Source organism: Empidonax traillii, unplaced genomic scaffold (genome assembly GCF_003031625.1).
Source record: "Empidonax traillii isolate 1590-97213 ecotype Southwest subspecies unplaced genomic scaffold, ASM303162v1 scaffold177:size1754471, whole genome shotgun sequence".
In the NCBI taxonomy this organism is placed as follows: domain Eukaryota; kingdom Metazoa; phylum Chordata; class Aves; order Passeriformes; family Tyrannidae; genus Empidonax; species Empidonax traillii.
In genome coordinates this window covers 1,604,898-1,676,074 of record NW_020955370.1, presented here as the reverse complement: position 1 = coordinate 1,676,074, position 71,177 = coordinate 1,604,898, and the positions used below count along the sequence as shown (strand labels likewise).

At 47.4% G+C, this 71,177-nt stretch overlaps 2 protein-coding genes across 3 annotated transcripts in view; one reads left to right on the top strand and one right to left on the bottom strand.

Annotated features, from left to right (window-relative positions):
- Positions 1 to 28,744: 28,744 nt before the first annotated feature.
- Positions 28,745 to 52,797, bottom strand: METRNL (meteorin like, glial cell differentiation regulator). Its single transcript, XM_027886109.1, has 4 exons — positions 52,522 to 52,797; positions 46,959 to 47,347; positions 30,438 to 30,497; positions 28,745 to 29,745 (listed from the first exon to the last, which is right to left on the bottom strand). Exons 1-4 carry the CDS (start codon positions 52,632 to 52,634, stop codon positions 29,429 to 29,431), a joined length of 879 nt encoding a protein of 292 aa, XP_027741910.1. The 5' UTR covers positions 52,635 to 52,797; the 3' UTR covers positions 28,745 to 29,428.
- Positions 52,798 to 68,780: 15,983 nt separating this feature from the next.
- B3GNTL1 (UDP-GlcNAc:betaGal beta-1,3-N-acetylglucosaminyltransferase like 1) overlaps positions 68,781 to 71,177 on the top strand; it is a 110,476-nt gene continuing 108,079 nt past the window's right edge. The window contains exon 1 of one of the 2 annotated variants that reach the window (XM_027886072.1): positions 68,781 to 68,873. In XM_027886072.1, coding sequence (XP_027741873.1) covers positions 68,820 to 68,873 — 54 coding nt within the window. In that variant the 5' untranslated portion in view covers positions 68,781 to 68,819. Of the gene's footprint in view, positions 68,874 to 69,212; positions 69,343 to 71,177 lie in introns of those variants that run through there. The other variant, XM_027886073.1, reaches the window with a different exon arrangement.

Here is a 71,177-nt window from a genome sequence, read left to right as displayed (position 1 = left end):
TCAGGTCAACCCAAAACATCCCCCAATTTTACCCCCATACAGCTGGGTGCTTCGTGGAGGGAGCTGCCAAATCCCGGGACAGCAAACTTGCCCATTAGTCCTTCCCTTTAGAATTACAGAACCGTTTAGGGTGGGAAAGACCCCTAAGATCCCAGAGTCCAACCGCTAACCCAGCACTGAGCCGTATCCCCAGGTGCCACACCTACATGTCTTACACTCCTCCAGGGGTGGGGACTCCACCACTTCCCCGGGCAGCCTGTTCCAAAGCTGGCAGCCCTTTCCATGAAGATGTTTTCCTTTATATCCAGTCTAAACTTCCCCTGGAGCAACCTGAGGCTGTTCCTTCTTGTCTTACTGCTTGCTACCTGAGAAAAGACCCCAGTTCACACCTCGTTACAACCTCCTTTCAGGTAAGCCTCCTATCCTCCAGGACAAACAACCCCAGCTCCCTCAGTCTCTTCTCAGGACTTGTTCTCCAGAGCCTTCACCGTTTTCATTGCCTTTCTTTGGACACTCGAAATCTCTGTTGCAGGTGCCTCAGGTCACCATTGGTTTCCCAAAAGGGACAGAGGGAACACAAGTTTGGTACATGCTGAAAAATTCTTTAGAGGCAGAAAAAAGGATTTGCTTCCAGAGATCACCCAGGAGAGAGAGCAAACACTCATCTCTTCTGCTTTCTTTCTCACAGGGGTGACTGTAGAGGCCTCCAAACCCGGATTTTGCTTTGGTCTGAAGTACATGTGGACAAACACTTTCACAAAGCCAGCAAAGGGCAGCTGCTGCCTTGCAAAGCCGATTGTCCTCACCCACGTTCTCCCCCTCCAGCCCTAAATCAGGTAAAAGGCGACCATGAACTTTTATTTCCTGCCTCTTCCCATTACCCACAGCAGGGCCCTGGGGTAAGGAATGACAGGACAGCAAGAGCTGCCTCACACTGGCCACATTCTAGGAAAATCTCAGGATTTTCAGTACTTGGCAAGTCACAAGTTCAAGCAGCAAGTAAACAAAACATAAAAACAGAAACAAAGCACTCAACTACATTATCCTTATCTGCCTGAATTTTCCCTTTTATCCCACAGCTTCAGGGGAAACAATCCCTCAGGCGAAAGGGAAGCTATTCCAGGGTGCCTGTTTCACCCCCAGCATAGCTCTAACCCTCCCCACACAGGCAGCTCTCACGTGCATTAAACTGCACCTTTGAAAACCAGCACCCTCGAAGAAGGCAGCCCCAGGCCTGGCTGCTCTCAAGCCAAGCACATTTGATAACTCCCATTAAATCTCTGCTCTACTGATTCTCCTCCGAAAATTCTGTCAGCCTCTCTCACCCCAAGCCATGGACACAACACCCTCCAAACACCCTCCCAACACCCCCACCTGGAGCTCCCAGCACCCACCAGCAGCACCTCTTCACAAGGAAGAAGCAGGGATGAACTTGCAGATGAGGTGTCTTCATTAATTTTACAGACCTGAAGGAGAGGAGTGGGCTCCCACCTGCCCTGAATGGCAGCACCTTCTCACCACATCCCAGGTGAGTACAGAGCAACACCAGCACAGCAGGACCACGGTGATAAACTTGGGTGGACTTTTCTCCAGAAAGAGCTTGCTAGTCCTGCCTACACCAGGTCAGCAAACTAAACAAACTCTTCCAGCAAAGGCCTCAGGGACAATTCAGCAGGAAGGTTTCAGCTCCTGCTCATTTATACCAACTGAACAGCTGCAACAACTTAGAGCACAAAGACACACACCTGCTCTGTGTTACTGCCCCACAACCTGGAGACATTTACTCCAAAGCTGGAGGGGCCTTGTGCTTGACCCTGAGCTGCTCCTGCTCACACTGGGCACTGCTGTGCCAGCCACCCTCCTTGCTGAGTGCTGGAGATGAGGGGCAGCCAAGGGACAGAAATCCTGCTGGAGGGGTTCCCAAGGAAAGCAAAGGCTTCAGGATCTGCAATGAGTTGTCTGTCAGAGCTCCTGCTCTGTCTGGAAATGCCACGAAAGAAATCCGAGGCTCCAGACCCCAACTGACATTACTGTCCTGGCAAAAGCTCCCAGGGTGGAGTTCATAGGTCTGTTTGATCCTTACAGGGCACTGGGGCAGCAAAAACTTCACAAATTCCACTTCCTGGCAGAGTTCAAACCACTGAGGTGTGATACCCAATGCTGGAGGACACTCCCTTTGTGGGGATGCCACCAGGCAGGCTTGGGGGCCAGGGGTGGCATTGGGACATGCTCCAAGGAGTTTGTTTTCAAGGAACCTAAGAAATAAAATGGATGCATTAAAATTCAGACCAACAATCTCTCTACAAGGAGTTTCATTTACCCCCCTCCAGGGATGGTGCAGAGAACTCTCTGTGTTGCCCCTGCTCCTCATTGTGTAGTTGGGACAGTGGCACATTTTGGTTGGAAGCTCTTTTAGCTCTCACAGGAACCAGGCTTGCAGTGCAGGATCTGTTTGCTCATGAGCTGCTGTGTCATCTAAGCCTTTTCATAGTCTGGGGGTGAAGATATTTTTTTTCCACAGTAGATAATGGAGAAAGGTCCCAAGGGAGCTCCATGGACCACCAATGGCACCGAGAAAATGTGGTCAGGATGCATTTTTGCTGCCTACACAGCAGCGTCCAGCCATGGCCAGTGGCTGCAGGAAAGCATGGAAGGTTGTACCAGAGACATGACTCCATGGGACAATCGAGTGTTTGTCCTTAGGATGAAAGAAGGAATTCAGTTTGGGCTATGGCAAAGCCTGGAAAGCACAGCGGGAAGATTTAATGGGATTTTAATCACCGCTTTTAATGGGATTTGCCAGAGGTCCCACAGGGCACAGGAATCATAGAATCATTTAGGTTGGAAATGACCCCTAAGATCATCAAGTCCAACCATTAACCCAGCACTGCCAAGCCCACCACTAACCCCTGTCCCCAAGTGCCACATCGACACATCTTTTAAATCCCTCCAGGGACGGTGACTCCACCACTGCCCTCAGCAGCCTGTTCCAGTGCTTTGGCAGCATTTTCCATGAAGAATTTTTTCCTAACATCAAATCTAAACCTCCCCTGGTGCAACTTGAGGCCACTTTCTCTCATTCTATCGCTTTTTACCTGGGAAAAGGGACAGAGCAGAGCTCCCTGCTCATCGCTCTGGGTTATGCACTGTGACAGCAGCTCTCTCACTGTACAGACCCAACGTGGAGCAACCTGAGCTCCCCACTGCACTTTTTCATGCCTCACTTATCTACCTGACCATGGTGACCATTCCCAGGTGGGCCCTTGGGACAGCTTGGAAGAACTGAGGAGGGAGAAGGTGGTTTGGAAATCAAAATGGCCATTGTTTTTGTCCATGAAAGATGAACAAATTTCATCATTACAGGGTCAGCTCCATCCATGTGAAGACCAGGCTGCTGTAACTTCTGCTGCTCCTTTGAGCAGTTTTTCTCCTGAGGAACGACCTGCCAGGCCAGTTCAGAGGGACTGCTCCTTCTGAAGGTGGAAAATGCCTGGCATTGTGTCCAGCTTGTGTTTGAAGTGGGAGAAAAGCAACTTTGAATAAGCTTTTGATGGGGCCCACGGCTCTGCTTGACCATAATGTCAGCTTGTAATTAGCAACAGATACCACTTCTGTCACTCCCGATGTTATCATCAGCCGTCTTGCGTTTCAAAGTGAGGAGAGGCATGTAAATTATGGGCAATTTGGGCTCTGAAATGGGCTTTATGGGTTTTTTTTTTCTGCAGGGCGACTGGGGAAGCCTGGAGTTTGTTACAGAGATAGCGGCTGAGCCGGCAGGGAGAGGAGCAGGGGAAAAAGCAATGAACACTTAAAGAGCCGCTCCAGCGGATCCCTGGAGGAAACACAGATGTGCCAGCTCCCCTGGGAAGGCAGAGCTGAGTGGTGGCTCTCACAGGGGCTGTATATTTTGAGGAAGGAGCAGAGGAGGTTTGGAGCAGCCACTGTGCTGTGTCTGAGACAGGGAGCTCTGCAGGGCTCCATCCACACACCGACACAGAGAGCTGGGTGGGGAAGAGGATGGCTCGTGCCTGGGCAGCCAGCACAGCCCTGTTTCTGCTCAGCATATTGCAAGTACTTTGGCTGATGAAGTGTCAGATGGCCCAAGAACAACTGAGGCAATATTTTCCCCTTATTGATACAGAACGTTGCCTTCAATTAAAATGCAATTTCCAGAGTGAAGGGAAGTCTTGTGCTTCCCAAAACAGACTCGAGTTTTTGTAAGAAAAGCAAAACCCCCAAACCCACATAATTTCTGATTTTGACCAAAAGCAATTTTAATTTTTGTCAAAAAAAAAAAATGGAGCAAAATTTTTTGATTTTTTTTTTTTTCACGGGAGGTGAAGCAGGGGAAGTCTATCCCTTACAGCAAGCCCAGTGAGTTTCCCAGATCCCCTGGCACTGCTTTGCAGCCTCACAGATCCTCCTGCCAGAGCACTGGGCTGAGTATTTCATTTCATCTACTGGTGTATGAATTACCAAGAGTCCTGTTTCTGCCCTGCTCTGGCCTCCTGCAGAAGGAGTTACACCAGAGCTGCTCTTTTCAAGGGCTCCCCAGGAAATGGGCTAAAACAGAATTTGGCCCCACGTTGACTCTGCGGTGTCAAGTTCTCCCCTTTTATTTGCAGGAGGAACTCAAGCATCACTCTGCTGCTCCAGTCTTTCTTTCTACCACTGGCAAACAGCACAGCCAGAAAGGTTATCTGCCTTCAAACACAAATAGCTTATGTTTAGAAAAGAATTAAAATTTGTTCCCTTTAGAGCTGCAACCACATCCTCAAAGCTGTTAACCTGAAAGTGAACTTGAGACAATAAAACTCTAACCTCACCCCTACAGAAGAGCCAGCAGTCAGCAGCTACCTTGTGTGCTCTCCCACTATCTGCCCCATCGATTGCCTGATAGCACAGCTTGTTTTCTTTTTCAAGGGAAGACAGCTACTAAATCTACGCTCCCCAACCCTCTCCTCAGCGCTCCTGGGCTCCCCCACAGCTGCGCTGCTTTTCCATCGTCCCTGCTCTCAGTTAAATAAACATTATGACACGTACTGATTGCTTTAACAAACTTTTAGTGCTTCACGTCCTCGGCAAAGCACCGTTATCTTTTTACAGGGAACATTCCTTTCCTGTTGCCATGCCTACTGCAGCGCCATCCAGCACGACAGCCAAGCCTGCCGAACGAACCCGCAATTTCCAACCGCTCCGTTTCGCTCATCCTGAAATAGCTCCGGAGGGGTGTGGGGCCAGACCGCCGGCAGATGTGAGCTGTCACAGCTCCTCTGCCACGGCTCATCCCAGCAAGGACCCGGCTCTCAGAGCCTGAATGTTGCCTTTTGAAAATGCCCTGGAGCTAAAATCGTCCGGGTGGAGTGAGGTGGGTGAAGGAAAAGAGGGGTATCCATCCCCCTATCCATCCCCCCAGCACAGCAGGGGCAAGGTTGGTTTTATCCTCCTCCGTAAAGGCTGCATTTGATGTTCTATAATTTGCAACCAAATTGCAGAATCCAGAAATACTTCTGGCAAATGGTATTTCACAACCATTCATCATCGTCGTGCACAATTTCCTCCACATGACAACCTGTGTTTTAAAACTTGCAGAGAGAGGGGAAACTGCCATTTGTTTTGGCCAAGCTGAAATAGCTCTTGGCCCGGGGACTGGGGGGTGCTGTGGCTGCTCTGGGTGATAAGCCCAGCCTTGCAGGTCCTGCCAGGCAGGAGCGGGCACCTCCTGCCCCACACATGCCACATAATGGTTTCAAGGAGCGAGTGTGTGTTTCAGTTTCCCCTTCTCAACCTGTTTTTCACCTCTAACACAGCAGTGTGGCTGTGCCAGTCTGCTAATTACTGCTGGGCAAGCCCGAGGTGTTAATGACAGACTTCCCCAAAATCTGTGATTTCAACTTTCTGCTGCTTATTTTCACTTTCTCTGCAACCATTTTCTCCTCAATCAAGGACAGGTTGGCCCCTCAGATACCTCAATTCTCAAAGGTCTGATTGTCTGTGTCTGGTGAAGACCGACGGGCAATAGGTCCCAGATACATCCAGGATACTGGGCAACATGGAGAGAGGCCAGAGAAGCTGAAGAGGATTTCTGGCAGCTGATCAGTTGTAGAAGATAGTTCTTCCTCCAGGCATCAGCAAGAGTATTTTTGGGTCTGCAGGATGTGTGCATGCACTGCCCTCACAGCTCTCAGGGGTGTGAGCAGAGGAAAGGACTCAGAAGGAAGCAGATAAATCCCGGCCCAAGTCACTCACAGCCTGTATTCCAGCAGCAAGAACAGCCATGCAAGGGTTGAGGGCAAACCCCTTTCCTGGGCCAGAGCAACACTCACCCCTTGCTGAGGGATTCACCTTGTCCCACCTTTGTCCCTCCCATCAATCTCTGAGCCCAGAGCTATGTCCAGCTCATGACACTGGGAGGAGTGGGAAGGGGTATCCCAGGGTCAGGGAGATCCTACACACCACTGGAGGGGTCACCCTGGGATAAACCCAGCACTGGGGGTGGACATTTCTGTCAGTTCTCCTCCCAGATGGGGCTGTGCATGATGGCCCTCTGGACACCCTCCACCTCCCCTGCCCCAAGGGATCCAGGAACAGCAGCTGACTCCTCCCAAACCCACAGTGCCAAGGGATGCTCCTGCTGGCAGCCCACCAGGGACTCATCTCCGGCCACAGCAGCACAGCCAGGGCAGCATCCAAAGCCTGCAGAGCTCAGGAAGTGAAGGGATCAGAGAGCTGGACAGGCCCAAGCCCAGATGGGGAGAGATGGCTACAGGAATGGAGGAAATGATTCAGAACCTGGAAATGTGAACAGCACAGGCCGCGTGCGCCGGGTCTTCAATTGGCCTCTCCCGGCACCGGTGGTTGGAGTTTTATTCCAGGACTCAGACAAGGGATTCTTGGAAGTGTGTCAGGGCTGGGTGTGTGCACCAGATCCACGTGGAAAAAATCTCCTGGCCCGGAACACCAGCTGAGCGTTTTTCCATTTCACTCTTCACAGGTTATACAAGACAAAGATTAAACAGACACATTCCCTGTGCTCATCTGCCTTTATTAAAGGAATAATGTACCTGCACAATACCAGCAAGCCCTACACCTGGGAGATGTGCTGTGGGTTATAATGGGTTCAAACTGGCCTTCCACGGAAAAAAAACATGTCCAAAGGCTTTTCTGGTCCATCAGGACCAATTCTTTGTTGTAATTTGAGTACTTACTCTCGCTGAACTGGTCGAGGTCAGCCACACTGGAAAGGGCTCTTTCCACTACACCCTGTTAGCACTTGCTCTGCCCTGCTCTGGAGTGCAGCCCCCCTACCCCAGCCCCTGCAGGGTGTCCTCTGACAGCCAGACCCAGCTCCTGTGCTGGGCCCCCTTCACCGCTTAACTCACCTCAGCCCAACACGGCTGCACTACTGGTCCCTTTCCCAGCTTTTCCAGCATATGAGCTCTGGTTCATGAGCTCTGGTTTCTGCCTCACCATAGAAATAGGATTGCACAGTCTAATTGTCCAGGTTTTAGGTAAAAAAACAACCTCCAAGATACTCCAGCTTGCCCCGTTTTCCAGCTCGGCTGTATGAGGGCAGCAGATGCTCCTTTTTTTCTTCATCTCCTTTTTGTCTCCCTGTTTGGCAAAGTGATGTAGAAGCACCTAAAACACTTCAGCTGCTCTTAGAAAGGATCCCCCTGATCACTCTCACCTCCACTGCCATCCCACCTCAGCCCCTATCAACCCCTTCCAGCCTTTGTCCTCCCACCATCCCCAAGAGCCGCTTATTTGCCTAAAATCACCTTCTTGTCCTGCTCGTCCAACCTGCAGAAGTGAAACAAGTTCACCTTTCCCTCCTGCCTCTGGTGTGGCCTCTGCCAATTTACATCAGGGCTGGGCAAGACAAGATCAAAGGCAGTGGTGATCCTCAAGGTCCCAGGTGCTTGGATGATCTCAGAGGCTGCTACTGGAGTTTTTACAGTCACGAGAGAGGGAGGAGATTCGGGGTGGATGGTCCCAGACACCACTGTGTTTAATATCACTGTGTTTAACTTCATTAAATTGAAATGGGACTGAGTTGCATCCCAGACAGTCTCTGAGAAATACAGTCCAGGGGGTTCATTGAAAGGGTCCAATCCTCAGACACTGCTGGATGTGTGGGGTGGGGTTTGAGGCCCTCACGACCATAAATCAGTTCCCCACAGGACAACCAGATGAAGTTTCTGAATTCACCCCTGCTCTGGCTCTGAATTTGACATGCAGGAAGGGCTACATCTGCCCACCTGGGAAATTAATCTCTTCCAGACCATCCTCAAACCTGGTCCTGGAGGCAAACACACCTCCCTGCCTCTGTTGTCCTCTGGCCATGGACTGGAAACACCACCTAAATTAGTGGGAAGGGAGTCTGCTTTCCTGTTTGTGCAAGAACTGGCTTCTCTGAAGATTTGCCAGTGGTGGGGCTGAGTTTAAGAAGAATAAAATACTGGTGAGATGAAGGGAAGCATCACTGAAGGTCAGCAAGTACTTTGGGTTAAATGTCTCCCCAGATTTATGCATTGTCTGGCTTTCTTCTGATGCACAATTTCTTGCATTCCTGTGGCACAGGAAACCAAATTCATCCTTGCTCTACATTCATTCATTTCTTTCCTGAAACTAATTGTGCTTCCTCTGAGGGAGGGCTGTGCATGTTTTACCTTTGGCTTCCAGCAGGCCCAGCTTGCTTTGAGCCTGCCCCTGGCTTTGAGCCTTCCTCATTGTTCTTTTCTTTCAAGGGAAATGGAAAAAACAAATTGAAAATCAAACCCATCAGACCCACATGTATATATTCCCCACCATCTCTTTGGGAAAAAGCATAGGGAATCTTTACACACTTCCCAACAATAAGTGCAGAAAAGAATGGTTTGGTGAAGAACTGGAGAAAGAAATCTGCAAACTTACACCAGGGTTGAGCAACAGATCCTGGCTCTGAAGAAATGACATTATGAATCTGGTGAGGAGAAGGAACAGACTGCTTGTTGGATTTTCTGTCCGGGAAGCAGCAGACTGCCAGAGATTCCTGTAAATGGAAGTTCTGGAACAGAGTAGCACGATCTGTCAAAGGGAAGAGGTGGTGTTAATCAACACCATCAACAACAGTTGACAGAAGAACCTTCCCTGGACCACTGGAGAATTTTTGAGTACTGAACAACTTCTGTCCATTACAGAGGCTCTTGCAAAATCCCTACAAAATCCCAGCTCAAACTCAGCTATTCCAGAAACAATTGGATAACTTCAGAATAGCAAGCAGATACCTTAATAATCCCTCTTGATCCTGGGCCCAGCAAGGGGCTGCTGGGAGGATGCTGAGAACCCAGATGTGCAGGGGCAGGTAGAAAGCACAGTGTCAGCCCCTTCTGCAACCATGGCTGTTCTGGGATGGTCCCTTTCCCCTTGGCCAACCCCAGCACCAATGTCCCACCAGGCACTGGGTTAGGGAAAAATGGGACGAACTGGTTGGATCAGAGGTAGTGACTCAAACGAGATTTTAATGACTTATTTGATAAGAGGAGAAATTCACACCTCGAGCAGGAGGCACAGAGCCTGCAACTTTTCCAGAGTGGGTATGGATTTTGCAGGAGGCTGCCCCTCTTTAAGCCCTCTGTTGTAAAAGATCTCTTACAAGAAAGTTGTGATTCAGTTACGTGACATTTTTATAAGTAAACAACTGCTGCTCAGAAATCAGCTCCAGTCCATCTGCAAAAGCCTGAAAAATGCCAAATCCATGAGTCCAGGAGACCATTATGTCTCAGGGCTCCCACCACCTGATCCAGTAGCAGTTCTGGGCTCATTTTCCAGCAAGTTGTATTTAACTCTGGCCTCTCAGAGCCACAGATTGCTTAGCCCTGAAGCAGCAAGTTTAATACCCCTTTCAGAACATCATTAGCATTAACTATTTTTACTGCATATTCTTGTTATTCCTGTAAGTGGATCCCCTTCAGGCCTCTCTCCAGGCAAGCCCCTGAGCGTTCACTCAAGTGAACTCGGTGCACTCCAAGCCACAGCAAAGGGCTGCTCCCAAATTTCCTGCACACGTGATGCTCACTTAGCACGAACTTCACAACTGGACTGGTTGCACCCCTGAACATGTCCCCATGAACATGTCCCCATGGTCACTGGGCACAGCCCCACAGCGTGACTGCACTGAGTTCCCGAGGCTCCTGAGTGGGAGAAGAATAAAATGGGCAGCTCAGATCTCCTGCTAAAGGAGAACCAGGGCAGATCCCCCTGACCCGACGCCCTGAGGCTGCAGGAGGGCCTGTCCAGCTCTGCCCCACCCTGCACATCACTCTGGGAGAGAGAGGAACCCTTTCTGACTGTTTGTTTTTGTTGCAGGGCAGCTTGCCAGCCTGCCTGTATCGCTTCAGAAGTGCAAAGCAGCCTGATCTCCATCTCCGGTTCACACCTAGTTTTTGAATGATATTTTTGGACCGAGCCAGATTCTTAATGGGGTAGGATGTTACCTGGTGGCTCTGCAGTGAGGATCAATGCTAATGCATCACTTCTCATCAGATTATCCTGTTTATTTTGAATTCAAATCAATCCTAAGACCTACTCTGCTGATAGAAAAGTCTTTCATTCTGAAAAGAGCATTTTTCCTCATCTGCTGTGAATGTCATTGCTGCAACATTCCCTTTTAGCACTCTGGGCTGCAGCTCTGCATTAGGCCAACAAAAATAATAAGTCCTAAAATGAAAACCTGCAGATGATCTTGGCAGAAACAGCACGTCCATCACAAATGGAAATCACATTTGATACTCCACAATGGCAGGAAACTCACCTGGTTTTATTTAGTCTCCATGCAGCTATGTGCTATTGGCACTCCTCCAGTGTATCTTTTGAGAGGGAGTTGTTGGGTTTTTTTAAACTCTCTGTTAGTGGCTCTCCTTTCTTATCAAAAACACCCCTCATGTTTGATTTTCACCGGTGCCCTCTGCTGAATTTTTTGTTTGTCTACTGTAAACAGGTATTGGGAACTGAGCAATTCATGCGTTTACAGCTCCGTTCCCACAACAAGGTGCTTAAAATAAAGAAATTGGCTCGGGGTAATTGCTTGATATGAGAAAGATTATGCAGGCAATGAACATCTGTATCACAGCTACGGTTGATGGCTCTGAGTGCTGTATCATGTGCCAGGAGTTCCCTGCCAAAAAAAATACTTGGGAAAAAAAAAAAAAAAAAAAAAAAAAAAAAAAAAAAAAAAAAAAAAAAAAAAAAAAAAAAAAAAAAAAAAAAAAAAAAAAAAAAAAAAAAAAAAAAAAAAAAAAAAAAAAAAAAAAAAAAAGAAAAAGACAAGAGTGTTGAAATAACACAGGAAATTATGCAACTGATACCTGAACCTGAGCGTTGCAGATCCTATCCGGAAACCTCCCTGTCTCACAGAGCTCTGGTAAAATAAAACAAGTTATTCCCTCTTTTCGAAACTGAACTTGTTGATACAGAGTCAGATGGAGGTTTTGCATCAACACGGTCACTGCAGGCCAGAGCAGCAGCAACGTGGGCCAAGTTCTGTGTCATCCCCAGCACCTGGGCAGGGTAAATCCCCCTCCCCCTCCCCTTGGTGAGGAAACCTCTGGGGCTCAGCACCCACCCAAGGGGCACGTGGACACTGCCTGACCCCTTCCAGGGGGGCGAATTGTCTCTGTGGATTTTAGCATGCAAGCTGCATGGATTGAAGGGAGTGGGGAAACAACCTTGGAATAAAATCAGCCGTGAGTTTTTTGCCAGGAATTTGAGCTGACCCGAAGAAAACTTGTTTCTGGGATGAGTTCAAGAACGTTTCCCACCTTATTATTTCCATGTTTGCATTTGACACACAGGAGGGTCACATCCCCTTCCTCTTCTCCGGGAACGTCGGCTTCAGGGGCTCTGCAATCCCCACCCGCAGGAGTGAACCAGAGATTCACTTGGGGAGCTGAGGCACAGCCACAGAACCCCTCACCCCGTGGATTAACAGGTGAGGGTTCTGTGAGCTGCACGTTCCCTGCTCAGCACATGACAGGGAGCGCGGTCGGGACTTGCCCGGGCACAGCACCGGGAGCTCGACACCGCGGCTTCAGACTTGCCAGGGGAGATCCCCTTCCCACCTAGCAAAGGAAAAAAGCAGAAGTTCTCAGGCTCAGATAAGATTACCTGTCCTCTCCCTCGTGCCCCAGGAGGGCTGCTGACCAGAGAAGTCTCCAGCTCAAAGTTTTGTTTCAGTGAGGAGCTCATCTACCTATGAGCAGCCACCCTTGCTGGTGGTTTGTGTCTGCACTAAGGGTAAGAGAAGGACCAGACATCTAAATCTTGCCAACCAGTTGTGTAGCAAGGGGAAGGGAAGGCAGAGGCAGGACAGGACCAGAACAGTCTTCTTGCCCTGGGCAAAACACTCATAAGTGTCTCCTGAAAGAAGACAACTGCCTGCAAAATGCTCTCTTGGAAGAGTCCTCCAGTAGCACAATGTGAAAAAACCTTATGGGCTTGGCCTGGAAAGGTTTGATTTGAAGTTCAGTGGAACTGATGGGAATTTCCATACTGGCTTCAACAAGCCAGAAGTTCACCATTTTCCCATTGCTTTCGGTAAGCAATACATTCAGGGGTGCACATGCCCTTTCCTTCGCCTTGGTTTCTGCCTCCCTCCCACACTACCCATATAACCATTAGATTCTCCTTTCCCACTGGTCCAAAACCACAGTCCACTTTCCTCCTTGCTGCACAGCCCCCTCCCCATCAGCCCTGGTGGTGAACACATTCACAGAGCTTGGAAGGTAACCGCTCTCCTCCTGGGCTGCAGAGCCCCAGAACTGCCTAAAAACAAATTAATAGCCTAATGTCAGGGAGAGAAACACATCCCCACTGCTGCCTTCCCAGGCCCAAACCCATAGCACCTCATAGACAGCCCCACTGCAGGGTCTGGCAGTGCCCTCTGGCCCGCTGGGACCTGAGCCCCGTGATCATGAAGGAGCCCTTTGTACATCTGCAATGCTGTCAGCTTGTGAAACAAAGCTCCAACAGTCCCAAGATCCTTGATGCCCCAGAAAATGAGTGAGCAGAGGGGCTGGGAGAATTCCCAAGCACGTCTCAGTGGGCAGAAGGAGGACTGTCTAATCAGATGTGGATGGAGAACAAATAAAAACCAGCTGCTTCTCACCAGCTCTTCTCCCAACTGGAAATAAAAATGCATACACATACAAGAATAAGGGAAGAGGCACTGATGAGCTGTTATCTGAATTTATTGCCATCATCTGACCCACAGTGGGGTCTATTTTTTTTTTCTTTCATTTAATTTATTACCCAGTTTCTCATCGTGTCATGACATCACCCAGGGAGTTAGATTTCATAAACAGGCACACACATCTCAATGGAAACAGGATAAAGCCCTAGGCCATCCTGGGCTCCATGCAGTATCACCCCAGCAGCAATCCCCAGGCACCCTCTCTTCCAAGAAACCACTTGGTGTGGCCATGACAGAGCCACCCACCTCCCAAGCTTTACTGGGCTGGAGGCAGCTTGGAGGGGATTTTTGTGCCCCTCCAGCCTAAGGCAGGGATCACCCCTGTGTCCTCTTGCTCCACCCTCACTGCACTTTCCCTCCAATGGCGCCAGACAGCTCCACACTCAGGGATGATTTATGCTGTTTTCTTTTGGCAGTACAATATATCAAATCCTTCAGAGACTGGGTGGAACCAGAACTGCCTCCTCCATCACTCAATCCAGGCTCAGGCTGGAGAAGCCAGTGGTCAGCGTGTGTGTGAGCGATGCATTCCCTGATCCAGTGTTGGTCCGAGAGCAGCAGTGCCCACATGGCTGGCCCAGGAGGGAGCTCCTGCTTTTCCTAAACCTAACATGGGAATAAGAGATCTGCCATTCATTTGTCTAAATGCTCTGATGTTTGTTTGCCTGGCTGCAGCTTCCCTTGGTGAGAAATCAGGAACTGCCCCTCTTCGGGGTGGAGATCTCAGCTGAGAGGTCAGGGCCAGACAAACACAGGGCTTGACTTCCCCCTGCTTTCAGAGGTGGCAACACAAACTGCAGCTCAGGAGGGCACAGTGAAGTACAGAGCACTGGCAGCACAGGGGCAGTTTGCCTCCAAACAGCTTCAGCCAAACTGGTGAGAGACTGGATGGAAACCAGCCTTGAGACCAGCAGCAACAGGGCAGGCAGGTGTTCTGTGGATTCAGTAGGAATTTAGGCTGCATTCCCAACAGCTTTCCTTAGCTTGATCACTTGTAAAATCAGTTTGAATTCACAAAATGGGAAACAGGGAAAATGAACTTCCCTAGTATGTGAAGGAAGGGAGAGAAACACAGTCTCTCCCAACTGGGCCACCTTTCCTGCAGCAGAGACACACCTGAGCGAGGCCCATCCTGGGGCTGGACACCAGCTGGGCTGGATGACCCCATAGGGCTGCTCAGGAATACAATTCGACATCTAGTTGCTTCATCCTTTTCTGTGCCAACCTAAAATCCACCTGCCCAACTGCTCAGCTGGGTCTCAGGAGCTCCCAGGCTGCTCACAACAGATTTAACCCAGGAGCTCTGGGCTAATCTCCTGGAAGAGCAGGAGCAGCTTCCTCCAGCCCATTTGCTGGTTAGGATAATTCTGTCTTTGACTGATGATCAAGAAGCTATTATGTCCTGAGAGGGAAGTGATTTGTTCTATAATGCTCATGGCATTGCTTCAGTGCTTGGCAATTCTGTCTTGTTATCACTGGTGGAGAATTTTACAGGCCACTGACAGACCTTCAAACGCAGCCATTGCTGTGTGGAAAATCCAATTTGCTTTGGAAGTCTCCTGACACAAGGCCTTGTCTTCATGGTCCCTTGGCAAACCATTTTCAGCACATGCACTAGTTCATGACCCTGTGATTTAACGGACATCATTAAATTTTAGCAGAAGAATCCATCACTTTGAAGGAACCCCTAACAAGTGTGTGACCTAAAAGTGAGACCTAATATACTGGCATCTCCTCACAAAGGGCTCCTTTTCTCTTAACATTTGGCTTATCTCCACGGCACTCCCAGGTCAAGTTCAGTAGTGAGCCCTCGTAGTCAATGCACCATTGAGCTGCTCCAGGAAAAGCAAAGAGCATCAACTCAAAAATTGTAAATGTGGGTTTCTCCGCAGCATCCCCCGCTGCCAAACAGATAACAAGTTTATGTAGGCCCAGGAAAAAAAAAAATCCCTATTTGAATAATTATTGTTTGCTTATAAATTAACCCACAGAACTGCGCCGCATGCCGTAAAACAATTTTACATTACATGGGCTTAAACGTTGGGGCTGGGATAATAAACTCTGTGTTGAGTCACCAAATTCCTCACATTCTTTGACTTCCCATTATGTCTCAAATGTCAGATATCTCACTGGGGTAACACAAGCGGTAGCAAGGGCTGGGGGTTTGCGTGGGTTTTAATTGCAAAAGCAACATTCTCACAGAGAATGACAGACAAGGTTCACAACCCCACTCTGTGGCTTGGGCAGACTGGGCGAGCTTCAAAGGCTCCTTGTGTCCCCACTGGGTCATTTTGGGGTTTAAGACCCCCCCCAGTCTGGCTGAGGGTCTCAAAGCTGTGCAGCACCCAGAATTTGGGGGCGTACAACCTCTGCAGGCTGCTGCCTTCTCAAAAACATGCGTGAGAGTGGCAGTAGCTTGGGAAGGCTCCTGGGTTTGGGCAAACCCGTCATTGCCATAGCCTGACTCTCCATCCCAATTGTACCAGTCCAGAGCAAAGGTAGAGTGAGCCACACTTGGTGATTGGTCGGTAAAATTTGGGTTTTATTATAAAACTCCAGTATTTAAAAAAGTTCTTGGGATCTTGTGGATTCTCCTCCTCCTTTGTGTCCTGGTGCAGAGGAATCCAGACCTTGTACAGAGATCCTTTATCCTTCAGATACTTTTGATTGCTCCTTTGTCTTTAGAGAGGACCAATAAAGATGATGCACCTTCTCCAGGGAGCCAAGGCAAACCTGTAGGCAATTTTGACACAACATTACTCCCAAAAATGCAAGTGATGCTTAGACCTCATCTCTGTCCTTGAGCATTGCTGCTTGGTGGAGGCAGTGGCAGAAGCTCAGGAAAAGCCTGGGAACCCAGAAAAGCCCTGTTCCAAAACATGTCTGCATGCCCAGATTAGGAGACAAATTACCCCAGAGCCAGCACAAAGAGCTGAATTTCCCTTCCCTCATCCTGGAACACGGGTTTGGCTGGTGTCTCACAGCGTCGATCCAGGGGTGAAGCAGAGCTCAAGGCCATGGCAGATGTGCAGGTTTGACTCTTGCAGGCCAATTGAGAGCACAGGCAGCCCTGAGCCCGCGGCACAGCCCCGTTCCAACCCACTCCCACCTCCGGAGGAGCCCAGCAGCCAGGGAGGACAGTGTGCACCTGCAAGGCTTTTCACCTCAACGCTGTGGCCCCGTGCCTGCAGCTTTCCAGTGCTGCCAGGAGGAGGTTGGGGGTGAAAAGCGAGGTGGGTGATTGGTTTACAGCCAGACCCGAGTCGTTCCTCTCAGAACCTCTCTGGCCTGAACCCTCTGTGCTCGTCCAGCCGGGCTGCGCTTCAGCCGGTCTGGCAGGAGCGGGGATGGGGAGGGAAGGGACCTGGCACTTTTTCTCTACCTCCTTTCTTATCCAAGCAGGGAGGGAGGGAGTGAAGGCTGCACTCCCGGAGCCACTCCAGGGGACCCCCGCTGTCACCCACCCCAATAGCAGAAGCATCCAGAGCCAAGCCATTCTGTGCCCTGCTCTGATTTAAATAAGCCTAGAAAAACCACAAATGAAGCACATGGATTTAGCGTCTATGGTCTCTCCCCAACTATGACCAACAGAAAACATCTGTAGGAGGAAGAAACTGCTCATTTACTATCCAAAATGTCAGTGAAACCCAAGAGAAAAGGACACGAATGGAGCAATTACCCAAGACTGCTCTAGCCCCCTGCAATAATCAAATATAGCTAATTTGCACTGACTCCTTTTTGTGCTGACTCTAGGCACGAAACAGAAAGATCACAAGGGAAAATCACCCCCAAACCCCCAGTCTTTCTTTAAAATTGGGAGCTGAGACTAACTAACCCCTCGGAGGAAAATATTCAGCCAGAAGGGCAGGAGCTTGAATAACTTAATCCTTTCAGACAAATGTGAAATACTTGTGTTTTAGCTGGAGAATGAATCAGAGATGATTCCCAGCAATCCCTGATTTAATACCAGTGAGGGCTGGATGCAGTGGATGCAGCTTTTCCCCTTCTCTCTACCTGCTGAATCCATCTCCAGCTTTTGAGGCTGATTCAGGGCTGGTCAGGGCAGCATTAACTCAAACCTAAACAGCCTGCTCCCATCATCGACAGGGAGCCACGGGGTCAACTGGAAACCAGAGAAAATCTGTTTAGTCATTTCTGAAGGCAAAGCAAACCCTGATGATATCACTTACTCGTGCAGACGCCCGGTCGGCGTTCACTGCCAAAGCACCTGGTCCTGCTGCCTCAGAAAAGCAGTCAGAGACGCTTTGGTGAGCTGAGAGGGAGCCCCTTAGACTTTATTAACCAAACCCATGAGGTTTTTTTTTCTGGAAAACAGAGCAAAGCTGATGTGCAGGGCTGTGGGTGCAAGAGGGACCGCCTGAGGTTGGGAGGGGTCAGCCCTCCTTCATCTCCCTGGGGTGTTTGGGATGGGTGTGAGCAGCTCCCCTAACAGAACCCTCACTCATCAGGAGCAGCGTGGTGGAAGAGCAGCCTCATACTCCAGCTGCCTCCTGTCAAGGCCAGTGAGCTCCTCCAGCTCCATGGCCAGTGCCATCCATCCGCCCCCACCCCGGGCAGGCGGCCTGAGCGATAACCACGCACGGCGGCTGGGCCTGCAGGGAGGACACGGCCCCTGGCAGCTCCCCTGGAGATTTGGGTGGCTGCCAAAGGGCCAGGGAGGTCAAGAAATCTGTCACTACAAAAAGGCTGCATCCTACTGCACTGGGGATGCTGCACCGGGATGGAGAAGCACCCCATATCCATGAGCCCCAGGAGAGAGAAAGAGCTCGTCTGCCCCATCACAGGCAAAGGCAGGGTGGGAAGGTGTGGAACAGCACAGGGGGGACAAGGAGGGTATGGCTGCCTGGGCACCCACCAGCTCACCTGAGTGGTGAGGGGACAGGTCCCAGCAGTGGGGAGCTGCCTGCCCTGCCTGCCCCTTCTCCTGGAAGCTGCTGACTGAGGAGGCAAACATAATATCCTGAGCTGGAGGAGACCCATCAGGGTTGAGTTCCTGGCCCTGCATAGGACACCCCAACAATCCCACCCTGTATCTGAGGCGATTGTCCAAATGCTCCTTGAGCTCTGTCAGCCTTGGTGCTGTGCCCACTGCCCTGGGGAGCCTGTTCAGTGCCCAACCACCCTCTGGGGGAAGAACTTTTTCCTGATATCCAACCTAAGCCTCCCCTGACTCAGCTTTATGCCATTTCCTCGAGTCCTGTCACTGGTAATTAGAGCAAATAAAACCTTTCTGAAGCAAAGGCACTCTCTGCTTGAGCTAAGGGGCAGGAGCCAAAGCCACCAGTGCCAGAGTGTGATGTACCACCACTGCTGATTGTGCTTCCATTCCACCTGCAGGTACAAGTGGGGGGGGGCTGAGGACTTGGTGCAGCTCACAGAGCCAGCAGCACCGCTCTTGGTGGCTTTAGTACTAAATAAACAGGATAAATAGAGGCAAAAGGAGGCTCAGAGAGAGGAAGCAACTTGTCCCCGAGTCACCGACAGCTAGAAACAGATTACAGGTCTCCTCCTCCAGATCTGCTCTGCTTCCCTGCCTGGGAATGTTATTCCATGGCTGTATCACCTTCTTCCAGCCTCCCCCCAGCAGAGTTTCACTCCCTTCTCCTCCCCAGCACAGAATTATTTAAGCAGCAAGCCCAGGTGGTCGGGTAAGAAATGCAAGCAGGGAGGCAACCCCTGGGACCAGACTAGGTGGCCCTTCTTGAGTTCATGAGGAATTCAAGGAAAAAAGAAAAAAAAAAAAAAAAAAGAAAAAGATGAAAAAGGAAAAAAAAATCCACATCCAAAGCTTGGTTTTTTTCAGCAACTGCAATTGTTTCTGTTTCCTAATAAATCATGTAGGCCAGGGACGACCAATCTGCACAGCATTATTATTGTCTCAATACATTTGTTGAAAGAAAAATAACACTGCGGCTTTGCTGAAGCAGACAGGATCTGCTTTTCCAAAAGGTTTGTTGATATTAGCCCACAATCTTGTCGGGCTCCTTGTATACTCTGGCCTGAAAGAGCTTTGCTGCATTCCCATCTCTAAGATACAGAGAGTCACCAAACCCAAATATTACCCCGAGCAGCTGAGACCTCAAAAGGTCTTTCTTTATTTTTCTCCACACTCTGTTTCCCATTAACTCTTCAGCAGCCTTTGTATGCCCTTAACTTGCAGAGCTCAGGGCTGAACTCGGCTCCAGGCTGAACTATCTCACATCCATCTAAACAACAGCAACCCTGCAACCCGCAGGATTTACTCCAGGAATTTTTCCACTGGATATAAGTAGGGCAAGTCTGTCCTGCTCAGAGGCCAACTGGGGTCAGCCCAGGCTCCATTTTGTGGGTAAGCAGCACTTTGGTACTTGCTGACCCTCATATCAGCAAGCTACTGCCATCAAACATCCCCAGAGAGTGATTCTCAGCCTTCCCAGCCTGGGCAGCACTCAGGACCTGTGGGTTCTGCTCCTCACCAGCCCAGTCCTCTGCAGCTCCCCATAACTACAAACAACATCAGCACCCTGGGGATTATATGGACAGGCCATGTGCTTTAATCCTTAGGGTTTAAACAGACCCACGTCTCATGTCAGACCAGATCAGGGGCCACCAGCACCCCTCTGCTGGTCCTTGGTGTCCCCTAGAGGAGCAGCCAGCTGGACTGGTTGTGGAGAGCAAAGCACTCGGGTCAGTGGTGTGTCCATCCCTTGTCTGTCCATGCTCCACTCGTGTCACTGCTTATCCCTGAATGACAGCCTGGATTTTTCTGACTTTTTTGCTTTCCACAGCATATGGAAACCAAGGAGAGCTCTCCAGCCTATCCAGAAGGATCCAGGCAGGGCGTATCAAGAGCAGACACAGCTCGTATGGGGACAAGGATGTACTCACCCCACCACGAAGGGTGTCAACAGTGTGAAGGCTGTGGGGTGCACAGCACAGACCCTCTGAGCTGACCTTGTAGTGCTTTTGAATCAGGTTTCCTGATCCACAGGGATCTGGTAGGCAAAAATTAAATGCCTGATCTGTGCTCACCCCCAGCCCAGCTTCGTCTGGTGAGGACCCAAGGGGGGCCCAGGGCAGGGCACATTAGCTCAGGTGTGCTCATTCATCCCCATGGCAGAGAAATCCCAGTCTGGAGACATGGAAAGAAGGGAAACACTGAGAAAAAAAGAGTCAACAAGAGGGAGTGGTGCCCCAACCAGAGGTGCAGCCTGAGCGAGAGCAGACGGTGCCCATCAAGTCATGGCAGTCACTGCCCATCCCTACAGCCAGTGGTGAATGGTGCCACAGCACATCAAATTTGCCCCCTGATATTTCCAAGTGTCAGACATTCTGCTACCTTTGGCTTTGAGGGGAATGATAGTTTAATTTTGCATCCTGAGCTAAGGCTACATGGGGTTTGGAAGTTCAACAACAAGCACAGAGGGGTTTTTCCACCCAGCTTCACTTCTGCTGCCTCTGCAGCAGTTCCCCAAAACCAGGCTGCTTACACAGGGTTTACACAGAGCTTGCTTAATATCATGGCCCATTCCCTACTCAGAGAGGGCCCTGCATCATGCAGGGGGAAGGAAAGGGCACGTGGTGTCACGAGAGAGATAAGGCAGCGAGCCAAAACAGCCCTGCAAAGGTGGGCAGACACAGCTGGCCTGGCTCAGGGCTGAGCTCATCCCTCCTGAAAGGCATTGGAAACAGTGGAAAAAAAAGCTAAGTGAAATAAAAGACAAAGTTTAGCTGCTTGTAAAGGTCTTTGAAGCATTATGAATGCACACACTAGACCCTCTGACCCCCAAGAGCCAGTCCTGCAGTGTTTACACTCGTGGCATAAAAAGGCATTTGCACCCATGGGTCAGTAGAAGGCAGTTTGTCTCCTGTCAGAGCTAAGGGATGGTTGAACAGATGAGTCCAGACAGGGGCACATCCCCACCAACCATGGCTGAAGTCAATCAGTGCCTAAGCCAGGCTGACCAGCCCAGTTCTTCCTTGTCCAAAATCCAACATTCACACCCAGCTCTCTAGTATCCACCACCCTTCAGGTTGGGATGTCCCTGTGACTCCTTCCCCCAACCCCAGCACTGACAAAAATTCAGATTAAAACATCCCCTGGGGGATTAAAAAAAAACATTGCAGGGCAGCAGCATTTGCAGGGGATTTTGAAAGCTTTTTTTCCACCCTGGGAAAGACACAAAGTCTTTTTGCATTTGGGGCAGAGTAATAGGCAGATAGGATTTCTCTGGAATAAGCAGATTAAGAACAACCCAAGGAAGAGTGGTAACACTGCATAGTGAGAAGGAAAAAGCCCAAGGGCAAGGCAGACTTGGCTTAGCTGCCCCAGCCAACATTACACAGGGTTTGGGCTCTTGCTATTGCTGCTTATATCAGCAGCAGCTCGAGCCCTGTGTAATGATTTCATGTCCGTGCTGAAATCTGTTCCTGAGATGTGTCCATGCCCAAATCTCCCCCTGCCATGGGCCAAGGATGCACAGGCAGGCCGTGTCACCAGCACGCTGTCAGCTCCATCCGACACACGGCTCCCGTGCGAGGCACTGACACGGCTCCAGGAACCTCCGCCCTCAGATCACAATGAAAGATGTGTTTGTTTGTGTCTCACTCGAGTCCCCGTTTGTCCTCTCCAGAAACCACAGAGTAACTCAGCTCCAGGGCAGGCTCCAGCCTGGCGACAGCACAAGAGCAGTGCGGGGGATGCCCAAGACCTTCTCCCCCACACCACTCCCTTTAAAAACACAACTCAGGGCTGAGGCGACTGAACTGATTTTTTTTTTTTTTTAATTATTATTATTTTTTCCTCTCCAGGCAAATAAAGCCTCTGCACAAACCAGTCTGACTCCAGCTCAATCTGATGCTTCCCAAAGGAACTGGAGGAACCGGTTGGTGATGGGGCAACCCCTCCACAACCACCACGGTGCCTGGGTGGGCACCTGTCCCAGCTCCCCACCTGCAGGGATGGCACCTCATCCACCCTTTCGTCATCTCAGCCATTTTCCTAAGGAGTTTCTGCAGGTTTCCATGCAGTCAATAATGCCCTCACCACTGTATGTGACAGCAGGACTCTCCTTCCAGCTTGGCCCAAAGCTCCCTCAGCTCATTTCAAGTGGGATAAACATGTTTATCACAGGAGCAGTCAGGACCAAGCAGGATTCAGCCTCATGGCTTCAGGTTCCCACATGGAGAGGAGCCTATGGAGCTGCTAGAAGGAACCATCCACCTTTCAGGACAGCACAGAATTGGCAGCAAAGCTGCTGAGCTCAACACCTCTTTGGCCAGAGCAGGGTCCCACATCATCCCAGACTTCAGGGTAGGAAATCCCAAAGGGAGCCTCTCTGGGGGCCAAATGAGAGGCAGCAGCCCCACTTTTGACCCCCAGCTCACTAAGGCTGCAGGATGTGGGCCAAGGGGTGAGAGAACTGACTCTGCACACCCTGACACAGCACAGGCCACTGCCCGTGAGCTGCCGTGGGTCCCAGAGGTGTGACCTGCTGCCATGCAGAGGGAGCCTCACCCAGCAGCCCACTCACTGCTGTTACCTGGAGATCCCTCTGGTAGATTGGACACGCAGGTAGATCCTCATTACGTGCACGAGCTGTTCCACACAGCCCAGCTCAGCACTTACAGCTACCCGGCCACCGGCTGTGCAGGGCAGGGCCAGGTCTCAGGAGCTGAGATCCCAGCGTGACCCCCCTCCCAGCAGGAGACAACACCTTCACTGGGGCTTTTTGCAACCCAGAGGCTCATCACAGACCCACCCAGCCTCCTCCATGGCAGGGAGTGTGTTCTGACACAAGCATGAGTAACACCATGAAAAAAACACTCTGGTGTGGCTCTGCCAGCTGGAGGAGGAGCCTCCCCGCCCTGATTCACCCCTGCCATGGGGGGGACACAGCGGCACAAGCAGCATCGCTGCAGCACACACTCATCCCAGGAATTAGCCCGTGATGGGCAGCACGTGCTCCCCAGCAGGACTGCAAAACACACCCAGGAGCAATCCTGAGGCTCTCACTGAACTTCTTGGCTGTTGCCCCAAAACAATCAAGGCGTGACTCTCCCAAAACCAACTAATGCTGACTCCTGCTGCACCACGATGGCCTCCGAGCCCCAGGAGATGCCTCTGGTTTTCAGAGAAAGCCAGTAAAAGGCAAAGCAGCTGAGTCAGCACCCAGCCCTGGGGAGAAAGCCCTGAATCAGCTCTGCTGTGAGCACAAGCCAACACTCCTCCTCCCCCCTCCCTCTCAGCACTGCTGGCAGCCCCATCCTTGCCCTGGCAGCACCACATCAGCCTGCACACACAGAGCACACGTGTGGGGCTTTGCAGGCTGGAGACCTCAAACACAGGAGCAGCCACTGCTCAGGGCAAGGACCGAGAGGTCACCCACAAACCTTCTGGAAAAGCTCACAGCAACACACACCAGAACCTGCACAGAGCAAGGCTGAGAGGACAGCTGTGAAATGGGTTACAGAGCACCCGTGTCCTGCAGCAGCCTCAGCTCAACACACTTCAGCTGGGGAAAGGAGGCAAGTGGTGGCCCCAGCCATTGCCCTTTTAGCAGTAGTTGCTGCTGCTGCTGCTCCCTTCACTGCGTTCCACAGACACAAGCAGGCCCTCAGCATCCTAGGAATGGCCTTTCTGCCTCTTCAGAACCCCTTCTCTGAGCTGGGCCCCTCTGAGGCTCTGTGAATCCTCGTGCATGCAAAGGCTGCCCACCACAGCTTCCTCCAGATCATTAGATTTGGAAGTTCTGCACCTCCTCTGCTGGGAACAGGGAGAAGAATAAGAGATGAGACACATTTCCTTAAGGCAGGTCAGATAACTATTAAAAATTGCCCTTTCTTTTGTCTTCCCCTCTCCCCACCACTGTCACGTAGCTCTAGCTGGGTATCTCCATGGATGCTCCTATGGATGCTGGGGAGGAACACAAGGGAGAAATTCCAGCCTTGGGCAGAGATTTCCAAATGCTGAGTGGGGCAAAATGAAGGCATTTGGATGATGCTGAGGCAGATGCATGTGACACTCCAAAATAAGCTTCACAGGGCTGTTTTTCTTTCACTGCCACTGGGCATCTTGCTGTTGGAAAGTGAGGAGGAGAGTGGTCAGGGTTAGTCATGGTTTCTGTGCCTCCATGTCTTTTAGCAAAGCTCTGAGGCAAAGACTGAGGGTGAAGGAGAAAGGATTGGCTGGAAAAGGCTTTGTTGAGCACTCAGACCATGACAGCTAAGCCTGGCTGGTCCTCACTAAAAGGAGGGCCAAAATCAGCCAAATAAAGAAAGGACAGGAAGGGGAATCATTTCGGTCAAGCTGGAAAGGAGAAACTTGATTTCCTCTCCCTAACCCCAGCAGCCCAACTCCTCCAGGCCCGAATCTTGCTGCTGTCAAGATATTTCTGCACATTGCTTTGGCTCTGTGTTGCTTCTAACCCCTCCCAGAGAGTTGCACGTGCTTCCCTTCTGATGTTTTTCTAGTTTACTTATCAACCAATTTGGTTTTCAATTTGCTATCTGCTGGAGCAGCTGGTCCCAGCATTGCTAACCTTATTTACCACTCACCCGGCATCTCTGACGCTCATCACTGAGAGACTTTTCCAGTTCCAGAAGTACCATTTAATTAAGTTGAGGATGAGCAGGAGAGCTCCCATCTCCCTCAGAGGTGTTGCACCACCGTCAGCTGGTCAGGTTTGGAGCTCATACAGGTCCTGTCACACTTCAAAGGCAGGCAGGGAACACCTGCTGCATTGCACCACGGCACGTCCCCGCTGCCCAGCCTCCTCCTCAGGCAGGGAACACTCCTGGACGCTCAGAGGAGCTTGATGCATGAGCCAAATCACCTCTCTTGCCTCCTGCCACGATGACTCACTTCAAATCACATCCTCCCCCTCTCATTTCAAGCAGCACAGCACCAAGCGAGGTCTCTGTGTGCGCTGAAGAACACGGTGATGCTGGTGTTCAAGGTGCAGACAGCTGGGCTGCTCTTTAGCTTGAATGTGACCACAGTGTCCTCCCCCACAACCCACATGTGTCCTTAGAGTGGGGAAAAGCTGCTGCACAGAGGACCAGGCCACAATATGCCCCAACACAGCGGATAAATCAGGGTAGTCCCCTCCTGCAGAGCACAGGCTGAGCCACACTGAGGGGAAGTTCTTCTTTATCTGCACCTCCTCTCCTGCTGGAAACAGGGAGAGGAATAAAAGGTGGGACATATTTCTTTAAATCAGGTGAATAACTCTTGAAAATTGCCCTTTCTTTTGTCTCACCCCCTCCCCACTGCTCTCACACAGCTCTTTCATCAGGAGAAGAGAGCAGGAGCGGGTTGGAGCTAAAGCAGTTCCCAGCATGGAAACTGGGATCACCAGCGAGGAGTGGGACAGCAGAGCTAGGAGAAGGTGGCAGCAACAGAAAAGAGCTTGATGAAAAGCTGCCAACAAATGTCTCTGATCTTACAGCCAGCTGGCCTGAGGGTGGGATGGGGCATCACCAGGGACAGGCTGTGGGGATCACAAATCCCTGCAGTGGGGCTTGGCTTCACATGGAAGAGGCAAAGAATATCAGCATAGCCTGGGGGGGAAAATGGCCTGTTGGTCCTGAAAGGGAAGCAAACAGGTGATCTAAACCAGATCCTCTGGCCCAGCTGGAGGCAAACCAAGTGTGGCAACCCTGCTGCTCTCCACGCCCAGCACTGAGGTCCTGGTGTTTGGAGAAGGGATGACCCTGTCTCCCCACAGGATGAAGAAGGCAAGCTTTTCCCCAGGCAGGCAGCATCTGATAGGCTTCAAACAGATCCTGTAGACACCCACCTGAGTTTCCCAACCCACTCATTGTCACCACAGCAAGCTCTGCATGGCTCATACCTGGGTGGTGACAGTTCACCAGTGGGCTCGTGGAAAATCAGAGAAGTAGAGGGTTACCATGGAAAGTGTTTTCGCCAACAGCCCAAACCACACACTTATCAGAGGCAAGAACACAGCAGATGCCTCATGCCTATTTATGGGTACTGTTGCCCAAGTGGAGGGGGGTCTAACAGAGGCAATTCAAGTTCATTAGTTCTGCTTCCTTAGGAACAGATAAGTCAGCCTGCTGCTTTTAAGAGGAACTCAATTATGTTAATTAGGTATCAAGAGAAAGCCCTTCATCTTCAGAGAGCTGCAGTGGTAAGAAGAGCAATGCTTTGCAAGCACCTGCTCCGCCTCTGTCCTGAGTCACCTTCAGCCAAGGCCTTTCATTAGGTGGCAGCAAGCATGTCCTCACATAACACTGCATCAATATGTCATTTGCTCCTCATTACAGAGTGGAGTCAGCACATGTGAGCAGAGTCATTTTTAATCCATCCCTTCCATCCCCGACTCTGCTGCCAGACAGGTCAAGCTGTAATTGTCGTTCAAACACTTAAGGGTGAGCCTTTGGGAACTGGATTTTAGGGCAGTGGGTGGAATCCCTGCATTAACCTCCCTCTGTACAAAGCACACCTGGCTATTGGGAGACACGGCAGCAGGTCCTGGGGCCGGAGTGACTCCTGCAATTACGGATGAGTGGCTGGGGATGACACACATCAGCCAAGCTGTGCTGCTGCAGGGAGCCAGGCTCAAGGCAGGGACGAGGGGAAAGCTGCAGAGCAGGACCTTAATGGCACTTTGATCAAAGGACTGGGCTCTGAGCAAAGCTATTGCTCATCCAGGCACTCCCTCCGAGGCTCTGAAGCCGTGGACGAGCAAGCGCCACCAGTGCGATGGACACGTAGCACCTACAGAGCATCCAGCATTGCCACTCAGCAAGCTGTGCAGCTGAGGCAGAGCAAAAATCTGCAGGGTGATGTTCCCTCTCCTGCCAAGGATTTCTAGGCAGCTGGGAATAGGGACTAATACCAGTGGAGGTGGGGGAAGGCAGGCAAACCAGCCACCGGAGTAAAAAGGGACACCCATTCAGTGGCTTTGGCTCCAAGTGTGGTGCAAAGGGTATAAAAAAAAAAGTCTACAAGCAATTTGAACTGCCATAAAAATCAAATTACAGCCAAAGGTGGAACTAACTCCAGTGCCAAAGCCTCCCTGACTTTGTATTCTGCTTGCACTGTCCTCACAAACACTGGCTGAACATTTAATTCAGCCTCTTCCCCTTACTCAGGAGGCCTCACAGAGGAAGAGGAGAGTGGGCAGGTTGGAGACAATTCCAGGAACATGTTGTTCTTCTCATCCTGCCAGCACTTACTCTGTGCTGGAAAAGGTCTATGAAACACAGCAGGAGAGGAGAGGTGAGGTACAGGGCTTCTGAAACGCCCCCTCAGATGTCCTTGGGAGTTATCTCAGCACTACATGACAAAATCATTTTTAAAAGCCTACAAAAGGCTGGGTTGAGATCCCTGAAGTGGAAGTAAGGCCACAGAGGGAGGTTGGGGCAGGCTGAAGACAAGGAGTGAACCATTTTACATCTCTACTGGTCCTGGCCCATTTCTCTTGAAACCCCAGTCAGGATGGGGGGAACCTTAAACTGCACAGATCAGACTGCTGGGTTTGGGGCTTTGCTTACAGGAGGCTGGAAGGCAGCGGGGATCAAAGCAGCAGGCTATTTTTTCACTGAAATAGTCACTGTGTCCTGGAGCCTTTTAGGATCAGGTTAGCACAGCTAAAAGAAACTCTTCTTCTCCCACAGAATGAATTAGGTTGAGAGGAGTCTACAGAAATACTCGCAGAGGGATTTTGGTCTCACCACAGGACAGTATTTTGGTACAACCCTGGCTTTTTGTACTCCTGATAAGTGTCATGGGACACTCATCCCATCCATTCCATCCATCTCAGATCTTCCTGCATCCCTTGAGCTGCTCCAGAAGCCCACCCTGAACCTCAGAACCAAGTTACATGAAGGAGAGATGAGGGAGCAAGAGTCACTAAGTGGAAACTTCTTATTTAAAGAACCTGATGGCCTAAAATAAAAGTTGGAGCAGTACAAAGTGCTGAAGAGTGAATGTGGGCAAGAGGTTAAGATCCCTGTGAAGGCACCATCAGAGTGAGGCATTCCAGGGTATGGGGAACAGTGGGAACGAACAGGGGGAAGAGCTGCTGTACCTCCCACAGGACACTGCCTGCAGGAGTGGCCCACCCTTATTAAAGTGCTTATTTTTTATAAGGTGGCCTGGTCCTGTCCCCTGGGACTCACAGGCACGAACATCCAGCTCGTGCCAAGCCGCCAGCCAGCACAAATGAAAGCTTCAAGCGAAACATGAAGGGGCAGCCTGCTCCTTGGAGCTGTTCCCAAAATAACGCCATCGACATCAGAGAGAAGAACACTTAAAGCCTCGCCTGGACATATGTCTAAAAATCTCCAAAAATAGCTCCTGCTTCCCCTTTGAAAAACACTGTGGTTTCTAAAGCCTCACAGGAACTCTGGTTCTGCTCAGAGAAGCCACAAAACAAGCGAGCGGCCCAGAGCTGATCTCTGAGCACATCTGGACTGGCTGAGATCAGCCTTACAGAGGAGGGGGGGGAAAAAGAAAAAAATCAAGATTTTAAACAGCATGTGTCAAATCCAGGGACCTTTATTTCTCTGGAATGGAAAGAATTTGCCAGCCTGGACAAAAAAAAATAAAATTGCAGGCGGCGATTGTACATTCTTTCAAAAAAAAACCAAAAAAAAACAAAACAAACAAAAAAACACACACACATACACACATAAGAGTTTGGCTCCATAAATTTCTGTCATAAGAAACAACTTTGAATTGTACACCAAGCTTTTTACAAAGCATCCATGTTAAGATGTTTCACCGTGTTCTATCACATTCTTGGCCATTTATACAGAATACGCCATACCAAATGCTACATCAGCTTAAGACATTTTTAAAAATTAGTATTAAAAAGATACAAAGGCATCTTGGCTTTCATTTGGGTTTTTTTTTTTCTTTATTAAGACATGGGAGTTTTTTCTTTGTTTGTTTTCCTAAGGAAGTCACTAAAAAAATATAATAACTTAATTCATAAGGACAAGATTGGTTAAAAATCCAGCCTTGCTTGCTTGGCAGCCTTCTCAGCTCGTACCTCTGTTGCTTCCATTAGTCTGTGAGCAGGTTGTGGGTGTCCTGGGGGGTCTCTCCTGCCCTCCAGATCTGTCCGGCCTCTCAGAGACCAGTTTTGTTCAGAGTTCTCGCTGTGACCGGGAAATATTCCTGGCCAAGCACTAAAATCGATCTTCAGCCAAACCAGGGGGGGTTCAATCTGGGCCAATTTCACATGGGTTTAGCCCTTTGTCTTTTGCCTCTTTGTACATCCTTTGGAAGTCTTTGAAACGAGGGGCACAGCCTAACCTGGCCTCCCCAAAGTGCATACGTCCCGTGAAAAGGAAATCTCCGTCTCCTGGCTTCACCCCACACTCCAGCAAGGTCTTTATTTGTCCTCTCCAGTTCCCACTCTCCCCTGTCAGCTGAAAGACTTTGCTCTTCTGCCTGTACAGTTTGTTGACACCAACATGAATGATGGATTCTTGCTCTTCTGCCTCGTTTGTCACGTTTTGAATGGAGCCTCTGATCACTGGAAACAGAGAAGATATTTAAGGATTAATTACTCCAGAAGACCCTCACCCAAACTCAGCCCTGTGCAGCCAGGGGGACTGACTTCACCACAGCAGCCCCAGTTTTGGTCCTTTGTTATTTTTAGAGTTAAGATTATCCAGTAACCTCTGGTATGTATTTGCATTTGTTACAGTTTATATTTGTAACCTGTCCAGCAAAGGGCACCCATATACATTAAATATAAGCAGAAAAATAATTACATTAGAAAAATAGCATGAGTGATGAAGAAGAGTTCCAACAACAAGATATAAGCTAAAGGCTCCCTGACAACTTACTTTCTGTTCTCCAGCCATCACAGATACCAGCTAATACTAATTTCCCCTTTAAAAAGGGAAGCGCAGACAATTATTGAAACTTTTGGTCTTTTGTCAGCAGTCAACCAACACTGTAGGACAGCAAGTGAAGGCCTCTCCTACATGCACCCAAGTCTTTGAACTTCTACTTTTATTGTGGTTGCTGGGTCTCTCTGTCCACCCTGGGGAAGTGCCAGCCGGCCAAAATGGTTTTGGGGTCCTTCAAATCATGTCATCCTCCCTCTTCCCTGCACTCCCTCAGACCACATTTACTGCCAGTGCAGGTTGCCAAGTGTAAGGAGGTGTCCATCGGTGTTTGTGGATGCCACACTGGCATTAGGGGGAAGCAACAACTCACCAAAATCACTAGTGCAGACAGCCAAGAGAACCTCTGTGTCGCTGCATGGTCGGCAGGGAGCTGGAGAGGAAGGGTCAGAATTAGCAAAGGACTAGACAATAGTAAATAAATAAACCATTTAAATTAACCAAAAACGTGGCATGGACACACAACAGAGAGACAATGCCTGACCTGTCAGGCATCCACACCACTACAAGAAGTGGGGGCTAACTCCAAAGTCCTCATGGGATTTTTGTACCCAGGCAGGAATATGGTTCTCTTTACCAATCCTGCTGGGACAGATTGCGTAGCAAACACCCCACACACTCACTGTGCTTATGCAGAATATATTTTGATGCTGGGTGCATTTGCAGGGTGCTCTGCTGTAAATGCAACACTCTCAAAGGCTTAATTTAAGATCGTGTGTCTTTTGTATTCTGATGGCAAAGCTTCTCTCTTACACCTTCTGTCAAATGTTGTTGGGCTATTTCACACCCATTTAGTCATCACCACATCAAAGATCCAGGAGGTTACAGAGTGGGGGAGGCAAAGAGGGGAGGGAAAAAACCCCAATGCATGTGTTGGAGGGCGTTGAAGCAAAGCGGAAACTCGAGCCCCGGTATCTGTTCGAGCTCAAGCAGCACAAAGACCATTTCCTGCACTGCTGGAAACATTTGGATATCTGCACTAATCTAATCAATGCAAGAATGTGGCTTCTCTTTGTACTCAGCCAGATATTTCTAAGGAGAAGGTGCTGTAGTTGCAATACAGATGTTTCTATAATACCCTGTTGAGTTCAGGAATTTGCTTACGATCAAGGTCTGCCCTGCCTGGGGATGCTCAGTCTGTCCAGGGTGGCCCAGGGATCAGAGCCCTTGTCTGTCACTTGGTGTCATCTCAACACACCGGTCAGAAAAATGGAGACCAGCACAGGCACAGAACTACAGCAAAGCAGGGCTTCCACTGAAATGAGGTGAAGCCCTGGAGCTGTAGCTGATTCCATCACACATTCCACCATCAAACCCCAAACTGAAGCTACCCCACTTCTCCCCACCCCTAAAAAAGATCAGTTTTTGAACCTCAGCATCTGAAAACACTTAGTTACCAGATTCCCAAATTGTCACACCCTTCCTCTCACCCCCACCTGCTTCCCAGAGAAGTTTATCCACTGCCCTAAAAGTAGATTTAAACTTGTCTACACAACGTGCAGCTGGTGCCTCTGATGCTCCTCTATCAGCACAAGCCACCCTCTAACGTAAGACATGGCAAATCTCTCATTTTTTCCAAGGTCCCAGAAAAGCAGTGATCCAGAAAGAAGGATTATTGAACCAAATCCACCAGATTTGCTCCAGTCAGATGATTAATACACAGTGTAACACGCTATTTAATAGGATTAAAGGGAATGTAAAATGCACATTTCTGGGCAGGGGCATTTGAAGGAATAATTCAAGGAGGTTAAAAAGCTCCAAAAGGAAATGACAAGGAATAGGCAAAATAGCATCTGGATCAATTGGCTTTTCTGTTTAGTCTGAACGTCTTCAGGGCCCTTAGAAACAAGTCAGCCTTTCCTGCCTTTCTTTCCCTGCATACCATTTCAGCTCTCTTTTTTTGGAAATGCTCAATATAATGAGAAATGCAGAACCAGATGAAGCCTGGACCTAAAAGGAGTACCAGAATAAACTCAAGCTAAAGATATTTTAACTTTTAGACTCAAAGAGATTTTGATCAGTGGCGAGATCAAATGTCCAACAGAGAAAATTTTATTAGAATGACAGAATCATTTAGGTTGGAAAAGACCTCTAAGATCATCAAGTACAACCATTAACTCAGCACCACTGTGCTCCCCAGTAAACCACATCCACAAGTGCCACAACCACAGTTACTTTGAACACTTCCAGGAATGGTGATTCCACCTCCATGTCTCTCTTTCCCAGCCTCCCTCTGTCCAAATCAAGACCTGACTTAGATTAATGGAGGGAATCTGCAAACCTGTGTGAATCTCACAGCATTTTCACATGGATAGAAGCCCCCAAACGAAGCACAGCTGACAGACATCTTCAAAATCCAGCTGGATTTCAGAGATTTTGCTCTGCGAAGGCCTAATAATAAAAAAGGCATCTCAACCTTTTTAAGTCTGAGTGAAAACAGTCTTGGTTTAGACCAGACATCTCTGTAGTTCATCCAACCCCATTGGAAAACTGAAAACACCAAGATGACTCAGGCACTTCTGTTCTCCAAAGAAGTGCAACACAAGCAACAGCATTAAAGATGAAAAACAAAATACTTTTAAAGTGGTTCCTTCCATTTAAATAGACTGACACTGTAATAAATCAAATGAACAAATCTCCATGTATACACAAAATCAAATCATTGTAATTGTGGACCCTAGGCAAAATCCTACAGCCTTTTAAATGCAGGAGGAAATTAAAAGTGCTCGGTGTTGCTCACACTAGATCATTGCTTAAAACCTGCTTCAGATCCAGCTGACTCACAGCAGTGTGGTGGCATGTGAGCTGCTTTAATAACCGTTTTCCACCACCCATCACTGCAACACCAGACAGATGAAGACCAGAAATCCTCTTCTGTGGAACAACTCCCACATCTGCATTCACAGAGTATCAAATAGATCTCGCAAGTGGCAAAAACAAGGTATGCAAGCACAGATGGAAAGCGAGTCGTGAAGGATTACTGCTGAGGTAAATGGACCATTAAAAAGCAAATAACATCCACTGGCTACAAGCAAAGCTTCATTCCTATCCAGGCTCATAAAAGAAACAAAATCCTTAGGAGGTGGCAATGCCTACACTTTGTTTTGAATCCCAGCCAGGAAGGAGTCTTTGTGTTTGTTTGTGGCACAAGTTGAGTTTCAGCTCATTCCCTCCGGATCAGGCAGCAGGTGCTTTCCTCCATCCGTGGGTCAAAACAACATACACACCTCAGGCTAGAACGGGAAGCATCCTTAGAGTTAAAAAAAAAAAAGAAAACCAAGAAAAGCACTTCACTCGTGCTCAGCAGGTGAAGATGCTCATTTTCTGGGGAAACGGGCCCGGTTACTAAACAAGCGTCTGTGTTTGCCGGATCCCGACTCCGATCCCAACTCCCTGGGGACGTCTCGAGGGCTGCCCAGGTTCTCGCCTCCAAAAGCAAGTCTATGAACTTGCAACAACAACAACAACATCAACGTCAGCTGCTCTAATTCCTTTTAACTCGATAAGCCAAAGAGCCTTAATTCATACAGCAGCAGGGGAAGGTGGGGGGGGGGGGAAAGAGAGAGAGAGAAAAGCAGCATTTTATTGAAGCCCTCTAAAGCCCAGATGCATATAACTCAACTCCACCACCGGTGGCATAAAGCCTGCATTGTGCACATCGGCTGCCGACTCTCCTGGGAATGCCTTTGATGGATTTTGACAGTATCCTGACCTGAAGTAACCTGAGGCAGCCCTCTCCCTCCACCCCCCCAGTCCAGTGCCTCCAAAAGCCTCTCTATTCACCTCCCCGCAGAGGGAGATGTAATTACATCATTCCTCACAAGCCAGCAGTCATGTCCCAGCTGCTTTGAGCGATTTGCCCTCTGAACCTGATGTTACTGAGGAGGACGTGGCGGTGCTAACAATAGACCGCACTTGTTGGCCAACAGCTTTGTCAAACACGTTGCTGGTCCTCTCCTGGACCTCTCCTCAGGGAGGCAGAAACGCTCAGGAAGAGAGAGCGACCTGCCCTGAGGAGGTGCCATGAGCACCAGGTGGTCCCCAGCTCAGCCAGCACCACAGTTGGGGTGTCCAGAAAGGGTTTTCTCCAATGCTGGGGATGGATTTGAGTGCACCTTTAGCGCTGCAGTTAAGCACAAATCATCTGTGCCTCGAGCGCGGTGGGTGGTGTTGCTGTCCTCCCTCAGCTCACACACACAGCCCCTGTCCTTCCTCCTTTGGTTTGTGACATTTGCACGCAACCCTCCTTTCCTGGGAGAGGAGGAGGGGGGGGTTATGGAAGGGCCATCGTCGTGGTTTAGGATGACGGCTCCCTGCAGGACACACTCGACCGAGACGTTCTGGCTCTGGCTGCAGGCGTCACAGAAACCACATGAAGGGGCCTGATCCTCTTTTGAAACATTTGTGTTTCAACAGCCACCCATGGGTCTGACTGACCTTACCTTACCCCAAAACCTTCCTTGCTTCCAACCCGTAAGCAAGAAGTCTCCTCTGCTTGCCCTGAATTTTCTCAACGTGCTCCACAACCTCACGTCTCTCAAGAACAGCCAGGCTGCAGGTCTCTACACACCGTCCCAAAATTCCACTTAGTGAGCCCAAAAGGCCCTTCTCCATCCTCTGTCCCCGGGCAGGCTGTGCTGAACGTCCACCCCCGCGCCGGCAGCGTGCACAGGAAGAGAGACACCCTTTAAGCAGAAGTGAAAATGTTTAACACAAAGCAATTGCAGAAAACCGCTGCACCGAGGAATACCCTTGGGTTTTGTGAAGAAGAGGGTGCCTGCGGTGTGGTGGAGGTGTGGATGGTGGGGGAGGGAAACACTGAGCTCTTTATCTGAGCTTCCAGTTGCCCGTGGCACACATCACCCACACCACGGTACTTCTGAATAACCCTTTGAAGAGCAATCAGACCTTTTAAGTATCAAAAGCCACAGAGGAGGCCCAGGCAGGGTTGAAGCTTGTTTTCTGTTAGTTCTAGGTTTAAATCTTTCAGTTGAAACAAGTAGCCTTTTCTCTTCGAGACATTTAGATAGGTCTTGTTGCAGCCCGGGGTTGATTTAAGCCAAGCCAGCCTGTACTGCAGCACCTCCAGTCGTACTGGTGTGGGGTCCCAGACACATCTCTTGGATGGAAGCTCAGACTGACATCAGCATTAGTTCACGTGGAACAAAGAAACCCACCCACACCTTTCAAATTCTTGCTGGCAGCTCTGTAACTGGCACCTCTTGCTGGCAGCACCCTACTGGAAAGGGCATCATCTCCTTCCTGGAAACACACAGTGCAGACTTCTGAGAGCAGATTATAAAAATAGACATGTGGTTTCTCCAGTGATGGTGCATTTCTCCATCATTCCTCTGAGTCCTAACCAGAAATGACTGTCTCAACTGATTACTGGACCAGTGATCTATCTGGGAGACAAGAGTGTAAGGGTAAACATCATATGAGCAAGAAAAAAAATAAATCTTGCCCTGATCCTGCTTTAACTAATTATAAAGTGGAATAAATCCTTGTAATTATTTCTTCCTAAGTATGCTTGGACTTTCTCTCTGAAGAAGCAACATTTCTTCCAAGAAACAAACCTCTCACAGCTTATGTCCCAAACAAAAAAACCTGCTGCTTTGCAGTGGAGGTGGGCAAGAATCCCCCCGGTTTACCAGGCTGTGACGAGTCTTCTCCTTTCTAGATACACCCCGACTTTCCTCACCCCCTCAGAAAGCTCTTCCTGAGCAAGCCAAAACAACACTCAACCTCAAAACCCTCACAACCCCCGCACCGAAACACCACCCGAACTACATCAATGCATCTGCACTGTCAGTGCCTGTCGGATTGAAAATGAAGTGCTGGCTGGGAGCTGAGGCCAGCAGAGCTGCACCCAGCACACCTGCATTTCATACAGGACCTGCAGCCCCAGCGAGGGAGAAGGGGGCCAGATGACACTGAGCATCTCCACAGCTGGGCTGGAAGTCACTGACACGCCGTCACAACACACAGAGGAGCTCTCTCATCACTCTTTGGTTTTACAAGGTTTTCCTGTCTTTGGATGGGGTAGGATTACAGGGCTTTCTGCAAGCGCTGCACTTTTTCCAGCGTGTCAGTAGGAAAACGTCTAATGAGGGAGCAAACAGGAGAGTTGGGCTTGTGCTGCTCCCAGTCCTCTGGATCAATAAGCCTCAGAATTCCACAGAATCATGGAATGGCTTGAGCTGGAAGGGATCTCAAATATCATCTGGTTCAATCCCCTGCCAGGAACAGGGATACTTTCCACTGCCCAGGTTGCTCCAAGCTCTGTCCAACCTGGCCTCAAACATTTCCAGGGATGGGGCAGCCACAGCTTCTCAAGAGCAACCGGTCCCAGGGCCTCACCACCCTCTGAGTAAAACATTTCTTCCTAACATCTAATCTAAATCTTCCCTCTTTTAGTTTAAAACCATATCCCCTTGTCCTATCAGCCCACATAAAAAACTCACTCCCCTTGTTTTAATAAGCCCTCTTTAAGTGCTGGAAGGCTGCAATGAGAGATTGTGCTTCTTCAGTGAATAGAAGGTTAATGTTATAAATCACCTACTGAGAGTTTAGTGGCCCTCTTGAAGGCAGAACTGTCCTTCCCCATATTTGCTAGAAAATTAACCTGAGTCCCTATGCTGAGCAGAAGAGGCAGCTCAGAACAAGGACCATGAGCACAGACACACAACTCAAAGACTCCCTTCTACAGCCACAACACAGACAAGATTTGGCACAGGACCAGATGGTGATTGAGCAGCTGGACCAAGATCATGATGCTGCAATGGACATCCTCCCCTGACCCCTCCAGGTGCAGAAAGGATATTGGTGATTTTACCTCTTCACAAAAGGAAGTGTCAGCTCCCAGTCCTTGCCTTAGCTCATTTCTAACGCTCAGTTCAACTTGCACTTATGTACAAGTTTACAGAAGTAACTTGGAAAATACAGACACTGGCCAAGAACAATTTAAACCCGCATCTAAGTTTAATGAAATGCAGACTTTCGTAGGCTGTGGCATAGACTGTGCCAAGACAATTGAGTTAATACCACTTCCTTCCTGCAAAGAAAGAATAAAAAAAGCATATTGTGAACCTCACCATTGGGCATGTGACGACCTTTGTGTTCTGACAAATGTTAACACAAGAGACCATAAACCAGAAATCTATCTTTTCACAGAAATGTCTTCCAAGGGGGTATTAAAGTCCTTAAGTACCAAAGATTGACTATTTGTGTAAGCAATGTGAGGAAGAGATTCGGTACTAGGTAAGCTCCATTTGCAACGGCTTGCAAACTGAAACTTGGCTCAGCAGCTACAGAGCACGTAAGGATCCTTTGGGATTGCAGAGCTGATGCCTTTTTGCTGTTCCAAGATGCAGCACCCATTCTAACAAATGAGCTGAAAGGTCAGCTAGAAACATGAATGGCCATTTGTTCAAAATTTAAAACAAAACGGGGGGGAGAGGAATGAAAACCCCACAGAGCAGTTTTTATTCAAGCAACATTAGCCATTATTAAACTCTACCCAGTTTAATAGAGAGGAAAGATAAGTGACAGAGCTTCAAGACACTTCTTTCTGTCCCACCTCCTCCTCCTCCTCCTCCTCCATGGCAAACCACAGAGCTGGGGTGGGCAGTGATGGAATAGTGACTGGATCAGTGCCACCTCCCAGCCTAGCTCCTACTCTTACCCATTGCATCACAGCTCTGCAAAAACCCTCTGTTGCAGTCAGATCTGCAACGTGTTGTGTCCAAAAAGCCCCACTCAGCAGATCAGATGCCCAGGTAAATTCCTCTCTCTGCACTGCAGCAGCAGAGCCCAGCAATCGAGAAGTGTCTCTGCAACTGCACCAGCCCACGTTCCTGTGCCAGCAGCACGTGTGTGCTACTTCTTTGCTCTCCCTCTCTCCCTCCCTAACTGCAATTAAAGGGAAAAGCTGGCAGCAAGGTAACTGCTGGGAATGTCTCCTGCTGTACATGCACCAAGCACCACTATAAAGCCATTAAAAAAGTAGCTCTATTTGTTTATCTCACAGAAAATATCTCTCTCCTTCCTCAAACCTACCATTGCTGCCCAGGGGGGATTAGGAATGGGAAACGCGAGGACAGACAAATTGCTGAAAGTCAGAGGTGCTTCCAGATGGTTGAGGGGCTCCTCTAATCCCCTCTGACCAGCAGAGGAGGGGCTGGGGCAGGACCTCCCTCCCTGTCACCCCACGAGAACCTGCCAGTACAGGCAGCACCAGCATCACACCCCTGAGCTGCCCATCCACCTCCCCACAGCACAGCACCAAAGCAAATATTCTCCTGACTCAGAACCCACAAAGATTTATGGCTTGGCTCATCCCCTCCTAAAATACACTCCGAAAATATTTCTTCTTTCTTCTAAAGAAAACGTCATTCCCAAGCCTCGTAAAAATCACACCCGAGTCAGAAAACATAAAGTTATAAGGAAAATTTTTCATGTCCCGTTTGGCTTTGTCTCCGGTAGCTAACACAGCACTCAGCTGAGATGTCGTGAAGTGCTTGTGAGGCAGAAAATGAAAATGCGAGGTGTTTTTAACTCCCATGCCCTGGGGAAACGGTGCAGCCAAGCACTTCCCTCTGCCCCTGCCAGGGGTTTAGGAGAGGCTGGAGCCAGCAGCTACTACCAGGCTGGAATCCTGCCAGGAATACAAAACCTTCCCTCCCGGTCCATTAATGACTTCTATGGAGCAGGGGAATAGAATTAAGTAACAAGTGGCTGGTTAAAGTTAAACCCTGAGAGTGGAGTAATGACAGAGCAAAGATTAAGTGAGTCTGGGGAAAAAAAAAAAAAAAAAAAAAGAGAGAGAGAGAGAGAGAAAGAAAAAAAAAAATTAAGAAAAAAACAGCACATGTGCATTGAGATCCACACAGGTCCTTTTTGGTATGTGGGAGAGCTCTGAAGGAACAAGGCCAGTTTTCATTATAAAACCATGTTTATTTGATCAGCCTATTCTTGAAGAGGGCTGTGGAAGGGCTACACCTCACACAGCGAGAGCCTAGATGTTGTAACATTGTTCAGTTAAACTAAAAAAAAAAAAAAAAAAAGTTACTTCAGGTCTTCCATTAGTAACAGGAAAAGCTTTACAATATATCATGTTTTTGTACTTAACAGCACACAGTTCTTGACCATATTAACAGCATTCACCCGTTCTACATAAGAACTTGTTTTTCTCTTCAATTTCACACATCCATTTGCAGATAGATGAAGTTGGTGTAAGGCCACTGACAGTTCTGCTGGGGCAGAGGTACATCCTGTACAAACAGGGTGATCTGGGTGGATTTTGATGCCACGGAAAGCCAGGCCAGGCTCCATGTGCATATCCCAGCACCGAGGAACACCACAAGTCTCCCAGGGCTTCAATACAGAAAACCAGAGTTTATGCCCATTGCAGGACTCAAATCATCCCATACAGGAGTCAGGAGGTGCCCTGACATACAACCCACGCCAAAAAATCCACCCATAAATCTGAACCAGCAGCACAGTTGAACTGGTCAAGGCTGTGACCACACACAGCAGCAGCTTTTTAATACCAAATAGTAAACCTCCACTACAGCTTTAGGTCCACAGTATCTTCCAAGTATTTGTGCAGCATTACAGTGAATATTTTCTGGCTTCTAGCACAGATTAAGGTGAAGGAGGTTTTCAGTCCTGCAAATCAAGACCCCCACACAGGAAAGCTTTGGCCTGTGTTTCAGTAAGTGGGAAGAGGAATGCACTTTCCCCCGCCCTCCCATCCCTTCTTTAGCTACAGCTTCAGGAATTAGCAAACTAAACAGTTTTGCAGAGCAAGCACAGAGCATTATTAAAGACTGCCAAGCAACTCTGCAGGATTGCAGCTCTGTTTGTGGGACCATCTTCGGCGGAACAGAAAGGTCAGAGCCGAGGGAGCCCCAGCTGCCAGGACAATACACCTGACTGCTTATTGGTTTTGACTGCCCACTGAGTTGAGAAATAAGCTAACGGCATTCGTGGCCAGTCTAGCAAAAATAAGCTATTTTCTTCCCCCTCTCCCCTGCAGCTGTGTATTTATCACTGCAGCCCCACTGTCACCTCCTCTGCCCACTGCAAAACCAGCTCCTGTCCTAGTGACATCAAAGGATGAGCAGGGTCAGGAGATGCTGGCAAAGCCAGTGTCTTGGGGGAAGGAGAGATTAAATTAGGGCATCCCTCCTATTTTGTTGGGGTTTTTTTCTTTTTGAAGGTGAAGACTTCTTAGTCTGATTCAGGTCCCTAAAACACCACCCTTGATCGATTTTGGACGATGTAAGAGGGTGTGCATTCCCCGAGCATCAGAACTGCACTTTGAAACCATTTCACACAGGAAGAAACTCTAAAACCTTGCTCTCAAACTCTCCCACCCAGTCAATCATTTACTGCAAACCTGACCACTTCAGGCACATGAATAATTGGAGCAGGTTTCCAGCTTCTCAAAATTAATCCCACTCCAGGTGGTGTAACAGAGCAGCCAGCCTGATGCAGTTAGATGCTGACCCATGACATCCAGTTCAGTGATATGCCCTCAAAAAGTAGCTTTAAATGTGCCTTTTTAGATACATACAGGATTAGGGAATGCTGTTTATACTTTTGTAGTTACTTTGCACCAAGTTTTGTATCACCTTTTACTATGGGAAAGACAAAGTTACTGTGGCAGAGCCTCCTGCAAGGTGGGTGAACACACAAAAAGCTGTTTGGAAATAAAGTATCCTGAACTAGGAGTATCAGAAGAGTCCCTAATAAGGTCAATAACTGAAGTGTATTTTGAACAACTTCATTAAAGGTTGTTTTCCGATGTTTTTCTCTTAAAACTTGCTGCTGACGTTTTAGAGGGAGAGAAAAGGCAACTAAACCAGCAAACCTTCAGGTGCACCAGTGAGCCTCCCTGAGCTGCCACCCAGCAAGGTGAGCTCAGGCTTATAGAACACAACCCTCAACTTTGCCCTGCTGCTCGCTGTGCACTTCACCAGTAAACCCCAATCATGGACTCACAGGATGCTTTGGGTTGTAAAGGACCTTAAAACCATCTAGTTCCAGCCCTCCTAACACTTCTAAACCCTGAGAGGTATAAGAGTTTTATCCTCTGTGGAAAGCAAGGCGGGGGGAAAGCACAAAGCAAGCCATTTTTCTGATCAGATGGGGTGTGTTAGAATAAAACCCCCTGCCAACCCCACAGCACCCAGGGGTGCTCCCACCCCGCCACCCAACACAGTGCCAACACCTCAGATGGTCACAATGACTCAAGCAGAACCTGTGCTGAGCAGAAAGGTCACGGTGACTTTCAGTTTAAGTGTTCCAAGTGCCCCTTTCCATCACCCCTCCTGCCTACAGCAGTGACGAGCACAGCAGGCACCAACCACGCCTTGGCTCCCTCGGCCAAGAGCGGGCACAGCAGCCACAGCCTCCTGCTCACCAACACCGGGACGTTTCCACTCTGATATGAAGTGAAAAACACACCAGTGAGAGGGTAAAACACTGGCACAGGCTGCCCAGAGCGGTGGTGGACGCCCTAACCCTGGAAAGATTCAAATCCAGCTTGGATGGGGCTCCGAGCAACCTCGTCTAGTGGAAGATGTCCCTGCTTGCTGCAGGGTTTTGGACTAGATGGTCTTTAAAGGTTCCTCACAATCCAAACCATTCTGTGATTCTGTGAGCTGCTGCTTCAGATTGCAAAGCTGAGCAGCACATTCAGCCTCCAAGAAGGACCAAAAAAAAAAAAAAAAATGAAGTGGATATTTGGGAGCAATCAGAGGAAAGCAGGAGATTAGGATGGAGCTGGGATGACAAAAGAGCTCTCTCTGGGAGGGTACCTGCAGAGATAGGGCTCCACCTCTGCCAAACCCACACTGCAATAAAGATCAACAGTTAAGAGGGTGCTTCAAAAACCCATTTGTTAGCAGAAACACGGGCATAGCCCAAATACTTATGAGCTTTCTGAACTTCCAGTCTGTTTTCTCAGACCAGTGAATTAACGGCATACAGGAAATAGCTGAATACTGTTAATTACTTAACTGGATTTATCCAGTTTTGCCTTGTTTTTCAGATACCCACCCAGGTGCTGTACCTCCTACCTATTAATATTCTCGGCCAGGTACCTGGCATTAATAAAGAAAACATATAAAAGAGCTACTAAAGCTGCACTAAGTCAGGAGATGCCATCAAGATAAAGGGACATTTTTGTTAAAGTTTGACTTCTTTGCTACACAAAAGCGGGTGGGTAATGAAAGGGCTTTCAATTTACCTCCTGAGCTCTAACAACTAAATTACAGACATCCCCATGAGTGCAATGGGAAAAGCAAACTACACAGCTCACTCAAAGCTGGATCCAGAGCTTGATGCTACACTCTTGAAACACAGACTTTAGGAAACAAAATAAAGGTCCTTTGGTGGGACAGGGGAAGAGGATTCACCTTCCCCTCCAAAACCTTTGGTCAGACCTACAGATTGTTGTTTCGTAGTAGTTGAGCAGAAGCTGAAGGACTGAAAATGATTCTCAAGGGACCTTCCCACTTCCCACTGGAGTTTAATCCAAGCAGCCTGCTGTGCTGCAAGGCAGACCTGGACCTGGCACACACTCCACTCCAGCTGAGAAGCTCGTGTGGGTCATCACCTTCAGAAAACTCCTAGGAACTATGATGGCCAAACAACACTTTTGCCAAAAACCTCCATCTACTTGCCAGTATAGCAGAGACTTCGAGTATTTTCTTCCAGCTCAAGCAGAAAAGATTAGAATCAACAGAATTCAACAACTTAAACAGGTTCTGCTGATTCTCAACTGGCCTTGGGCCAAAATGTCACAATGCCTCAGTTCTTCAGCTGGGCAAACACCTACAGAGCCTGGCTGCAGGAGCTGAAGTTAATGGACCATCAGTGTGGATGGGAGTGTTAGAGGGGTGCAACCCAAAACCTAATGTGAAATCAAAAGCACTTTTAGTCACCCATCACTTTGGGTATCAAGAGGAGAACACGCCCATCAAGATGCCTGAATTGTCAAGGTGACCCTTCTTAGGGACTACTCCCCTTAGATGGTGACAAGCACTGTTTGCCTTTGATCCTCTTTCCAGCTTAAGAAACAAAACCCAAGAAATGTGTTTTTTGGATTGCTACTATCACAGTAAAAAAAACTCCCCACACCAAATGTCAGCAATCTGAATTAAAACCTCTCAGTATATTACAAACACTTCCTACAGCTAGGGAATCTAAAGCAAATGTGATAAAGCAGAGTCAGAGCCGAGAAAAGGGTTAAACCACCAAAATCTGGAAAAACTGTACGACTGCCCTGTGTCATTCAACCTTCCCAAAAGAAAGGGAAAGGCCAATTCAGAACCTTCATATGTTTTCTACTGAATTATTTGCTAGACTCTGATTAAGTGGGAAAGAACGGCTGTAAACTAATAAAACTTGAGGTTTTCTAATTAAACCACAGGCACCCTGCCAAGCATTGTTGATTTGTTGATGCACCCTGCAATGTCAGGGCTCCGAGGACACAACAGGTCATTAAAGTATTAAACAGATGACTTACACCCTTTAATCAGAGCTGGGATGCCAGGTTAGGAAGAGAGAGTAAACTCAAGGGCAGAGTACAACAATTATCACCAGGAAACAAACACAGCATTTAGGGAAAGTGCGGAGAAGTTGTTAGCGAGTAGTTATTGCACAAGGAAAGGGCTGGATTATTGAGCCCCACACCTGGGTCTTTTATGATAGTCATCTCCCCGCTCTGCAGTCACAAGAAAATAATGCAGTATTTGTGATTTTCAGTCCTTTGCCATCAGATGAAGCGCTGCAGCTTCCTCTGCCCAGCACATCTCAGCCCCCATCTACAACAGCAACTCACACCCTCGTCATCTTTTCACACCTACTGCCAGCTCTGCTGATCTCTGACAAACTGCAACTGAGACAGGTGCAGCCTCATATTCCCAGTGTGCAACAGCCAAAAAAACACCTTAAGCTACATTTGTGACCGAGACAGAGATAAGGTTAAAAAGAAGTACAGGACCTTAAACACAGTTTTCAGCCCCTTCAAGGTCAGCACTTGCCTCTGGCTTGAGCCTCCTCTCCGATAAATCTCCTGTGATTTCAGTGAATTGATTGTAAACTTCCCCTCCAAATGCACAGCTCTGTAAAGGGCATTTCTTACGAGGCTTCACAGAAAAACTAGAAGCAGCTCCAGAAGAAAGCAGGCCCACGAACTGCAAAGAGTCTCAAATATATTGCTCTATGGAAGCCTCACAAGGCAGCAATTTGGCAGTTTCCCCAGACATATAGATATTTATAGGAGAATAAAAGTGCTCATCTAAGTGAGTAGTGGAAAGAGTCATGTATGGCATTTGCATCGTGTTTTCACCCCCCACGGCTCCTCCCCAGAGTTTAGGGATCCAAAAAAAGGCAAGAGAAATAATTTAAAATACAATAGAGATCCCCAGTTTGCCCTGAAGGCTCTGCTGATGAACTATTAAAAAGTTTCTTCTGGCCAAACAAGACACTGAGAGCATGGAGCAGATTCCCCACCACATTGTTTCGTAAGACAGCACTGAAACTCAACCAGTGTCTGTTACAGCCCAAAATACAGCAGTCACCAAAAGAGTGATTTAATGTGCCTATCAAAGAGGAGGGCTGTAATTGGATTCATTCCTCAGTCAGACTTCTGAAAGTCTCTGAAAGACACTCCCATCAGCTTTAAAAACCTCCAAGATTTTATGTGGAAAGAAGAGCGCTTAGTTCTGAAAACACAGCAGTTTGTGCTGGTAAAGGATGTCAGCAGCAAATCCCCTTGATGTTAGTAAACCTCAGGAGAAACCTTGTGTGCATACTAAACCTAGCAGTGACAAGCAGTGTTTCTCTCATTTACTATATGCAAAAATAATTTCAATTTTTTGCAGAAAAAAAAGAAAAAGAAAAAAAGCATGACTTTTCATGGTAAATTTAAGTCACTTCTCATTAGCCTGCCCATGTCTCCATCCTCACAGCCTGCCAAAGAAAGAAGCAAAGAATCTGTGAACATTCTCCAAATAACTGATTAAACAATGTTTTTAATGTCTCCTGCAATGGAATTTTACTACATAGCTGGCATTCTGCAGAGCATATTCATCTTTGCATAAATGATCTTACTGAGAAAGCAGCTCTGCAGAGACACCCCACTCTGTGTATTGTAGAAGCAGAGCAGAACCCTCCATAACAAGCTACCAGTTGTGAACACGGCAAAAGTGAAGACAGCGACTTGAAATTTGGAGTATTTGTGTTTATCTTTTTTTTGTTTTAATGGCAAAGCCGCCACCTATCAGTTGCCGGGGTTACTGCATCGGCGCTGCCCTCAGCCTGGCTGAGCCTAGAACTGCTCATCTCGGTCCAGCACAAAAATAAAGCCCTATCCAAGCTGTCGTGACAACATCTAAACACTGGCAGGGCAGCGAGTCTGCACGAATACACAAACACCCAAAGCCAAGAGTCCTGCTGTGGAAGGGAGCCAGGGGAGGGGAGAGGACGGGACAAGTTCTGCAATCACTTATCCCAGAGGAAGATGAGGGATGCAACGCCTGGGAGATACAGCTGCACTTTAATTAGCCACACCACCGCTTATCTCAGGCAAAGCATCACCACCACAGAGTCTGCCCAGCCTGCAATCGGGCTGGGGCTGCACAGCCTCACTCACCGCGGGTTTGGCCCTGGGCTGAGTCATCCCAAGTGTGCTGAGAGGACTCTTCTCCCCCTCCCCTGCACTCTTCTGAGTGAAGGCAGCCCCCGTTTCAAAAGAGAACTCTGGTTGCCACAAATCTGGTTCCCCACTTAAAATACCTAAACCTTGAAAACCTGTGTAGTCATTTGAGACAAACTCCCCTAGATCTGCTATTCCTCAGGCTATTCTGGGAATCTCCCCTCTTTGGTTTTGGGGACAAAAGCTAGAGGCAATTCTGAATGGATGAGATGCATGAACCAGATACCAGCTATCCAAAGGGAATTCCCCCTTCTCCCTGTCATCCTCCACAAATGCCAGCTTTCCTTCTCAACCTGCCTAAATGATCAGCAGCACAATTAGGTCACACCTAGAGCCATTGTTCCCAAATGCTATTTAGTATCAGACTTTACAGGCTAGTTAGCTCTTTCAGTCTGTCCACTCCACCTTCCTATAAGCTATAAATAAAACTCCTCTCTACAAAACTTGCTTTTTATAATGGTCGAGAGAGAAGACAACACTGGCCCTGTAAAAGTATTGTCATGGTGTAGAAGTGCCATGGCACAGTAATGCTCAGGAGAGTGCAATAAACAGAGCTGAGGAAGGAACACACCATTTTCCTTGTTTAAAAAAAAAAAAAAAGAAAAAGAAAAAGAAAAAGCAATAATTAGGTCAGCAAGTAGCACTAGTTGCAAAGGGTGAAAAAAAAAGCCACCACGGAAAAGGAGTTCCTCCTTGTTTAAATGTTTATTATTCAAAACATGCAGCGGGGTCTTAAAAACTGAATTAAAAAGTAGTTAGAAAAGTGTTACAGCAAGGCTGGAAGGTCCAGTTCACGCTGGAGTTCAGTGTAGGGCAAAGCCAGCTCCTGTGATTCACCCCATGCCTGCAAGGGGAAAATCCTTCACATTGTAGCCCTCAACAAATCATTGCAACCCAGCCTATGTTGCCAGCCCCCCCAAAAAACCAACCAAACAAAAACAAACAAACAAAAAAAAATCAGTTCTTCCTCAACAGCCTGTTTATAAAACATGCCCTTAAAAGCACACGGAACTCAGCCCTGACCACTTTCCCACTCGCTCCCTCTGCCATCTGTTCCGCATCCAAGGCCGCCTGTGAAAGTATGACCAATGCCCCGGAACTCACCAGAAGCTGTGTGCAAATCAGCTGCTATCCCCTTGCTCATCAATTCGTACTGGAAGCCTGTGATCTTCCTGCTAATGTCCTGCTGAGGAGTGGCCTCCACAAACAGGCCCCCCTGGTCGTAGCCAAAGCAATACACTCTGCTGGGGCTGCGGTCTCCGTCTCGGACCAAGAGTTTCAGTTCTCCAGTTTTTTCCAAATAAATATTTGCTCCTGCAGAGTCCTTGAAGGGCTTTATGCAAACAGTCAAGTGTTTGTAAGAGGCAGGTGAAATATTGGGCCGCAGGTTGACTATGAGCGCTCCTGTGGGATACATCCACTCTATGGACCCTTCGGAACAGCGGAGGTAGACCTGTTCAACATCCTTCCTGTGAGACTCGTGAGTTAAACCACTGGGGGGAAGAAAGAAAGAAAGAGAAAGTTAGAGAAATGACAGAGCCAGCAACGTGACTGTCATAACCTCAAACCTTCAAAGACCTGCATCAACAAAGCCAGGAAGCCCAGGACAGCACCGAGGGTTGGCTCATCCAGCTCAGCAACGCAGGTCTCTTGCAACACACTTCAACTTTGTTGTTATTATGGGACAACTTTAAATCATCTCCCAAAAGAAGAAGTCGAACCACTAGTAATAGGCTTCAGAATTAAATAGGATATAAGCACATGATCAAAAGCCATGAAATTACTACAGCCTCAGTCACTGCCCATCAGCTGAGCTGGGGTAAATGACTCGGTGCATACCAATAAAACACGTACAGCCCAACTCCTTCCTGGTGGTGGCTCAAACCAGCACGTTCTCCAGCTCCACAGATCAGACTCCACCTTTTTCCTAGCACTTTGTTCCCCTTCCAAGTCTATATTCCCAATGGATCTGAAACTGGGAGGGATGCCAAGCTCACCCTGTGAACTGCAGCAAAGCAATGCTCTGGGTGTTACTGATACCCTGTGGCCCAGCTGGGCAGCCCCAAACTCCAGAGTGGGAGGTCAGGAGAAAAGACACTGCAGGTCCCCAGTCATAGCTGGGGGAGCACTGAACTGTGCTGCTTTCTCTGGTGGGCACTTGTTCCCCCATTACTCCCCAAAATGAGGTTTAAGTTTAGCTAATCACTTTGCTTGATTGTAGTGAAAACACCCATAGCCATGTGTCTGCTTGTAGCCCAATGGGCTACAAGCAGACACGTGGCTATGGGTGTTTTCAGCAGAAAGAGGGACTCTTCATCACAGCTCATGGGTCTGCTTTGCAGGACTTTGGGAAGTTTCACAACTTTCCCACTTGTAGGCAGATGAATCAAGACAGGGGGGGAAAAATAATTAAAAAGGATTAAGTGACTAGTCTGAGGTTACACAGGAAACCTGTGGCAAAAACATATTTTAGTGTAGTGCAAGTTCTGGTTCCTCAACAGAAGCCTCCAAATACCCAGTTTCTCATCCCAAAGATATATTCAGGTGCTGAACAGGTTTTAAATTCAAGTCAGCATTTAGAAAGTAACTAGAAGAACGTGTAAAAGGAAAAAGAAAGAAAAAAAACAAACATATGGTTTGCATTTACTTGTTGACGTGACTCATTATTGTGAGTGTTGGTGTGACCCACTTGATAGAGGTTACATGAGGAAGCTCAGAAAGAAAAAAGTCATATTTAATAACAATAGAGCCTTCAAACATGTGCTTTTGAATAATCTTGAAAGCCACATCAAGAACACAGATGAGGAGAAAAGAGGGACAAGTTTTTAACCTTTAGTCTCTTGCCCTCAAATTCAGTAGTACTTAACACATTCAGGAAACTTAACTTGCAATGGGATATTTCAAGTTGACTGTAAATCCACATCTGGTCCACAAAATCAGTTTTCAGCACAGCACACACACGATGCCACTCAACAGAAAGCACAGAAGTCTGTTTATGTGCAAGTTGCGAATAAGTAAAATTAAACAGTGTAAAGCTTATCCCTCAGCAAAGGGGCAGAAAGTTACCCTCACACACCAAGACATCAAAACAAGCTGCAGAGGTTCTGCAGGACTTATACTGGCACATTCCAGCCCGAGTGCTTACACAGAAGGAAGATACCAGGGGCAAGACTCGGAACTCATGCAGTGAAACTGCTGTTGCAAGTGATCCCAGCAACACTGAGGCAGGGAATTTCTGCCAGAGGAGAAAAAAAAAAAAAAAAAAAAGTCTTAGCATTAATTTTGTTCAAACGTTCACGCTGTTCAAACAAAAAACAGGGTGGACTCTGAAATTATCTTCTGAAAGCCAATTATATCCCACAGGCAAGAGTGATGCCATTAGACAGATACATCAAGCACAAGTACCTGTACACATTAAGCCTTATAATAAAGGATGACTCAAAACTTAAGCAGATTTCAAAATACATGTTCACATTACTTAACAGCAACCACCATCATCCAGCAAAACCTGTCGCTTTGCTTTGAGTCAAACTGACAGGTCACCACACAGGGATGGTTTAACACCAGGTTTAGTTCTCACTAGCCAGGCATCAGACACACCATGTCCATACAGTAATGGAGATCCAGAAGCCTCTTTTTTTTTCACCTCCAAACTCATTCGAGTTTTGTTTTTTGGGTTTCAGAGTATGTGGCAAGGAGACAAGGCAGCTGTTTCATGGTTACAGTGATGGATGAGCCATCCATCGCCCCTTTCAAAACTCTGCTGTTTACTTAACAAGCACTGGTTCCTCATACCAATCCATGAGGACATCCTGAATCACTGCATCTGTCTCCTCACTCATCTCCCTTTCTGGCTTCAGCCACCCCTTATGTTTGCCCTAAAAGACCTGTTACAATATTGCTGCAGAGCTGCTATTCTGCAATGTGCAACAGGTGTAACTTAAAGAAAAAAGCTATTTAATTTATTTATCTATTCTATCCCAGATGTGCTGAAGAGCCCTAAAAGTACCCATGTTCTCTCTGCACACCACAGTGAACGAAGGGAACTTTTGATTCTAACTCGGAGTTTTTAATTAAAGATGACAATGTAGAGAGCACCAAGAATTCCTCAGAGCATCCACCAGTACCAAGGGCAAGATGGATGGACACAAAGCAGCCACATCAGAGCTAAATTCTCTCTCTACACCCTAAAGTCAAACACACCAGACCAGCTTATTCTCAGCCTGACACTGAACCACTTCTGCCCAAAGCATCAAGAGGTCATTGCAGCACAAACCCCTGAACTTACAGCAAAAGTAATAACCAGACACACAGCACAGAGAGGTTTCTGCTTTCTCCTGGACAAAGTTTCCTGGAAGCTCTCTGCCAAGCTATTTATTAAGATGCTGCTGTGGCCTATTGAGTGCATTTAAATTGCAGGTGTCAAGCTGTGCATTGCATCAGATTTCCCTGGAAGCATGAGGGAGAGCTATAGGAATCCTAGTGAAGCTCTTCATCCTGCTCAGGGGTATAAGCTCATCACTTCTCTATAAGCTAATGGGGGAAAAAAAAACCACTTCCAGAATATTCTGTTTCTAAGATTGTTTCTTCTAATATAGGCATGTACATAGAGGTGAGAAAAGACCTTCAGGTTTACTGTAGGAGATGACATGACTCTTAAATCAACCAGCACATGACAATCTAGGACTTCAGTGTGGGAAGAAAGACTGTGTTTTGGCATTCATAGCTTTTTCCAACAGTTAAGGTAAAAAGCATCACCTGACTTCAACATATTACATTCCACATAAAACAACAAAAAAATCTTTCTAACTCACATAGCTATTAGTATCCACACAAATATTTAATTAGATGGTATTTACTGGTACAGCAAATCACTTTCTTTCCTTCTTAACTGCTACTCTTTTAGGACAAAGCAGATATTTAATGGCCTTAGGACTGCCAGCTTTTCCAACAACACCTGTTTGCTACCAGCAAGGCCAAAGTCAGCCTTGGGTTACTTTATCCCCTCCCAAGAGTCCAATCCACCTGGACTCTGGAACTCTCACACAAGTGAAACCATCCAGACTGAACTATGTTCTCTTCCTTCCCTGCACTTCCAACAGCATCATCCCAAAACTGTCACTACTTTGGCTCACAAGAGCAACAGGTGAGTAAATCCGAGCTTGCATTGCCAGTTCACCCCAAACTCAGGGACAGAAAATGAGATTTTACTTCCCCCCCACACCCCAAGCATCACCCCCTTAGTGGATCCTCAAGCCATTGCTTATTCCAGCCCTGCTCAGGTGACAGGAGTGGTCACTGCTTGCTCTAAGAACACAGGACAAAACTAAGAACCCAACAGGACAGGATTTCAGGGGTTTGTCACCACTCTTTTAAAAAATATGCTGCAGCCCATGTGGTAAGGTCCAGGTAAATACATGCAGCTGGGATGCTCAGGGATGAAAGCAGGCACAGGGCTTTTTCGGTAGGTTAGTTGGGTATTTTTTTGGTGGGGGGAGGTTGGTAAAGCAAAATGATACAATTAGGATTTTGCCACAGAATGAAAAGGTTTGGTCTCTATCATAAACACACTTGCCTTCAAGTAGATTCACTGCAATTAAGTATGCATCAATTGTCAAGAAAAGTCCAGAAAAAAAGTAAAAGACCAGGCATCTGCATGTTTCAGACCATAACAGATAAGAAATTACAGTGTTGTAAATCAGTCCAGCTGTTTCCCCGCTCGAAATTGTCCCTACTCGAAAAAACCCTACTGATACAGTTCAGTCAAACTTCTATACTACAGGAAGTCAGATTTAAGCAGCATATTAGAACTGAACCCTTTCACATTTCAAATAAGTCTAACCCAGCAACACTTGCTGGTTGAGCAGAGTCGCTTTTTTGAACCTATGAAGAGTGGAGAAGGTCACAGACCCAACCACACACGTTAAACATATTACAAGCAATTAAAGCAGAGATAATTTGGGAGATAAACACTTGAGAACTGGAGAGGTTTCTCAACCGGTGCAATTAGAATAAATCAGCAGCGCGGCCGCTGTGCCAGCCCCCGCTCCCAGCGCTCCTCATCTCCGCGGGACGAGAAGGGAGTGACCCCCGGGGGCTGCGGCGCGAAGTGCGGGACGCGAAGGGAAGGGAGCGGAGGGGATGGGGGTCAGCAGGAGCTCCGGGGAGGACCGCCCTGGCTGCGGCGGGAGCGCTCCGCAGGTGCACCCAGGGCGGGCAGAGCGGAGCCGGGGCTGCCCGAGCGGCCGCCGCCTCCTGCGGTCGCGGGGGCCGCGGAGAAGATGGTCGCGGGGAGAGAAACTTCTCCGCGGCGGACTTGGGACCGCCTTCCCCCCCTCCCAGCCCCTCCATCCCGCCGCCGAGCCGAGGGGAGCGCAGTCCGCCGCGGCCCCTCCATCCCGCCGCTGAGAGCCCATCCCGCCTTGGCCTCTCCATCCCTCCTCGCCGGGAGGGTCCAGCTGCCCGCTGGGGAGGAGGCAGAGCCGCCCCAGCCCTCTCCTCTGTCCGCCGTGTGCCGCTCCCTCCCCCGAGCCCCGGCCGGGCACCGCAGCCCCTGCGCGCTCCGCGGCGGGAGAGTCCCCCTTTTGTACTCGGCACCAACTTCTTCCCCCGGCAGGGGCGGCGATGGCCGCGGCATCCCCTGCTCCCCGCTGGGCTCCCGCCTCACCTCCCCTTCCAGTTGCACAGGTCGCTGGAGTACTGAGCCGCGGCGCCGCCGCCCAGCAGCAGCCGCAGCCCCAGGAGCAGCGGCAGGAGCGCGGCGACCGGGGCGCTCCGCATGGTCCCCCCCGGCCCGGAGCGATCGCGGTGCAGGCGGCGGGGAGCGATGGGCGCAGCGCCCGGGGCTCGCCTACATGGTTGGGGAGCGCGGCTACCCCATGCCCGGCTCCCGCATCCCGGCTCGGTGCGGCGCCTGCTCCTCTCTGCAGCTCGCACCCGCTGGCAGCGGGCTCCCAGCTGAGGGGCGGGAGCGGCCCGGCCGAGCGCCGGCTCCTCCTCCCCCGTGCTCCCCCCGCCGCTCCTCCTCCTCCGGCACTTGCTGCGCCGGCAAAACGCGGCGCCGGATCGGGAAGCGCCGCCGCCCCCGGGCATGGCCCGTCCCGGGCTCGCCCCTTCGCTCCCCTGGAGGTGCCCTGGCCCCGGAGGGCAGACCCCGCTTCGCTCCTGCCCTACATGGGCCCTCCGGGCTGCCCGGGGAAGGGGTTGATGTCCCGTGGTTTGTTTAGCTGGGAAAGTCACTGAGACGCGCGCTCTGCTCTGGGGGAGGCTGTGGGTGCCCGCAGTGACCCGCATCCAGTCCTGGGGGTGCAGCCGTGGGTGCCCGCAGTGACACGCTGCCTGTCCCTGCGGTGCAGCCGTGGGTTCCAGCACCGCGGCAGGTGACTCTGCTTGCAGCGGGATGTCCACCTGGGCACAATTCCTGGTGGATGGAGGCTGACGATTTTGCTGGAACCTTCACTTACCTGGAAGCACTTGGTACTCGATCCTATTTGTGTAACTCTTCAACACTTAATGACCACTAGCGAAAACTCCTTGTCTTGTTTAATGTCCCTGTTTATTGCACTGCTGATGCTTCGGATAATTAACCCTTGGCGGCAGAGACCCTCCTGCGAGAAACCAAAGGCAATGAAATGCCTTTCACGAAGTGAGGGAAGCTCAAAGAGTGAATCACCCAAAGCCCCGAACTACCTGGGCCAAAATGAATGGGGAAAAACAAACCCTGGATGTGGGGATGGGGGCAGGAGGGGGGAGAGGATCCAGCTGCACACAGACTGTGCTCTGATATGCCAGGCGCCGCATATTTCTTTCGAAGAAGCAACAAGGGGGTCGAGATTGATACTGTACATCCGCAGATAGGAGAGGGGTTAAAATATTTCCAGATCATTGAGTTTCTTAGTTCCTGTTGTTCTTCCAAGTGTCTGTCATGCAGCTTTGTTAAGGGCACTGCACAGATTTTTCTAGGTGAGAGTTCATGGATGAGCATTAAACATTTACACCCTGTTCACACAATTTGGTGTGTTGCCCTCCTTAGTACCTGTTAAAGCACCTTGCTAAGTGCCCCGATGCTGTCTGAGAGCATCCGATGGCTAAAACAGGATATTCCAGCTCTGAGTGCTTCCTGCATGCTCCTGCACCGAGGATTAAATCCTATGCAGTGTATCCCTTCCCATTTGTGGGTTTAGCTTTTCATGTCCTTTTTGTTTGGTAAATTACAGGTACTGTTCTGTTGATTATGAAGCATTAGCATAATTACAGTAATTCTGCCAAATGATGCAATGCATGTAAACATGTAATTAGCACGGAGGGACAACACTGAGCAAAGTGATGACAACATGCAATAATGCAAAATGCCTCATTCTCCCGGTCATGTGCAGTGACAGAGGCTTTAGAGCTCAGTGCCTTGATTATTTCTTTAGAAGGAGGTTTTGTTAAAATGTTTTGCTTCCTTCCCTCATACTGGAAAGAAAAGCATACAGAGAAAACACCGTATTGCTTTATCCCTTGGAGTGTTTACATGTGCAACCCTTTGCATGCCCCCCTACGTACTGTATCTGATTTCCTCTGCAATATTCGAACTCTCTGCATTTGATAAAACAAACAAGTGCCCAGGCAGCTGCTCACATTACGCTTTGGAACTTTTGAAACTGCCTGAAAACTGGGAACTTTTAAGATAGGGAACAGAGTGTGCTGTTTAGCAGCAGCTACTACCTCTGCCTTTCATCCTCCCCCTTTTTAACTCGGAAAAAGCAGTGGCATTTAGTTCTGGGGACCCAGAAAAGTAATGGCAACAGGGGGCTTTGAAAGCCCCTCCTGTCCTCCATGCCTTCGCGGTGCTGACACAGTTTTCATCCTGCCCAAGCTGATGAGCCTTCCAAGCGAGCAAAGCCCGGGGCTGTGGCCACAGGGCCAAGGACTGCGGGTGCAGAGCCAGGGGGTTTGGCTGCAGAGCCAAGGTTGGTGGCTGCAGAGCAATGCCCAGGTTAAGCCTCCCCCCAGTTCAAAAGTGAGGGGCAGAAGGAGATAGGGAACCTCTGCAGCGAAGGGGGCTGCTTGGTTTGCTCATTTGCATCTCAATCCCCACAATGCTCTTCCGGCTACTCACAGCTATTCCATAGTAGTGCTCTTGGCTGAGATCTGGGAACACGCTCAAAGGGTGAGGCAGCTTTTGGATGCACTGAGCTGTTTTCTGTTTGAGCTGTGAAAAGCAAACATCTTTTCAAGAGAGAACATTCTGAACAGTAATTTTTTTGCATTTACAATTCAGCAAGAGCAGAACTTCACTGAAATCTGGGAGGAAAATATTGTATAATGTCTAAAGGAAACATTAATCCTCTGCAGCAAAGGCTTCACGCTCCTGTGAAAGCAGAAGCTGCTGAGTTACTACTCTGACCTAATGTGGCAGGACTGGAGATACAGGTTCTGGAAACAACTTCATACACTCAAACACTTGAACCCCAATAAAGCTCCATTGCCTTCCTCAAGGAGCAACTCAAACACGAGGATCTACACAGCCATTTCAGACACTTCCTTCTAAATTCACTTTAAATATTTGCTTGTCACGGCTACAAACCCAGGCACAAACAGCGGCGATTTTAAAGGACTTCTAAGGATTTTAAAGAGCAGGAGGAGAACCTGTTCAAGGAGAGATGACTAATTTGCTCCGGTACTCAAATGTGCAGATTTGGGGAAAACAAAAATCAAGCGGTGATTAGAGATGGGCTCAAGCTCAGGTCTGGATTTACATTGCCTTCAAAGCATGGCTGTGTTTACATTAAGAGGGACAAACCCCCCTGCCAAGTTTGGACCCAGCCGGAAGGGCGCTTTCAGATGCAAGATTTGGGGTTAAGCACATCTCAGCTGAACACGCAAAGCTGCTTTGAACAGTGTGGCAGAGCTAATCTGTTGAAAGGTCTCACTCAGCCTTGCTGTCCCCAGGGGAACATACATGGGAGAGATGCAAACTCCTGGAGAGCCAGGCTGGTCACTGCCCAGCCCCTGTGTTGCTTTGGCCATGTGTTTTGTCCCCGCGTTTTGCAATTTCCGAGCAGCTCCCTCTCAGCTGATTGATTTTCACGCTGCTCAGCTTGCAGGAGGTGAATCAGGTCCTGTGGTCACAGAGCAGAGCCGGGGGCCGGTGCGTGGTGTGCAGCCCCTCGCTGGCTGCCAGCAGGGGAAATCTGAAACTTTGAAGGAGGAGGGGGAAGGAGGGGAAGCAGGGTATTTTCTGGGAAGGCAAAGCCATAGCTAACCAGCATGCATGGCAAAGCAGGAGGGAGAAGAGAGCGGTCTAAGAATTCAAACAAGCCACAGAGAGGACAATAGACAATGAATACAGGAGCAATAGGAAATAAATAGTATTTGTAAGGTAAATCCAGCCGGCAGACAGGAGTGAGCAGAGTAACAAAACAGGGAGAGGTTCAGCGGCTGAATGGACAGTGGGAAACCTTTGTGTGTGGTGAGGGGGCACCGTGTTACTTGCTCTCATGAAATTAAAATTAGTAAAGAAAATACATTCATCCATAATTGCACCCTTCTGCTTATTCCTGTGTTCTTCTGTCACTACTAATATCCGAGCATAGTTCCTACTACTCCTAAACCACCACTACTCACGTCTTACTTCTCTTGTTTTTTGTTTTAAAGGGAAAAGTTTTGGCCTTTGGAAAGTAACAGAAAACAACAGATCCTGAAAGAAAAATAAGCAAATATTTCCTAGGATGTGCCTGAAATCCAGCCGTAGGACAGCAGGATTCCTGACGGAACCGTGTCAGTTCAGAGATCGCATTTTAAAGAGCGAGGCAGCGTTAGAGAAGTGCTGGAAGAGGGGGCGGGGAGCAGAGCTGCCCCTCTGCCTTGGACACAAGGCAGCTCTGACACAAACAGCTCCCACTGAACTGGCAGCTCCCGCCGCACGCACGATCCAGCTTCCGCCTCTGGATGTTTGCATTGGGATCCCAACCAGCTCCCACCCAAATCGATGCCTTTCGCTGTAGGCACCAAAGTGAGACCGAGGTACTTTCGGTCTTAATTGTCAGATAAGCCAAAAATCTCGGGGAGGGGGAGAAATCATTATTGGCACAGGCTAATTGCAAGACATAACATTAAAGCAAATAAATAAATAAATAAATAAATAAATAAAGAAAGAAAGAAAGAAAGAAAGTAGAGATGCCCAGACTTGTGCTGTGGCCAAACCAGTAGGTGTACCTAGAGTTACACCTATGGGCTGTCCCTGCACGGGGACGGTGCAAACAGGGAAGCTCCCTGCAGGAGGGAGACTCATTTACCAGGAATACTTCAACACTGAAGGCAAATCAGGAGAGTGTGGCCAAGGTGTAAATTTTATTTTTTTTAAAATTGCTTCACGTTGCTGGCAAATAAGTTTCCTTTTCTCCTTGTAGTCCTTATTTCTATGTCCCAGGTATGGGGCAGGGTAAGACACGGGACTAACACCTTTGAGCAGCGAGGTCAGGTGTGCTCTCCTGCTCTGTCCCCCGGGGTGGGTGCAGCCCCTCTGCCAGAAGAGGTAACTTGGCCCAGATCAGAGCTGAATCACCTGCAACTCCCCAACTCTCCATGCTGGCTGCAGAGACACTGCACTCCTGGCTACACGACTTTAAATTAAATACCTCAGCCAGCTAAAATCCTGCTGATTAGGGAGGCTGACCCAGGTGTAATTTTGGCCAAGGGGTCCAAGGTGGAGTAAGGATAAAACCTACTCCCTGTGGTAGTGCTGAACTCGTGGTTTTTGGATATCAAGGGCCATTCTGCCAAACCACACAGCCAAGGGCCACAGCATCACAGTTCTGGTGCTTTCCCCTCACCATTTACACCCCCCTCCCCTCCAAACACCTTGAACTGTTAAGTAACCCAGCCTGTGCAGACAGGAATTTGCATTTTAGCCTTTGCACATCAAACTGAAAAAGCAAAGAAGGGAATGATGTCTGGACCCAAGCAGCCTATTGAGAGGATCAAAAAGGTGACACAAAGCACAAAAGATGGCTAAGAAACACAGCTCATTTGCCATCCCACTCAGCAAGGCTGTCTCAGGACCTGGGGACCCGGGCAGAGGATTTAGTGCCTAAGCCCAGAGACTCCTCTGGGGTACAGGCATTAACTCCTGCTTGCACGACTGAGACTGGATAAAGCTGAAGTCAAACCCAAAAAACTCTAAAGAGGCCTCAGCATATTGCTGCTTTGGGGATAGTCCTTTGCATTTCATCCACCAGAATTAGTGTTTTCATTTCACAATAACCAAGGTATTTAAAATGTCTGCCAAGAAGCACTCAGAAAACAGAATTTAATCTGAGAACTCTTCAAGAAGACCAGTTGTTTATTTCTACCATTTCATGAACATTAATTTCCTGTTTTAGAAAATGTAATTTATGCCACTGGTAAAGCTGATATTTATCTTCATGCAGATCCTCTTGGCTGGCTTAGTTTTTCATTTTCCCCAGTTCCTCCAGCCTGCCTACACTCTGCAACCTGCAGGCTCAGCCTCTGCAATCACCTCTTCAGATGTATTCAGAAATTTCCAGTATGGGGTGGGAGAATCTGACATCAGAGGACACAGGTCCAAATCCATTAGTAGTCACTTCTCATGGCAAAAACAAAGCTAAAGAAAATATTTGTAACACTGACCTGAAAACAAGAATATCTTTTCCTTTCTGCTTTCAGAATTTGGACAAAACTAATGCAAGTTACACTAAACAAATCCAGCCCCTGCCAGGGTAAACAAACATTTGCAGTGTTGCTTTCTACATGCCTGTCATGAAATAAAGACACTGACGTGCATTTTAATGCAACTCTCCTACAAATTGGGAAAAAATAATTGTGCACTGCGTATTCATTGCTAGGTTACCAGAAGGGGAGAGAATATTTTTGCAGACATGATGAACTAACAAGGTAAATAATTCAACTCAATAATTTTTAAATTTCACTCTGAATTTTCAACAGCAGGTCTTTTCAGAGCCCAGATCAACCTCAGATCTGACGACGGGGAGTTTTTAGAGCTGACAAGCTCCTGTGAGGCAGATTTGGTTCATGGAGTAGTTTTTATGTGTCAAACTTCTACTCAAATACAATGGTAGTTTTAGCAGAAAAAGGGCAGTGAGGTTTGTCCAGTTGTTATGAACAGTACACACATTTTCATTTCTTTTTTAAATTCAATCACTCACTAGATGAGTGATATCTTACCAAATATTGCAGCATTAAGAGAAAAAATGAAAAGAGCCCTTTGCAGATCCCCAGCCTGTCTGCACAGTGCTCCTGTCAGCGACACTGGGAGGAGCAGCACCAACTGATTAAAGCAGATCAGGGATTGTCTCACTAATCCATAAATTCCGACATTATTACATATTTGCTTAAGGAAAAACAGTGGATCAGATGATGAAATCAGATCTGTGCTGCTCCACAAAGCAGGGTCCTTTGTGCTGCTTTGTGGCAGTATTTGCAGGGCAGATGTGTCTGCAGGAAGGAGTAAAGGGCCCTGCATCCCCCCTGTTCCTTTTAGTGCCAGCACCAAGAAAACTCCTCCAGAGACCCAAAGCTCAAAGAAGACTCTTTCAATTCTGCAAAGTTTCCACATGACAAACAATATATCTGCTGAAAGAGATTCTGATTAATTTCTTTTTTCTTTGGTACGAAGCATGTTTTGACTATCATGGCTCTATTAGGTCAGATCACACTCTAATTTAGGTGTCAACAAACCTGACCACAGAGATGTTCCTCTGATTTTAAGCGGGCTGAGGAAAAGGTAAGTTAGGTTCTCTGTCAAAGTACCCACTCAGTTCCTTGCGTGACCTTCTGGAAGTCATTTCTCTATATTATGACGCTGAATTTAGTCAAGGATCTCAGAAAATCCATTTAAACAATTCATGGTGCTCTGCCAATTTACTGTTGTGAGAGCAGTGACAAAGACAAAACAACATGAAAGCCCAAAGGTGTGGTAACAGGCCATGCTGAGGCTAAAAGGTCTTAATTTGAAATGTCCCAAGGACAGTGAAAAGCCATGAAATCTGAAATGATCTAATAAAACTGGCAGTAATGACTAACAAATTAGGAAGTGCCTTTACTCAGAAACACCATCAAACCAGAATAGATTTAAATATTTTGAGAAGGTGCCAGAGTCTTCCTTTTAATGCTTTTGGAAGAAGCCCTTGAAGCAACACCTGAGTGTTAAATGTGGACCTTGCTATCTTGGTTATATATATATATATTATATATATTTTTATATATATATATATATATATATAAAAATATGTATCTTCTGCTTTCTCGGACAGGATTCTGTCTAAAAATCCATTCAAATCTGTTGAAGAGTAAAAAGATAAGGGTAAAACATTGAAGGAAAGGGAATCCTCCCTATTGTTGATTTACAAGAATCTTGTGCTCCCATGAAGAACTGGAGGAGGTCTCTTGTTACATATCAAACCTTCTCATTCTTTTATTCCTCAGTCTCATAATGACAAGAGTGGGTTGAGCCTTTTGTGGACCCAAATGCTTGAATGAGCGTGAAAATCTGACAGTTTGTACTTCCCTAACAAGGATCTGTCTCGTGCTACCTGGCATGTCTTCCAAGCAGAATTCTAGAGATCTCACTCAGATCAGATTCTGCTTTTAAACTAGACTGAAAGAATGAGATTACTTTCTTCCGTACTGGAAGACTTATCTCTTACCAGTTTAGAGTCATTTTTTTTCTATTTCAAGCAAAAATGGTGGACCATTCCAAGGGAAAAAAAAAAAAAAGTAGAACTAACCCAAATGGTTGATGACCTTTGTATCTCTAGTTCTATTTCATTTCATGCCTCCCTCACTTCACAGCACTACAACCTTTTTGAATTGCCCTCTGTGATATCCACTCCTCACTGTTGACCATTGCTCACTCATTCATTGCTTGTTGGATCAGCTGGGCACTTGCACAATCAAGGCTTTGTTATGCTTTCAGACAGGCTGCAAGTCACAATATTGAAGCAGCACAAGGACTGCTTCCTCTCCTGGTATTCTTCTTCCCTGGCCTTTAGGAAGACAGCATCCTAAACACATGAAAATGCATAGAAAGTAATTACGAGAACAGCTCTCATGTAATTTGGTACACTGAGTCCTTTTTCCCTTTAATTGCCATAAGAGAGTGAAATATTCAAAAGTCTGAAGAGTTTTTGCGAGCTGGTCAACTGGGAAACAAAAATTTGCTTCTTTGAGAAGTGCAGCAGAGCTCAGGTTTAGTTAATGAATCAGTGGATGATGGCTGGTGATACACACTTAGTGGGGACCCTCGAAGAGCTGCTCTCTCCACCAGTTAATTGGCCCAAACAAAACAGAATGGACTTTTCTAACTAACAAGCACTGACAATAATGAAGAGCAACTGCAGGGACAGTGGGAAGATAAAGGAATGCACATACCAAGGCTCTGCAACAGGATGAAATGTCAGAGTTCAAGTTTACGTGCACAACAACCACAACTGGCACACGGGCTGCTGGCTGCAGAAATAATCTGACACCCCAGCTAACAAACACAACTTTATGCAGCTGAAGGTTTTAAAACAAAATGAAACTTCCTATTTGCATATAGAGGTATCCCAGTATTTAAATATTTGCAGGATCTGCTTCCAGACCAAAGCTATCAATGGAGCTGGAAACCTGGATGTGTTTGAACCCTGTCTCAGCAGGAACAAGCAGCAGTGTTAGCAAAAGGCTATTTTTAGTTGTTTTCACTTGACGTCAAAATGAGGATCTTGGCTTCCCACATGGTGAAATTAAATTTCTTTCTCTCTTGCAGTTGGGGAGGGAAAAAAAAAAAAAGAAAAAAGAAAAAAAAAGTAGTACCTTATTTGGGAAGGGAAAGTTTAGATGGAGGTTAAGTAGCAGGGTTGATTACAGAAAGAATAAGAAGTAGATGAGTAAGGATTTTGTCACAGGGAGGGAGATGCAGAGTCTTTTGTGCGTGGTGGTTTATTGCAGGCTCTAATGGCATCAGGATGACGTTACCAGGGAGCCTCTACACAATCAAATAATTTACTGTCATCTCCTCTATCCTGCTAGCACAGCAATGTAGTCTCCATAGACTGACTCCCAAAACAGTTTTGATAGCCAAATTCTATCAATAATGTCACAGAAGATGTCATAACCTTACCTAAGAAACACAAACTTGACAAAATTGTCATCTTATTCACAGGAAATTATTGTGAATTGGTAATGTCCATAGAAAGGATCATTATACAGACAGATTTGCTGAGGTCTAAAGGGCTCCAGACCTTCCTTTACTTTCCCTTTCAGGTTCCCTGCACTGAAAGCTGCACTGAATACTTTCCCTAATGCTGCACTGAAGCCAGGGAGAGCAGCAGAGCTGTGCAGTCCCAAGTGCCTGGTGGTGCCATCAGCTCCTGCTCCCAACAGCATCCTGCTCTTCCTCCAGCTGGGCTCGGTGGCCCAACACGAGGATGTCCCTCTCAGGACAGATGATCCCACACCCAGGCTGTGCCCCCAGCCCTCCCACAGCCCAGGAGCCACAGGCACTGCCGGATAAGACAGTAACAAGCCATCACAGATACCATTTAACAGCCTGCTGGCTCCTTTCCTCAGAGAGCTGGAGGTCCCCAGGTTAGCAGCAGATTTGTCAGGCTGTTCAAAGGCCTCCCTGGCCTTTGAGTTACATTCAGCAAAGAAAGGACATAAAGATGGAGTAACAGCTTTGCACTGAAAGAGAACAGTTTCCTGTCTCTGCTCTGCTCGCATCTGGTCAATCTTCTGACAAGAATCACATCTTGACTTCTCTTTTACAACACACAGTCAGTACAGCTGTAAGGGGGTGAGCTGCTCACTATACTGGCCTTTGTATTATCAGCAGTGTTATTAACTTTATTGAAGCTGTTAAATCTGTTTTACTGAAGATGCATAAAGAACTTTGAATTTCATAGCCAGGGTGAGTGTGAAGAGCTGGCATTTACAGGAAAATGTAGAACAGTCTTGGCTTGAAAATTAAACAGAACTGAAATGGAATTAGTCACAACAAACTTTAATACCCGCTTTTTAGAGTAGGTTAGCATTTTAAGAATGATATTAAAAGACACAATAAGACATAATAAAATGTCTTTTATAAGATAGTATAAAAATTTAAAGAACCTATTGAATTCTGTTTTCAATGAAGACGTAATAAGTAAATGTTGCTGTATTCTCTAGAGCTATACTATACAATTCTTGTAATCCTTTCTTCAGATGCCTTTGGCTAATTCATAATTCAAAATGTTACTCATTTCCCTTCCTGTCTGTGTGTCATATAAAGATGTGCATCCAATACATTGTCTGTGGATCTCTGTGTATTATACACATCCCAGTTCCTGTTATGTATACATTCCTTTGGAGGGATATGATTTATTTCTTTAAGCACTTTCCCATCTTAAAATGTCAGATGCTTCCTGTACTTATATACAAAGAAGTTTAAGCTCCCAAAGGTACTGAAGTTCAGCAAAATTCTGACTGTGGATAGTATGAACTTACAGGGGAATCTTTGGGAAATATACAATTGCACCTTTCCTCAGCTTTCCAGCATAACTTTATTTCACAAGTGTTTAACACTTCAGTCATCAAGAAGATCAAACAGAGGTATGGTTTTGAAAAACAAAGAACCTAAACTGAACTCTCTAAAGGTTTACTATTCTTCAAGTAGAAGCTTTGATTCTCAAGGGTTATCACTAGTGGCACACAGGAACTCGTCAAGATTAGGAAAATGGGATTTCAAGGCTACCCTTTATCTCTTTCCATTATCTGAATCTTGCTATCTTTTGTAAATAAGATTTTTTTTCCCTCCAAATAACTTACTTATAAAGTTTTTTTGAGGGTAAGCAAGGAAAATGCCGTGATTGCTTTACTGAGTTTCAGATTGGTTACTCAATAACAAACCCAAACTGGATTAACTGCTGTGGGCACACCATAATCACTTGCCTATCACTGGATTCTCCAGCAGATTTCACCAGCCAAAAAGTGATTTCTTTTACTGCATTTTAAAAATACAGCATTGTATAGAAACATTCCTTTCAGAAAAGATTGCCTAATAAAAGTCTAACTTTGCATAAGATTGCTCAAATATTGAAGCCCTTGGCAAAGAAAAACCTGCACTGATCTGCTTCAGTTCCATGGAAGAACTGAACCTCTCACTTGTCACTGCCTTATCTCCTGCAGTCTTACTGCCACAAAACCACACTGCATGTGAAGGTACAATCGAGAGCCTGAGCTAGAGCAGAACAAGGAACCTGCACAACATCACACCGTGGCCCAGCAGCCTGATGAGAGGACGTGAAAGCACACGTGGACTGGAGTGGGATGGCTGGGGGTGGTCAAGAGAGCATATTGTTTGGAGGTGTGGACTGGTTCTGAAATGAATGGCATCTCTCTAGTTCACCCACAAAGCTATCCAAGTCCAGTACTCCTGTTAACAGAATATCTGTGGTATTTACCAACTCAGAAAAACAACCACGGGCTTCTTCAGATTGACTCATTTGAAAAGAAGAAAGAAGAAACAAGCAACAGCAACATCCTTTCTCTAACGACAGCCAATGTTTCAGAGAGAGAAATGTTATCACACAACAGTTCTTGTCTAAAGAGCAGCAGCATTTTTCAGTGAGCTTACCCAGACTCAATATGTCTAAATTGTAAGAGGATTTCTTCAGAACAATTAGGCCTATAATTTCAGCTGAGCATTTGAAGTCTTGAGTACACAGGGAAATTGGCCCAAAAAGCTCTTAGGTACTAGTCCCTGATAGTAATAAAGGCTCTGAAGGCCAAAGGAAGGCATTAGCAACACTTGTGCAACTCCCTGAGCAGGGTGTACACATGTAACTAATTGGAAACCAGTAAACAATCCCGGTATTGAAGGGCAAAGCAGATAATCTCACTCACACTACTTCAGTCATTTTCTTCTCATGTGGCTGACTGGAATAAAACTGCTAAAATACTGTTTCCCTCATGCAGAAAAAGATCTAGGGGATATAATAGATCACAAGCTGATTAGGAGTCAACAGTGTCAAGCCATTGTGACAAAGGCAAACACTGCACTAAGCTGTGCAAACAGGAGTAGGGCTTGCAAGACACGGGAGGTAATCCTGCTCTGCCCAGCACTGGGCAGGCTCTGGCGCTGGGGCTCGTTCTCCAGCAGAGATGCAAAGTGCCCACAGAGGGTCCAGAAGAAAGCCAGGAGAATAAACGGGTCTAAAACACAACCAGCGAGGAAGGACTGAGCTGATCAGAGGTGCATAACCCAAACAGGAGAGTGGGACGGGAGGGAAACGCAGCAACAGTTTGCAGATTCATGAAATCATAAATTCACAAAGGGAATGATTTGCTTTCTGTGTGCAGGAATAACGGATTTGGGATGGGGTTTGCAAGCCTTCTCAGGCAAAGAAAGGGTTAACGTAGGCATTAGCAAGAAAGCAGCTGAGAAGGCACACAGCTGCAGGGGATAAAGCCACTCAGGGAGAGGGCTATCAGGGGACCCCTGAAGGAGGGGGCTGAGGAGCCTCTCAGGGCAGAGATAGAGGCTGAAGGAATGGTGGCCTGTGTCCTTTATAAGAGATTCTAGTCTTATCTTTGGCAGGTTACTGGCCTCCTCGTTTTTATTTACTCAGTGTGTTTGATTACGAAAAGAGTGTCTTTCTTTAGGCCTGCAAAAGGGCAGGGAGGGGTGACAAGGGGTTTGGTTTTGGGGGTTTTTAATAGCCCAGCAAAACTTTTTACATCTGGACTAAAATGCAAAGTGTCAAATCAACTAAGGTAGGAGGAAAGCAGGATAACTTTTGCCTAAGGTAAAATATTAAGCTACTGTTACTAGCAGAGGATTCAAACTGAGGAACTGTACCTTGGCAGCTGAAGATTTTATTCTGTGGAGGGAGAGGGAGAGCAAGAAGCATCTCTACAAAAGGCAAAAATTAGGCAACAGGCTCAGGCTCAACAGCTTTAATACTGGGGAGGTGACAGGTGTCTGGATCTTTTTGCCAGAGGGAAAAGATCTTAACCTGCCAAATTTGAGGGGGCTTGGAAATCACAGCAAGATCTAAACTGGATATTAAGAAATTCCTTCTGTGGGCAAAGATAGCAAGGACTGCAATAAATTGGCAGAGCATGTTATGTCAGGGATGATGTCAGGTGTTTGTCACTTGATCCTGCCTCAGGATGGCAAGACTAAGTGAGCTGCTCATGTCCCCTTCTGCCCTATAGTACTATTGAGAAATATTGTCCCCCCTCTTCTCTTGCCACTCAACTGTGACATTTTATGAAAATAATGTAGCATTTTTGGAAGTTAAAGCAACTCTTTGAATTGAAGCGGTTTCAAACTAGCTCGAAGATGAATATTTTACCCACTCTGTTGAATGATCCTTTCAACATGATGTGTTCAGGAAATACTTCAGTACTGAAGCTTGTAAATTCAGCAATAGATGTGTTAAAAGAAAACTCATCCTGTCTTTACAATAAAGATACAACTAATTTAAGTTGCCCACATGCCCTGCAGTACCAAAAAGCAGATTTGTGTGCCAGGATACTGTTTTACCACCTCAGTTATGGTTTGAGCTTTTAAAAAACAAACTAAACCCAAGACTCCTTGGCCTCAATAACCCCAATAATGTTCTACGCTAGCAGTCCTGCTTTTTCTTTTAAACTCCCAGTGAAATCAGCTGAGATCTGCCCTCACAAGTCAATAGGTCCGAGCTGTTCATATTGTGAGTCTGTGTAATTTTATAAATGTCAGTTAAATGTAAAGAAAGGTAAACAACTTTCTAGATACTGTGTTTTCCCATCAAGATGAGGAAAATTTCTATTTGACAGCTAAAGCTTCCAGAATTTGAAAGCTTTAGGTTCACAGTAACAATCCTCAAGAGATTGATTTGTCAGAAATAAAAGCTAAAAAACAGTTTGTTGAGAAATGTCTTTGAGTCTGTAATGCTTTTAGCTGTTTTGTGAGCTGTTCCTCCCCACCACTCCGTAAAAGCTTTGAAGTAGAGCAATTGGAAGTACAGCTAGGACCAAACCATTTTTGCTTGTTTCTGAGTTTGTTACAAGAGGACTGGGAGATCTCTTTCCATTCTGACCCACATGAAAGAGGAATGGGCACTGAAACAATCGACTGTATTTTGGAAACTATTTGGTTGCCCAAGAACACACAAATGCCTGCTGGAATTTCAAAAGCCAGTAGGTAAGGGCTCTCACAATGGGTATTAGCTGCCTAGGTTGCCCTGAATATCCCATGGAATAGGTTCCACATGCTTGTGGGCCTTTAAAAGTCTGTCCAAACCCACCCAAAATGAAAGTCATTCTAAGCAGAAATTTGTATTTAACTACCCTCTGTGGTCAGCTACAGAATAGAACTTAGAAAACATTTCTGGTGGGTTTGATTGGGTCTGTATTTTCCTCAGGGAAAGGGTTTTGCTCTGAATTTTGCTTCGCATAATGAGTTGCTGTCCCTGACTGGGACTTTTGTTTGGTTTAGGGTGAGTAAAGCAATACTCTGCTACACTTTCTCAGATAAAGCAAGGCATGCAGGCAACATAAAAGTGCCAGCAGCCTTCGTCGCCAGGAGTAGAAATGATCGTATTTAGCAGCGCTGTTCACAGAGAGATTAAACTCAGGCTGGACGGCGAGAAGCTGTGTAGATAATTTGAAATAGATTCCGAGGGTGAATTACTGCCTGGCTGTCCTGCTCACCTCCTCAGTTCTCGGATACGTGTGCCAACCAACATTTTAAGATAACTCTGCCCTGTTTGCTCCTTGAATTGTCTGGCTGTTTAACAGGCTCTTCAGATAAACAGGGGATAATCTCGGGATTTTGCTCAACAAAGATTGCTTTGTGTAAATTTTAAAAATTCTGAATAGGTTGTTGTACTGGCCCTGGTCCTGAGATCCTTTTTAGCTGGGAATACTTTCAAGTGGTTGCACAATCATAGTTTCAGTAAGTAAATGATCAATAATACCTTCCAGTATATATCAAAATACCGTCTAATATCCGAAGGGGTCTACAGGGAAGCCAGAGAGGGACTCTCAGTCAGGAACTGTTGTGATAGGACAAGGAGTAAAGGCTAAAAATTGAGAGAGGGGAAATTTGGGTTAGGTATTAGGAATAAATTTTTTACTGTGAGGGTGGTGAGACACCGAAACAGGTTGCCCAGGGAGGTTCTGGATGCCCCATCCCCGGCAGTGATGAAGGGTCTGGAGCATCTCTCTGATGAAGAGAGACTGCAGGAGCTGGGCCTGGTTAGTCTGGAGAGGAGCAGATTGAGAGGGGATCTCATCAATCCATATAAATGTCTCCAAGGTGAGTGTCAGGGGATGGTGCCAGACTTGTCAGTGGTGCCCAGCGACAGGACGAGGGGCAATGGCCACAAACTAAGACACAGAAAGTTTCACCTCAACATGAAGATGAACTTCTTACCACGGAGGTGGCAGAGCCCTGCAACAGCTGCCCAGGGAGGGCCTGGAGTCTCCTCTCTGGAGATATTCCAACCCCACCTGGGTGTGTTCCTGTGTCACCTGCTCCAGGTGACCCTGCCTGGGCAGGGGGATTGGACTGGGAAATCCCCAGGGTTCCCTTCAAACTCTAAATATTCTGTGATGGATAATGCCTTTGAGCAACCTGGTCTGGGGGGAGGTGGCCCTACCCATGGCAGGGGGTGGAACTGAATGGTCTTTAAGGTTCCATTCCAACCCCTTAACGTTCTGTAAATCCGTCATTCTGCGGTAACGGCATCATTACCACTGGCAACTTTACATTTAAAAAATAAGGGGGGAAAAAAAAAAAAAAAAAAGCACGGAACACAGGCAGGCATTTATGGAGGAGTAAATAAATACGATAAGCAATATAATACAAAACAATAATAAACATACGAGGGTCCCGTCCCGGGCCCGCCAGGCCGCGGGCGGCGGAGCCTCTTCCGGCCGCTCCGGGCCCGTCTCTATGGTTGTTCCTCCTCCCCCTCGGCCCCGGCAGCGATGGCGGGGCCGGGGCCGGGCCTGGGGGGCACCCCCGAGACCCCGGTGCAGGTGGTAGGTGGGGTCCGTGGTCGGTCGGGGCAGGGCCGGGGCTCCCCGGGCTCGGGGGCGCGGGCCGGGCCGGGGCTCCCCCCGGCTCGGGGTCCGCTGCAGGTCGGGGATGGGGATGGGAAAGAGAGGGGTGAAATGTTCCTACAGCGCTGCCTGCTTTGGTTATTCCCCGTATCATTATATATATATATATATGTACATAATATATAAATGTATTAAATATATAAAAATTCTATATCTTAAACGTAAATATATAAATATGTATATATCACATATCTCTATAAATTTCTCTATCTCTTCTCTCTGTCTCTCTCTATAAATATATATACAAATATGTATAACTGTATACAATATTGAGTATTAAAGGGTATTACGATTTTTTTTTTTTTTAAAGTGCTGAACGCAGCATTTTGGATCAAGTGCAGGCTGGGGAGTTGCAAGTGAAAAATGTGGTTAGAGGACAGGTGGGAAAGTATGTTATTGATATGTAATATTTCTATATTTACATTAAAATATATGTTTGTATAGATATATACCTATAATGTATGTGTATATCTATCTATATAGAGATATCTATCTGTATAGATATCTATATATCTGTATATCTATCTATATAGAGATAGCTATGTATATAGATATCTATATCTATAAATAATATATAGATATATCCATATAGAGATATCTATTAATATGTAATATATTAAAAAATCTATATGTATATCTCTACGTCTCTATATATCTGTCTGTGTATCTATATATAATAAAGATATATATATAAAGATTAGTTTTGCTGTTAAATTTATTAAATTTATACATATCCGTACAAATGATATAATAAAGGTATATAAAAATATTACTTTTGTTATTACATTTATTAAAATTATACATATTTGTCCAAATTATATATATAATATAAAAATTTATAAGTAAAGCATACAGAAACATTTATATGTCTGTTACATCTATTAAATTTATACACACACAGCTGATGGGGTTTGTAACAATTTAAGGTTAGTCTGGCAAATGCCTGAAAAATTATAACATGCAAATCAATGGGCAAGTAAAAATAGTGAACAATGTCACAGAGTCTCAGATCCTAAAGGCAGGTCAAAGTTTGTGGCCTGAAAATCTCTCTGGGTTATTTTCAGTTAATTTAAAGTATCCCGGAGATGAGATTTGACAAAGCTGGTGTGTTTCTGCCAACAGCCCTGAGTTTGGAAATAGGTTGGAATAATGGCTTATAGGAAAACTTCACCGAAAAATAGAAGTTATGACTTCTGTACATTTTCAGCAGTGTTAAAATGCTGTTCCAAAGTTATTTTCCACATGGAGATGTGGGGGCAGGTAGGAGCCTGCTTGAACTGGAATTGGTGGAGACTGAAAGTTTTCACTTTGGAGTTGTTTATCATCCAGATTCTTGGAGGGTAATGGTGATAAAACCAAGAACATCACAAAACAGCTCTACATTTACTGGCAATGGTTTCTTTTGTTTAAAATCTCACCTTTCCTCTCTTCAGTTTTGTGATTGATGTATTGGTTTTCAATGGTCCAGGTGAGGGAGGGGAGGGAGTTTCTGGGTTGAGTGATACATTTGTGGACGAAGGGGGGTGGAAATACCTGTTAACCATTTCACATTGGGTCAGTTTTGCCATGCAAAATTCGCTTTGCAGTGAAGCCAAGGACTGTTCTTCAGCTCAGTTGATAGCAAAACTACATTGCTAAAAATAGCCAGAATCACTTCAGATCTTACTCTAGAAGTTCAGGGAAACTCAGGCAGTGTCACAGTGCTCAAATCCAGGTTTGATTCATAGCTCTTGTGTTTTAAGAGTCGCACTTGGCTCATAGGCCATGAAACTCCTCCTCTGTTGGTGCTGCTATAAATCAGTCCCAGCTAATGAAATGACCATTCTGACTCAGTCGCCACTCAGATGATCTTATATCTATAAAAACACAGTAGTTGTTTGCAATTTCTGTCCCAAATGCTCAAAATTAATTTGAGACAGCTTTATACATGTTTCTGTAGTTCATTATTATCGTAGCAGTCTTCAAATACATGAAAAGAGAACTGGCATAAATCACCTGTGCTGGAACTGGGAATATTGACATAAGCTGCAGCAAAAGGACACTGGGAAAACTGTATTCCAGGTCTCCCTTATGCCTGCTTTTAGTGATTCCCTTAGCAAGGTTGGTGTTTCTCTCTGCAGGCAAGGTTTGTCAGCAGTGCTAGAAACTGTAGCTGATCTTGGTTTGGGACAGAAGCAGCAGCCACAGTTTCTTGAAGTTACTACCAGCTGCTGGTTTTGCCAT

Excerpts from the sequence above, each read along its gene's own strand:
- METRNL (XM_027886109.1), bottom strand. The coding sequence starts at position 52,634 with ATGCGGAGCGCCCCGGTCGCCGCGCTCCTGCCGCTGCTCCTGGGGCTG. Across the intron at positions 30,498-46,958 it reads TGATTTGCACACAGCTTCTG|CTCCCTGCCGACCATGCAGC; the intron begins GTGAGTTCCGGG and ends CTTCCTCTCCAG. Across the intron at positions 29,746-30,437 it reads TGTCTGCACTAGTGATTTTG|TGATCAGAGGCTCCATTCAA; the intron begins GTGAGTTGTTGC and ends CTCTGTTTCCAG.